At 31.5% G+C, this 60,948-nt stretch overlaps 1 protein-coding gene across 1 annotated transcript; it reads left to right on the top strand.

Annotated features, from left to right (window-relative positions):
* Nucleotides 1–999: 999 nt before the first annotated feature.
* On the top strand, nt 1,000–21,808 carry LOC134240189 (uncharacterized). Its single transcript, XM_062722297.1, has 8 exons — nt 1,000–1,104; nt 10,287–10,532; nt 13,007–13,237; nt 14,178–14,246; nt 15,960–16,160; nt 20,833–21,045; nt 21,147–21,332; nt 21,466–21,808. The coding sequence occupies exons 1-8, from the start codon at nt 1,047–1,049 to the stop codon at nt 21,756–21,758; spliced, it is 1,497 nt and encodes a 498-aa protein (XP_062578281.1). The 5' UTR covers nt 1,000–1,046; the 3' UTR covers nt 21,759–21,808.
* Nucleotides 21,809–60,948: the final 39,140 nt, after the last annotated feature.

The raw sequence follows: 60,948 nt of genomic DNA, 5'->3' as shown, positions 1-60,948 counted from the left end.
AATTTCTAAATTTCGTTTCAATTTCTTTTTAAAATATGATTGACAAACATGTTGTCCTCAGTTGTGGCTAGTTTTATGGTGTTTTTAACCATAGCTTTAAAAAATATTCACAAACGATGTGTTTTATTTTCATAAATAATTTTTTATTAAAAAAAAAATTAAAAAGTCTTACCAGCCTTGCTTTACATAATTTATTAGATATTCATATGATGCATTAATTTACAGCAAACTTTTAACTCGAAAACAACTTATTTGGAAATCAATATTTTTTTTTTAAATCATTTTCTTTGAAAAAATACAAAAAAATTCATATAAAATAATTAAGAGCTAATATCGGCCTTTCAATGCTGAAACCATTGTCTAAAAAGGATGACTCAAAGATCTATAAAATAAAAAGTTGGTGTGGCATTCCACCTTAACTTGAGTGCTTCGCTGAGTCCAAACTTGTGAACAATAAAAACAATGTTACGCCTTTACTAGTACTGGAGAAGAGATTTAACATATGCCTACAGTTTTAAAAAAATGATTAACTTTAGATATATATATATATATAAAAAATGACGATATATCTTTTTAATTTTTTTTTATTACCCCCATCAAATGAATATGGTTATCGATAAGTTAACAACCAATTAAAAGTAACGATATTAATTATAATATTTTTGAAATTATCTACGGAAAAACAAATATTATGCAATTAATATGAGCAGAAAAATCAATAATTAAAAAAATACAATTATCATTGATTTCTGTTAAAATTTATAGACGAAACTGAAGCGACTTATGTGGTATTTACGTATAACAGCATTGTCATTAATATTAAATCATCTCATTAATGAGGTATGGAGTTTGAAGCTCCGATTACATGGAATTCTTTTTAAACAGGACTATACAGACACGTTATACTTCATCAATTTTCCACGCCTGAACGACACCCCGAAGTGAAATTAATAATAAATACGAAAAATTAGCCTGCATAGCCGACAAACGGATTGTTTCTATGCAGTGTCTTTTATGTTATCAAATGTGCCACTTTAAGCCATCGAATGGCGCAAAGCATTACTTACATTATTTTTGGAATTCTTCTCATGAAGAAACATAACGGTAAGCAATCATATATTCTTTAATATTGTTCAGTTTGCAAATCATGCTAATCGAAACATTTGTTTTTGAAATGAAAGTACTCGCCTATCCCTAACACATGGTTGCATGTTATATATTTGAACTTATCTAAATCCGTAATTGCTCTATTGTTTAAAGGAATAATTATGAGCTTGAATTCTGTTCGTTGTCTCCATATATTTCACACAGGTCTTGAACATAATGAAGATTTTCAGTTAAGTAGTCACGTTATATATTATATGTAAAAGGTATATGTTAACAAACATCTTTCATAATTTCACTGCCTAGTATTTTCTGGTCAACTTAGTTATAAAGTTTATCTATTTGTTGTTTTCCGCCCGTTGTCTTTCGTCGTCCATTGATCAATTAAATTTTTAAACGTTTTAAGCTTCTTTTAAATTACACAACAATTTATTATGTAAATATAAAATAAGATACAGAAACTATGCGTAAAAGGGTGCAATTTGTGAATTACATGGTCTCTGCTCTGTTACAACGCACTTTGAAAAAAAATTTCAAAGTGCGTTAAATTTGGGACCAAATCAACGCACTTTGAAAAAATAAAATTTATTTTGAAAGTGCGTTAATATGTGCCATATTAACGCACTTTGAAAAAATGTTTATGGCATGGTCAATATATTTGCAAAACTTAAGTATGATAAATAATTGAATCTTTTCGGTGAAAAAGGTCATTTCAGAATGTGTTGGTGAACTATTTTGATTTTTCCATACTTTCTCTCTTAAATGTTTTACTGTTCTTTCAAGAGAAAAAGAATTTTCAAAGAATGGAAATGCATGTAAACTGGAAAAAATATGTTTTACTGAACTAATATTTTTCCAGTTTGCATGCTTTTTATGTAAACTAAAATTTACTGAAAGTTTTCAACGTCATACCAGTTATGCGAAAACATATTATATTTGGGTGTAGCATAGGCATTGGTACCGGGAGGGGGTTTAGGCGCACACATGTTTTGCAAAGAGAAACTTTATATGAGCATTGAAAATTGGGGCTTACCTTGGGGGGGAAGGGGCGGTCCAATTTCAATTTGCTACCGACGGCTATGTACAATGTATGAGAAAAAAAGGAGTTGGGCTGAGAGACCTTCTACTTGTCTTCTCCTTGATCTCAAAGAGGTTAAATGAATACATGTAAATTAAAAAGATTTCGAAAGATATAAATATTACAAATTTATTCTCTCAATTACTAAAATTTATATATATTTTTTTCAAAGTGCGTTAAATGTCCCCATGGTAAAAAATGTTTATGTACACTCTTAACGCACTTTGAAAAAATTTTCAAAGTGCGTTGATTTTGTCCCAAATATAACGCACTTTCAAAGTGCGTAATTTTTTCAAAGTGCGTTGCCAAACTGCTCCATAAGACTTTAGGTATGCGATCAAAACAATATGCAATCTTGAAAAATTCTTTTTTTCTTATTCCAACACATCAAGAAGTCAAACTGTTAGCATAAACATAAGAGACACTCAGTCCTCTTCTACATTAAAATACTCGAAGGGACCGGAGGTTCAACAATGAAGAGTACAATCAAATTCTCTTTATTTGTAAAAGTTGTGGTTCAAGAAAATACAGTACTCTTCAGCACTGGGGTTACTTGGGAAGTTTTTGTTAAATGAATTACACTTCAAATATCTTTCTTTCCTGGTAATTTGTCATTGAAAATATGGAAATAATAAAAATGTATACCAAAATCCTAACATATTGTAAAATATATTTTTCCTTTGGAAAGGAATCTGATATCAAGTTCATGAATTGGACTGAAATGGTTCCCTAAAGGAAATGCTTTATAGATGAAAACTTTTGATTAAGACACTTAGCAGGAAAGCAATGTATTAAGCAGTTAGTTCTTCTGCAAACCCAATCTAAGGTTCAGGAGCTAGCTTGTTGATAATATATCGAAGCTACTTTTTATCTTGGCTTTAAATAGAGAAAAAAGCAGTAGTATTCTGTTCTTGATACCGGGAAATTTTAGAAAAAAAGTTGAGTTTCTGATTGACAATATCTACGTAAATTTTGGAGCTCAGGTCTTTGAACTATTTTCTTAACTTTCCATGAGTACAAAATGCTACATTGTTATCATTACATTATTATTTTTTATCGTTATTGTATAACAAATGTATATCATTTTTAGCAGATCTAATTGTCAGTGTATTCGTGTTAAACAGAATTTATTCAAAACAATTTCTACACTTGTAGCTTTCTATTCGACATTTAGATATATTGAAGAGGTATTAGCAATTAACGATTATTACTTTCATTTATAAGTCGATTCGGTATATCCCAGTGAACTTGAAATAAAAGACACAAAAGAGTATGCCACTTCTGTTTCATGTAATTAGAACATAACCTACTTATTCAGCCAATCAAATGCTTCTATTTCTCGCGAAGAATCGATTCTTCATGGTGAAGAATTCTTCTATTTCTGAAATATTTAACGGTGTCTGATTGGTTCAGTTGACAGTTATATGGGTGTGTCTTCATTGGTTTTTGTTTAGCACACAAAAAGAAACTATTCAAAGCCACGTGCTGTTTACAATGATATTTAAACTTTCTAGGCCTTGCTACACTTTTTTTCCACTGTAATCTTTTGCCGCCTTTCTGAATATTATTTTTTTTCACATTTCGGTACATACAGAAAATACAACCATCGTCAAGTATATAAGAGATGAACCTTGTCTTCGAATACAGATTTAAGTCACAATTTTCATCAAATTTTTATTTGACCCTAGACAGCGATACCCAATCCTGCTGAATAGGGTCTTGTCATCTTAACACAATCATTTTTCAAAAATATAGATTCTTGTTACAAGGATATTCATTAGTTCAGTAGCTTTAATATCTTCCCCATACCATTTCCCCAGTTAATCACTTACATAGCATCGTTTTTTTCAATACCAATTTCTTCCAGTTCCATTTAACCCCGTACAAAACTACATTACCTTCATATTCATATACTGTAGTAAAAAGTGGCAAGGGGGGGGTTCAGCCTTTCAATGAACATTTTCGATAGTAAAAGTTATGTCTGGAACCCCCCCCCCCCACCCACCCACCCTGTTGCTACGTGCCTGATGCAAGCTATTTCATAAAATCCCGTGCTAACCTGAATAGGTTGGGAGTACATTCTGAAACCGCGTGTGTTCGATATTGTTTGTACAACGAGCGGTCAAGTTGAGCCTTATATATGACACAGCCGTGGGAGGAGTTTATTTTTAATCCATTTATTTGATTGGCTGAGGTTCTGTTCATCAAAGATCATATGAAGAGAAATCTTCGTCTAAAATGGGCTCCGCTTCGCTCCGCCCATTCTTCGTGACGAAGATTTCTCTTCATATGATCTTACTATTACTTATATTTTACTATAAAAAGATGTTTACATAATAACAAACCTTTATGATAAACGAACACCAAAACTTTATGATAAACGCGATGACATTAACTTTTTCTGTCATAAACTTCCCTTACTTATGTAGCAATATACCATGTTACCTGCATATTAGGTTCATTCTACAACTTTATTTGATACGCAAGAGCATACTCTACGTCCGTTAATAGGCAATTCTTTTGCCAAATCTATTCAGTATTCTAAATAAATATTTTTAAAGCATGCTCTCCGTACGGTCAATTTTTAAAACGAGCTGTTTACAATCACGCTGATGAAAAGGATCTTTAACAATCTCGTTTGAAATTATTATTTTGGAAGTTCTATGGTGAATGCATTGACCATAACAGCGAATATATTTTGTCCATTGGTCAAATGCTAAGAGACGTTTTTCATACTTACTTATTTTATTTCACCCTGAATATCTTCGAATTTTCCAGTTGATTCGATCATCACAAGGAATGCTCCCTCACCCATGATACCTTATCCTGTCCCTGATAACTTTGTAGGTTTGTGATGGCTCCGCACCCGATTAATATTGTCTAAATGGACTTTGTGAACTTTTCGTTATATCCATATGTACTTTATTTAAGAATATTTTATGATTATTATGAGCAGCTATCCAATAAAACAATAAAGAAATTAATCTTCTCGGGTCATGATCGGGACTCATGTTAAGCTTGAATTTTAACACTTAAAAGTCCTTTACTAATTAGTTTCTATCAGAAATATACGATGACCGATAGGGCCGGACAAAAAGTAACCACAGTTGTGTTTGATTTGCCGGCAAATATTAAGTACCAGTAGACTAGTTCTTATATATTTATTTAAAATGCCAGAGGATATCGAAGTCACTAAAGCCAAGTTAACAGGGCGAAGTGTTTGAAGAAAAAAAAAACAGGCCACAGAGTATAATGTCTTTTAAAGTCAGTATGTAGTTTTTCTTGTTTATTTTGCGTATAAAAAGTGCATTTGTTAAAAAATAAATTAATAAAAACAAATCGCAAAAAATCGGAATTATTAGAAGTAAAATGTACATTTAATTAATGTACAATAAATTTGAAATTTTACAAAAAACTTTTATCATTCTGTTTTGATATGCTATACATAAACTATACACATAAAATGTTACGGTTCAATTTCAGTTTTAATTAAGCATTGAATTCATTTTTGGGGATGTCTTCGGTCCTATAACACACCTGGCCGTGCCGACAAATTGAAAACCCGCGTTATTCAATTTTGTCGCCACGGCCAGGTGTGTTATAGGACCGAATATATATATATATATATATATATATATATATATATATTCTATATATTTTCTATATATATATTTATATATATATATATTAATGTGAATTTATACAAAACTGGTGTGCTTTACAGACGTAACAGCCGTTTTTGACGTTTGTGACGTTGCAAAGTTAAATAACGCAAACGAACATTGCGAAGGAAAAAAGTGACAAATTAATTACAACGCACATTTGTCGTATTTTTACGTTAATTTAACAGGGTTATAGTTTTTGAATTAAATTCAATCACAATAATGTACATTTTGATATTCTAGAGCATATATTCCTACTGAATATTCTAACGCGCGGTGACAAGGTTTCGCGTGTGCTATAGAGAATTTAATGTCGTGGATTTCTAATGGATTTCATAAAGAAAATTACACTGAATGTAAATATATGATTATATATACAATGTGTATGCTCGTATCTGGACACGAAGTTTCTTAAGTAGTTCACACGGTTAAGAAAGAAGAAATTCTTTCTTAGATAAAGAAGATAAGAAATTTTCAATTGGTAGTCAATTAGAGCTTGATGAAATATCAAGTACCCTAGAGGTTACCATATCAAAGGAGATGTAAATATTTTATCTTTTAAATCCTTGAAGTACAAATTCATTCATTCATTCAAAAGTAGAAATTAATAAGAATAATAAGAAGAAATATATGGAGATAACAAACCGCATTCAAGCTCAAAAGTATTTGAAACAACTATACAAAATTGGAACAGAGCAAAGATGGACCTCAAAAACATCAGAGATGGGATCAGGTGCCACGGAGGAGTGATCATCCCCTGCCGTCCGGTTACACCCGCCGTTTTTTTTTTTTCATGATTAGAAAAAAACTACATGAATAACTATCAACTTCATTAGAATAAAAGTAAAACTTATTTGAAAATCACATAAAACTTGATAATCTTTTTTTCATTTCCATAACCTCAAAGTGAATGGAAAGAACTAATATAGGCTGTTGGCCTGCTGTTCAATCCATATTCACTGTATACTTTTCTGTATACTAGTATTTTGAATAAAATACTTCTTAAACCAAAGTTGTAGTGGATATTATATTTGTATTTTTCAAATACTGACCCTTGAATTTATTTTGACGACTTTTTTTTATTTCATGGTCACGAATACATGAATATGAGCAGGGAATTGTTGACACCAAAGAGAATCTATAATCAGAAACAAAATCATTATAGTCTTCAAAAGTAAAATTACTTGGATAAATTTATTTTGATACTACGGTTTCAAAATATGAAGCACCTTCAACATTTTTTCTCTTACTTTATGTGCGTGTTCTAGTTCAATCAAATTGCTAAGCAAAACGGGGGAAAACAGAAAAAAGCCTTGCTAATGGTAAGTTTAATTATTATATACAGAAAACGAGAACTCTAGAATTGAACCATTTTGATTAAAATCAGATCCTTTGATTCGCTCACACGAGATCGTACGAAAGCCCAGAAGGCTCATTCGAGATTCAAGTTTCGAAATACGAGATTCAAAATTCGAGATTCGAAATTCGAGTTTCGAGATTAAGATCCAGATTAACCAATCAAAAGGCTCATTCAGATTGAGTTTCAAATACGAGATTCAAAATTCGAGTTTCGAGATTCAAAATCCAGATTAACTAATCAAATGCGGGTTCAACATTTGATTACTTCCCTTTATTACGTTTTATCTATCAATAAAATTTAATATATCTATAACAAATGAGTCATTTGAATAAATTACATACAAGAATATATATATTAGAAGGAAATTAAATAATCATTTGATTTTTGATCAGCAAGATATACTTCAATTTATATTATGACTTCTTAAATATTATAGAATACATATACATGTATCAAATATATATATTTTTGCATTGTCTACTGTATATAAAGGGTTGCTGACATAATAATACAGTTATAAATAGTGTCTAAAGATTAACAAAATCCCCACCCCTACCGGCAACACCTGCCAATTTTTCCCGACACTGAAAATGTTACTTTAAACTTTGAAAGGCAATGTAGCCTTGATAAATAAAAACCGCGCTCGTTTTCCTAATAGAGGGAATACATTAAAATAAAGTTTTCAATTACTTATGTTCATCTAAGGCTTTGATTTCTTGAACTAATTAACAATTATATATACAATACAGATTGCAAATATGAATTAAAATAAATGCAGCATTCATTTTATCTGATATCAAACAGTAGATTAGTCTAAATTAGCTGCAGAACTATAGCGTTATGGTTTTATATTTTAGTCTCTGACCATAGCGTTATGGTCAAAGACTAAAATATACTCGGCTTTTATTTATCAAGGCTACAAGAATTTTGTTAATCTTTAGTCACTATTTATAACTTTATTATTATGTCAACAATCCTTTATATATAGTAGACAATGCAAAAATATATATATTCCTGATTATGTATTCTATTTAATATTTAAGAAGTCATAATATAAATTGAAGTATATCTTGCTGATCAAAAATCAAATGATTATTTAACTTTCTTTCTAATATATATAACACTCTTTCTTGCATTGTAATTTATTCAAATGACTCATTTGTTATAAATATATTCAACGATTTATTGATAGATTAAACATAACAAAGGGGAGTAATCAATGTTGAAAGCCTTTGATTGGTTAATGGGATTTTGTTTAATTAATTATATACAGAAAACGAATGAGCCTTTTGATTGGTTAATCTGGATCTTGATTTTGATTAAAATCTCGAATTTTGAATCTCGTATTTCGAAACTTGAATCTCGAATGAGCCTTCTGGGCTTTCGTAAGATCGCTATCTATGTTTAAATCAGAATGGAATTGTACTAAGGTAGAGGAGATTTTGAAAATAAAAAATAACGTTCTTTACGAGCCACCGTTTATTTCCGTAAGGAAAAAGGAAAACTTTTTCAGAATAGATCATTGTACATTAAAATTAATACAAATAAAATGAACGCAAATGATGTGCTATGGTTCACAGAATACAAAATTATTTTTTGCATGTACTCATGATGTTTTGTCGCATTTTTACAAAGGATATCTATAGCTCATGCTTGAACAATTGTAAAGAAAAGACATTACTTTGAAGACTGAAGTTTTTAAAAATTGATGGTTACTTTAAAATGTGCGCCATTTTTTAGCCCTTGATTACGATGTTTCTAATTAATGACAGCGGCAATTAATACTTAAACAAAACCCTGAATCGATTTTCGATTACAGAAGAGTTTTTCTCAAAGTTAAACAGAAATTGATTGTGAATTTTTAATGTTTTACAGTTAACGGCTTATTTTTGACAATTAAACCTGGGTTATGTTTGGTGGTATGAAATTGATAATTTAGATAAGAAAAACATAAATAGTTGATATACACTCTGTAGTTATGGTTTTATAGACACTTACATTACTTATCAATACAAGAGACATTTGGAGGTAGAATAAAATTGTTAAAATATCTTATCCATGACAGATAGTATCTCTTTTTTTATTTCCATTTTCCAAACACGGAATCAAATAAAGAAGAAAAACACCCTGTAAGGAAAACTTGGCAGGAAGGGAGGGGGGTGAGGGTAGGATTGTTGCCGTTCCTTTCCTAGACAACGTAATATGGGCTTTGAAATGGCCCATTATTATCGATTTATTAACTTTTACGCTAACTATTAATATTGCAAAAGAGCTTCTGTACATTTTCCAGGTGTAAAAGTAACCCGTCGATTGTAAAAGTCTGCGCTTCTCGCAAAAGTCCAATCATGGCTCTTCTGCACTAGAGAAGATCTTATTTTTTTTCTTTTTTCGAAGGTGGCTAACTCATCGTATTGACGGGAAAACAACATTAATTGTTTTATTATATGATCCAATAATTAAATTATAAGAACTTTTGAAGCAGTTCATGCTTTTTTTTCACTTTTTCTGAAGTCCACACCAAATGGATTGAGAGAAGCGGGGTCCCACCTCCAATATTTTGGAGGTCCGTGTTTGCTCTACCTACTCTTTTTTTGTATTGTTTTATGGATTTGTTATCTCCATATAATTCAAGTTAAATTCTCCAAAAATAATTCAAGTTTTTTTTTCTAAATGAATATTTCAAGTCGTTAAAATCCATGGATTTGGAAGTCTTTTAATATCAAATGTTGTTTTGTTGTTAGGATACGGTTAGGGATGGGTTATTAGGCTCCATTGCTGAGGGATCAGTCTATCATTGAATATTTTTAGTCTAAGTAAAATTTGAATTTAATTTTAAATGTAAAGAATTACATTCAGAAAAAAATTGAAAGGAGGTGTCCCTGAACCGTAAAGTGAAAAAAAATACACTCTTTAAATAAAAATTCAAGTAAAAAATATTTTAAAACAGGGAAGTCTACAAACAGGTTTTATTATATTTTGATGAAATTTCATAATGATAAATGCGGGTTACATTGTTAACATTTATATCGTAAAAGACAAGTACATTACATAATTATATAATTTTTTCTTCATTCAACACCAGGCCAGCTGTGTAATTTGGGAATTCATCATCGAAGAGATACCTCCATATCTACAGTTTATAAATACTATGATCTGCCTGGAGAACCTGCACTCACAGCCGACAAGGCCTTGGATGGGAAGTATTATGTACACCAACATGAGTGTGCTGGATCTGACGTCAATAAACCGTTCGGAGAGGCTTGGTGGCAGGTCACATTGAAGTCCACGTCCAACATCTTTAAAATTAACTTGGTCTTTCGGGAATTGTGTAAGTGCAGTATCTATATACTTTTTGAAACATGCCTCTCAGCATTGTTAAAAAAACAATAGAATTTAAAACGTTCTATTTAGGGACAGATGAAATGAACAAACTTTTGTAAAAAACAAAAATTGTAAGAAAAAACAACTTGAGTCGTGATATTATGAGTAAAATGAGCAATTTTTACCTCGTAGTTATTATATTTTTTATTCAAAGTTTTGCAATGAAGGAATTTAAGGTGGAAAAAAAATGCATAGATTAATAAGGATGGTTCCAGAAAGTCTGAACTTAATAGAAGGTTTACAATTTCTGAATATTTTAGAAATTTATTATTTGTATCATTTGCAACAAAGATAGACCCAAAAATTTACCAATCCAGGCACCAATTTTTTGTTTGTACAAGTGTCATCTGTCCTTAAGAATTATATTATTTCTGACTAAGTGGATTTTTTTAATCGGATGCTTAACATCTTACTACATGTATTTAAACTCAATGTTTCGTTGTAATGTTTTAATTAACAGCTCACTCAAAATACACTTAGAAATGAAACATATGGAGATGACGAACAGTAATCAGGATCAAAAGTCCATTAAACAATACAAAATAAGAGCAGATCAAACACGGACCTCCAAAACATCGGAGGTTGGATCAGGTGCCATGGAGGAGTGAAAATCCCCTGCCGATCGGTCGCACCCGCCGTGTGCTCCTTGTCGTGATCGGAAAACGACGGAAAAATCCGTCGTCAATTCAGTGTATAAATAATGGACTAACAATTACTTTGAAAAACGTCAGTAATTTAAGCATTTGACTCAATGATGAATTGTATTTGCTGGCAAGGTCATTGTATCGACCTTAAAACTTACGAAATAATGATTTTAAAGAAAACTGCTGCTATTCTTGTTTCATTAACTTACTACAACGTCACTAATCAACCTCGTTTTAGAAATTTTTCATACGTATCTAGTATGCTCTTGCGTATCGAATCAACTGAGACATATTATCTCCGTATGCAGGTGGTGAAGATATATTCCTGCATAACTAAAGGAAGTTGACGATTGAAAAGTTCGAGTCATTATGTTTACCATAGAGCTTGGTTGTTAGATTACCGTTAAAGTTTTCAAGTTTGGAGTCTCTCGGATGACGTCTTTAAACTGAAGGCCCGTTCTACAACAGGCGTTGGCTCGATAAAGATCCCTTACTGTTAAGGACTCTGAGTACTGAGTGAAGGTCTTAATTTGAAGCCCATCACCCGTAGGTGGCGACGTCTCTATATCATGAAATTTTTAATGGGACGTAAAACAACATATGATATATCGAACAGTCAATACAGGTCTGTTCAAAACATTTTAAAATTATTCTCATGATAATAAAAGACCAGACTTATTGACGTCGTGAACACAAATTGCCTCTTAAACTCGAAAAATACCTTGTTAAATTTATTTTAATTGCACACGCAGGTACACGTACTCTGAAGTTAATATTAAACAGGTACTATGAAGTAATTTCTTTTTGGGGTAACAGCCAAATATTATCAGTTGGGGGGTACTACCAACTACCAAAAATTACTTGACAAGCCAAAAAAAGGTAATCAGATGTTTTTTTAGAGGGCAAAAGCATATAGTCGCTAAATTTCCTGTAGTTGAATATTATTGGAAGCAGCCCCCACCCTTTGCCCGGTTCTTACGGCATGTTAAAAGGATGCTATGAGTTTTTCATTGACAATATCAAATAAGTCGTTTGAAGACATTCAATAATATGTAGGAATTTTGATGGGTATTACTCCTGCCCGGTACTAAAGCAAACCTGTGTTTGTATTTTTAAAGATGTAGACATAATTTTAAAAATTTCTTCATGAGAAGTCTTTTGCCGTTGCCTTCATTTCGGCATTTAGATTTATCAGTGACGAAATATCGTTTAAACATATGCGTCGATTTGTTATATATCAATATAGCTTGAAATTAAAAAAAACAAACTATATATATAAAATCTATAATTAATATCGTACATCAAATCCAACAAAAAAGATATTGATGGCAAACTTCATCTAAACTGTATACACTTAACAAAAGAAACTTCAATTCTCAATCGTCAACTATTTTATTTTCTGTAAAATATTTCATATCATTTGCATGTTGTGTTTATGTCTCATGGCTGATTCTATACGCACTAGCATTTTCGTATAATATCAAATTTCGATTATGTAATCAAGTCAAGGAGGGTTTGGGAGGTCGACAGGAATGCTTACTCCTCTTTGGCACCTGATATACCAAAATCACTTTATTTTATTTTGTCCTTTTTCATATCTTAAGAGTATATTTTACTTTTTTCTAATATCAATTCCTGTATTATTCTATTATTGTATTTCAAATGCATCATAAACAAGTTTTTGAAACTGAAATATTAAATTTATTTGGAGATGTGTTGGCAGTTTTCTGTAGTGTAAATATAATTATATTTTTTGTTCTACAATGTTCTATTTCAGTTGTTCGGAATGCTGGCTATTATGTTTTTATAACAAATCGGACAGTGACGTCACATGAACTTTCTTCGCTAGAACCTGTATACCACGACGAGGAACCCAGTCCTAGCCAACAACTGACAATCGTTTTCCCTGAGGGCCATGCTGGTGAACAAGTGTTTCTCTACCTCAACACCACAAATCCAACAAACCATCACTACGCAGTGATTGAGCCCTGTGAGGTGGAAATTTATGGTGATTCTCTTGATTTCAAAATATTATTTGTTAAATTAACCATCATCATAGCAGCGTTTAAAGGATTATATATTTGTCTTTCTTTGAGTTTCGTCTGGTTTTTGTACAGAGAACTGTGCTAGGACAACTCTCGTCTGAACAAGACTATTTTTAAAAATACACACAGAGAATGATTACCGCAAAACCTATAAAAAGGAAGGTCGCGAGTTGTTAATGTTTTGTTTAGTGCAATCATATTATATTTTTGAATTAAAATGAATTTATTGTTCATGTTTATATGCTCAGAGTAATGCTGTTTTTGTTACTATTTGAGAAAAATGTAGCTCCAAGAATGCAGCAAAATTCGCATTATAAAACTAATTATAAAATTATTTTAGTTTCGAAATAATATTGTATTTTTTTAAATATATAATGAATGTATAGCGTCCTAAATTTTATACCCATAAATCTGGAAGACTCAAAGGAGGCGCCTACTCGCTCAGGCTATGTAATTGTCACTGTTACTCGTGCACCATCAATAACAGTCAGAAAATCAATACAACATATCCATTTTTAATTATAAATTATTAAAAATTCAAAGAAAGTTAAAGACACAACGCCCACATAGTGTCACATATATATTCAATCCTGTATGTTGATTAAGATCTAGTGGTCTTTTTGAAGAACTGGAATGTAATCTTGTTAATGCGATTAACAGTAAGATATTGTCATCTGTCCGTATTATCAAGGGAATATACTCAGAGTTATTATTTGCACAATGATAAAAGAACAAACATACTGGTGGGGGGGTCGTGTCAGTTCTATGCGTTGCATCAAGAAAGATTTTTAAAATACACTCCTTCTTCTGAAAAAAACCTATATTAAACTAAAAAACATAAAGTCTGAGTCCCCCTATGTTTTTAATAAAACTGTGAAATTAAAAGTTACCTTACTTTTTCAGGTTGTGTGGAAGAAAATTTGGATGGATGTGCTTGTGCAAATATGACAGTAGATGAAGTAGAGAGTTTGGGTAATTGTTTTTTATCCCATTATCTTTCAATTATTGTCAAGGGTTTTTCTCTGTCGGTCCTTTCCTTAGTCTTTTGTCTTCTTGTGTCTGTGTGATATATCATTCGATAACACTTAAAACTATCACACAATTAAAGTTGATTTTTAGGCAAAGTGTACAATTAAAGTGGGTAAAATTAAAATACCATATTATGAGTGTATTTGTTATCCATTGCTAAATCATGTTACTATAAAATCTTTAACTGAATAAGACATTTTATCATTAAATATTGTTAGGGAAAAAATCTTTGATATAAAGTGTGCCACTAAAATTTCATTTAACGTGTGTTTGAACAGTCTAATTTTATTGAAAGTATTTCGCTATGACCTCATTTTCTTTTAACACAAACAACCTTCAAACTATATTTTTAAGACCCAGTATCAAGTATCTCGTCGATGTATCTACAACAGTGGACTATAAGGACTCAGTTATGTATAATAACATAATTTCTTCAATGAAATATAAGGAGACAGCGACTAGTATTCAAGCTCATAACTCCATCAGAGCAAACACGGTCCTCTAAAACATAAGAGGTGGGATCAGGTGCCATGGAGGAGTGAACATTCCCTCTCGACCGGTCACACCCAAGATGTACTCCTCGTCATGATCGGGATAAAATAGGAAAATTCGTCGACAATTCAGTGTTTAAATAATGGTCTAACAACAAGTTTTAAAAAACCATTGACTTAATGATAAATTTTATTTGCTGACAAGTTTATTGTATTGACCATATAATTCACAAAATTATGACTTTATAAGAGATTGTTAATATTCTTGTTTCATCAACTTTTTTGTCAATAAATTACCTCGTTCTAAAAATTGTTCATACGTACGGCATTTTCTTGCCTAATTGAGAAATATAAACCCTGTTTGCCAATTGGTAAGTAAGTAAGGGAAGTTGACGATATATAATTTAATAATCCCGTTTAGCATAAAGATTGTTTTTAGATTACAACTTTCAACTAAAATATACAGATTTGAAACGGATTTGTCAGATTCTATGGTATGTTTTATTTCATATAAGAAGCTTCCTTTTACTTTAGGCTTCATGTTATCAACAAAATAGGAAGAACTTTACTCAAAACTCTCAATCATACATATGAATTAAAATATTCTATCAATATCTTTGTAACATTAAGTTATTAACATGAAAATTAGAAATTTATCCATACAAAGTAAATCTACAAAAAAAAACAAAACGAAAAACAAACAAACAAACAAAACAAACAAACACATCAATAAATAAAAAAGGAGCTCCAATCAAAACTCTGTAAGAAAATAATTCCACAGATTTAGAAATTTTAAAACTTTGAAAGATTCATATAACATAAATAATTCTACTCAAAACTCGGAAACATTAATACATCTTCAAGAAATTGGCTTAAAACTCTCTAAAATCAACGATGAATTATGATATTAAAAGTATAAAAAGCCAACCTTGCTTTTTTCAGGAAAAACAATAAACAAATCTATTACATTTGTACACGAAAAGCAACAATAATTGCAATCTATTGAAATCACTTGCTGTGGCCTTCAACTCGACACTCGTATATATCATCGAAGTTTTAATCAATCAGCAATAGATACTTCCATTCAACTTTCCTTAGTTGTAGCAATATTCCACTATCGCCTCTCTATGTCTTTTTTATTAGATTTTTAACCTTTTCATTTCAGACCTTTGGAAATTGACACCGGTTTTCAGTACAGGGTCCATTTCTCTCCGGTGTAATAACGACTACATTTCCATAATGAATATGTCGCAGTTTGATAGCGCTCTGTTTATTTCACTGCTGTCAAAATGTGATGGAAAACAACAGTGTTCTTTCAATTCTAATTCCACTATAAAGGACAATACTTTAAGCTTCGTGTGCTCTGGTAAGTGATTTTAGAATAAATAGAATTTTAGAAAATATAATATATAAAATACATCAAACGGGTACAAAAGTCGAGGGATTATAAGTACATGTGGAATATTTAATGTTTCCATGTCAATGAATTTGTTCAAAGAAAGCTGATTCCTTTTTTTTTTTTAAAGACGTTTCTCATGGATATGTCGCTTCATCTTTGTGTTCAGAGTATAAATAATGAATCTCATGACATTGTTAAAGATAATGGCTTTAAAAATATAACGACTATATGGTCTGATATTGAATGAAGGCTATGGAGATAACGAACCGTAATCAATATCAAAGTCCATAAAACAATACAAAATAGGGGCAGAGCAAACACGGACCTCCAAAACATCAGAGGTGGGATCAGGTGCCATGGAGGACTGAGTATCCCCTGCCGACCGGTCATACCCGCCGTGTGCTCCTTGTCGACGTTATGATCGGGAAATAACGTTAAAATCTGTCGTCAATTCAGTATATAAATAATGGACTAACAATTAGTATGAAAAACGTCAGTCAGCATTTGACTCAATGATAAATTGTATTTGCTGACAAGGTCATTGTTTTGACCATAGAACTTACGAAATGATGACTTTAAACAAGACTGCTGATAGTCTTTTTTCATCAATTTGTTTGTCAATAATTTACCTCATTTTAGAAATTGTTTATACTAGAGCATGCTCTTGTATATCGAATCAACTGAGATATATTAACTCCGTATGCAGGTGATGAAGGTATATTGCTGCATAGGTAAGGGAAGTTGACGATAGAAAAGTTAATGTCATCACGTTTATCATAAAGCTTGGTTGTTAGATTACCATTAGTGTCTTTTTCAAGTAAAATATACAAGTATGAAACAGATGTGTCAGATTCTGTGGTACGTTTTACCTCAAGCTCACCAGGATATATCGTACCGAGGAATGGAACTTACCATTGTTAAGAGACAATACGTCGTTGATATGTATTGGATATATGCCGAATACAGTTCTGTATGAAAAAATATCAGACAGTTTGAGGCCCGTTAGGGCCGAAAACTGTCTGTATATACAGAATTGTATGAGGCATATATCGTACTTAAAACATTGCTCTCTACATTTCTTTTCATTTACCTGAGACAGTCTGATATTAAAACAAAAGTATTTTATGGCCATTGAATCATTCCTGAATGAAAACTACTCAATGATACTAGACCCTTTATTTTCATTTGTTGATTTACCTGAGACAGTCTGATATTATAACAATAGAATTTAGACTTGAATGAAAACTACTCACTACTTCTCTGACTGAGAGTGTTAGGAATCAGCTATTTTGTATTGGATAGTAGGAGTGAACAGATCTGTTTAAAATGGAGAGTGGGGACGAAATATTCTTGACTCAAAACAAATTAAAACAAATTTAAACCTGAAAGCAATGGATCAGATTATGATACCGATAATCTCGTAAGTGATATTCTAACTGCTGTGAACTTTGATTTAAACTTTGAAAACCCATCAAAAAATATCGACGATGCAACTATGCAGGGCAATTCTCGGTTTGCAGACCCGCTTTCAGAGACTGACAGGAACAATCTTATCAAAAGTGCCGTTCCTCAGAATACCGAGAGGAAATCCAGATGGGCTGTAAATATTTTCACAGAATGGGCGAAAACAAGAAGTATTGAGGAACCTATTTTGTCTATGGACAATAAGACCCTAAATTTCCTATGTGGCTTCATCACGGAAGTTAGAAACAAAGCAGGGGAACATTAAAACACTCTCTATGAGATTATAACATCAATTCAACATTATCTACGTCAAAATGGCAAATTTGTCAGTTTTCTCGATGATAATGAATTCCGTAAAATGAGACAAGTCCTAGATGCACGGATGAAGGAAGTGGCTAAAACAGGCTTAGGGAGTTCCCGCAGGAAAGCTGAAATCATTAGTGTCGACAAAGAGAATATGTTGTGGGAGAAAGGTTTACTTGGCTCCGATTTGTTGGACACATTAGTTTTTTCTTTCGGATTAAATTTTGCATTACGGGCAGGCCAAGAACATCGAAACTTGCGAAGAGGGACCAGGTCACAGTTGGAAGTGAAGGAGGACGGCGACGGCGCCCGTTATTTATTGTACACAGAAGACGTGTCCAAGACCAATTCCGGGGGTTAAACTCAAGGAAGCTGGATCCTAAGTGTGTGCGTGTGTATGAAGATTTTGAAAATCTTGAGAAATGTGTTGTTAATTTGTACAAAAATATGTGTCATTGTGTCATTTTATGCATTATGATTTGATGATGTTCCTGTTGGAATTCATGTTGCGCGTCTTTGCAATTTAACTTTACCAACCATATATTCTCCGTGCCACAGCTGCCACACGTCTCTATTCTGCAGGAATTGATGAACAGTTAATCTCGGAAAAAACTGGCCATCGTTCACTGGCACTTCGTGGATACAAGAGAACATCGGATGATCAACTTAAAGCCGTTGACAGCATTCTGAAGTGGAAGAATATGAAACCTTCGTCTTCTACACCTACATTCCCTTGTGATGTGGTGTCTACTTCGTGTAATGCTATGTCTTCTTCTTTTTGTGATGTTGTGTCTACTTCCAAGGGGAACTCGACTGGGAGAAGTGTACATGTGAAAGCTGCAGAAAAGTGCGTTACCATTGGCATTGATTTCTAATTACAGTCAAGACTGTTATTCTGTTTAAATGAAAAAAGTTTTCATTCTCCTTTTGTCATACACAATTATTCCCAGTTTCAAAATATGCATTGTGTACATAAAACATATTAAAGTTTACTGTTTGTTAAATAATTGCATTATTTTTCTTTTGTTCTGTAGCAGTCCGATTTTGAAGGATATCAGTATATTACGATAAATATCAGACTGCTCACTAATATCGGACTGCCACAGGTAAATTTTTAGACTGCAAGAACAAAGGAATGATGTCACAGCATTGTTTTAAATCTAAATATCGAGTTGAAGGCCACAGCAAGTGTTTTCTTGTTTTCACGCATAAGAATTTGCACAAATTCTGCTTCATTTGAATACAAAAATAATAAATTAAGATTTTCTTATATCGCAATAGTTATCATGCAATTACATCTTATACGAGGGACGTTCAATAAATAATGTCATCGGGGCTCGGAAAGAAACAAAACAACGATTTTCTATGATTTCATCTTAATGATTTAACTAAAATATTCTCTTTTAATTAAAATACATGTCCGTAACATTTTCATTCAATTTCTAATTGTTTTTAGAACACATTTTTGAGTATGACCATTCGTATACTGGATAAAAGCAGATCCTATGATTTGCTGTACTTGTTTTTTCTTTCTGAAAGGTGTTTTCTAAGTTTGGGAAATGAAACAAGTCAAAGGCTGAAAGATCTGGCGAATATTGTTGATGTGACAAAACATTAACTTTCTATTTACCCCCTAAACTCCTTCACTCTTCATGGCCTGTGGGTTAATGGACGCTGTCATGAGAAGAAATTTAATGTAGCGAATTCCTCATTCTGTTTCCTTCCTCTCATAAACCTTTCATTTTTTTGCAAATAATTTCCTTACTAGACTCCTCCAAAAATTGAACTGCCTCCCCAAATATGATTTTGAACAACAAGACAGCTAATATCTAAGAAAATAGCGTATAAAAGTGTTTTGTGTTCCTGCAAATCTTTGCTCTTCTTAGGCTTTTGCAGTTTTGTCAAGTGCATCTTATTGTAAATTTGTTTTGAGGGTTTAACGCAAAATGGATTCAAGTTTAAGGATCTATTTGAATTTCAGACAAACGTGGATAAGTTCAATTTGTGATTTTTTAAAAAATAATTGTTTAGATTTTCTACACGCTGTCGTTTTCACTTATTTTTTGAAAATATAGGATGACCTTTGAGTATTAAACTTTTTACTATCAAATGTTTCTTTAAAACAGTGTGAACTACCCCCAAAGTGATGTCTATGTGTCTTGAAGTCAATAAAACATAATCAGTTATAATATGTTAAATTTTCGCTAATATACATTGGTTGTTGTATGTCCTTGTTGACAAGGACGGTACCCATTTTTGATGCCCATTGTTTAATTTTTGTTAATTGAAATCCACCTGTTCATGTGTGCATGAAACAGACATAAGTTGCTGTTAATTTCACATATTTCAGTAAATTTACTTTTGGGAAATTAACAAGTTTTACAGCAGCTTTAATGACGCGTTCAATTTTACTCTAGTTTACTGATTCTTTACCATTCATTTTTAATGCAGTGTCTTGAATAGCCCTTGTTTTCTAGCTTCCCACAATGAAATTATGCGATGAAAAGTGGTCACATCAACTGTTATCAATTCATTAAAGATTCAATAATGAGAGAAAGTCAAGCTTAATGTCATATGATTTCTATGTTGTATGTCATCAAGCTGATGACATTATTTATTGAACGTCCCTCGTATACTTTGAAATAACTCTTAATTAGAAAAACATGTTGAAATCATAAACATGGAAGATTTATTTTTGAAATTATTTTGCTTAATTTTGTACACCATAAACAATATAAAAATTTGTATGTATTTGGTCTACGTGATTGCATAATTATCCTGCAAAGTATTGCTTGTAAATATGTATAAACAATGTTTTTCTTTACAACTGGGAACTTTTTCATAAAAACAACAATATTTTTATATTTTACAGATTACTGCATTAACGAAAACTATACAAATGCTATTCTAAAACACAATTTGGTTCACAATTTACAATATGAATGTGACGTCAGAGATTCGTTTACTGCGCTTCTAAAGTCACGTGTGTTTGAGTGTGAGGAACGACACGTGCTCACCGAAGGGAATCTCACAATTCAATGTGAAAAGGAGGGAAGATGGTCTGCAGAAGGCCCTGTTTGCAATGGTAATAATATGAATAAATACAAGTAAAAATTCTTTTTACACATGCGAAAAAGTCACCTGTCAAAGTACATTATGTAAAAATTGTTTTTTCGTGCTCACCAGTTACCTGTCAAGAACCTGTTCATGAAAACAGCACTACAGTACGTGACACAAGTCCATGTCCACTTTATTTTGAGGAATACAATGTGTCATACTCTTGTCGTCCAAACCATCGTCACATTGGTGGCCATCTCAGTCGAGTTTGTAACGCAAGTGGTGATTGGTCAGGAGAGGAACCAATCTGCAAACGTAAGTCATTGAGATAACTTAAAATGTTACACTTAAAATTACATGCAAAAATTAATTCTTGTGCATTTATATAAATCTCTGCTCACAACATATGCATGTTTTTACAAGCGTTTTTTTTTTATACTTCAAATAGGCTGCAAGTGTCCCTGTAGTCGAGTCAACTCCCAAAATTTTATAAAGGATCCAGAAGTTCTTAAGAAAAGACTGGATGAAATGAAGAAAAAATTAGAAGTTAATCAAAAAGAGCTCTCTGCAACAGTTAGAGCAAAGACGTCAGCCAAGGACGAGAGGAAGTCAGCAAGAGGTATCGGGTCTGTCTTAGGCGTGGGGATCATTACTTTTGTGTTGGTGACTCTCGTAATCAGTGATCTTCCACTGCTCTATAGGCAGATTCGGTATGGACCTTTTACGGGGCTTGTTCTTTAATGAGCTTAACCTGACTATCATGCACGATTGAAAAAAAAAATGAGTTTGTGTGCAGTATGGAAAGTTTTTTTTTTAAATTATCATTTCATATTGCTGTAGTTTGTGTGCAGTATGGAAAGTTTTTTTTTTAAATTATCATTTCATATTGCTGTAATACATTTAAAATATTTTCAATATTTTTAAAAACACGAAAACAAATGTTACTAAACGAATTGCGTACTCTGACAAAGAATACTCTGTAAATTATCAACGTCCACAACATTTCTTCTCCAACTTAATTGAATTTGTTCATCAAAAACAAGTTGAAGGCGTGCTTTATGTACGTGTTCTCTCATTTTTTTGTACCAGACACATAACTCAGTAATTGAATTTTTAAGCGACAGTATAGGTCTTTTTTTAAGCATCTAAGAGCATGTCATCTTTTGAGTAATATAACATTGCAGCATTGGGTAAATGTAACTCTGAAAAGCTTTAAAGCTTGAATAATGTTCATTTTCTCCATATATTTCAAGCTAAAATTATGCAAATCACAGAGAATTTATGATTTTGTGCAAGGGGTTAACATGAGCTTTCAAAGGCTTTGTGTTAAAGGCAATATTTATTTAACAAAGATCAAAGTTTAAAGCACCCTTACTTGTATACTATTCTAAAAATATTATCAAAAATTTCACTTCAAATTTATGCACCATACATTACTTCATGAGTGATTACTTTAAAACATTTAAAATTCACTTAACAAAGAATTATTTGAATTAGAAAAAAATGTTCAAGAACTAGTATTGTTAATGAATATGTCTATATCTTTGAACATCGAGACGAAAACATTGATTTTAAATATCAATTTTTAAATTCAAATTTATATTTTAAAAATGGTAATTTCATCGAAAAGAGTGATTGATTTCGATTGAACAGTCCTTTTTTCTATTAAAAAAAATATATTATATCCTATAGAAGCATTTTTCTTTAATGTTAAATTTGATCCTCGTATCTAATGCAGCACTATTAGTCTTTCAAGTAATATATGGAATCTTTTATCTGGTCCCCAACAAAAGACTGTTAGACTTATCTTATTGCCAAATTTCAATAAAGTTGTTTTGATATATGATTTGATTTTAAATCGAAATGTGATTTTTTTTTTTTTGCAATATTTGCAAATATACTTCAATCAAAACCTCTTTGGAATAAGCATAATGATAATATTCAGTTCCAGTCTTAGTTATATACAAAATGAAGTTAGTTCTCCAATTTACTGCAACTTAAATGAAAATCATTCAAAATGTTTTTCTTTTTGGTAGATATAAATAATTTTATAAAAAAGAAAAAGAAACTTGTTATTTTTGTATATATTTGACGAAGTAAGAATTTAGGCCTTCTTTTTCTTATCTCGTATGAATTCGGATGCATTGGAACTTTTTTCTAAAACCGTTCTCTAGTCCAATCAATAGACTTATAAAATACTTTGGACTGTGAAAGCTATATAAATGTCCATGAATTGAAGATTAAAAACGGATGAAGCGATAAAGAATATATATGAATAATGATATGGATGTATAGGCGTTTTATGAAAGAACAATTGAATTTCGTCATCTACTGAAGTATTAATATTGTTAAGCTTATAAATTTTTTTTTCTAAGCAAGGTAGAAAATATTTAATTTTCTAAAAAACAGAACATTATTAATTAAGAAACATGTTATTAGACCATGATATATTGCATTTCCCTTTTTAATTGTTTTGTTGACACTAAATTGTACACTATGTATCTGAAGTTTAAGGCTAACTATAAGAAGCTGCTGTTCGAAGGCGTCATCTTGATTGTGTAGATATATTTACGGGTAAAAAGGACAACATTTATGCACATTTTTTAATTTTATTTTTAATAACAAAATGTCACCTGTTATACCAAAATGTTTAAAACAATAAAATATTTCTGTTTAAACATTTAATAAAAGGAAAAAATCTTTCTTCTCTTGCATACAATTATATTGTACAATTTCGATAATATGTTTTCATGAATTATAATAATTATGCACTGAAAGGCATTTGCTATTTCTTTTTTTTTGTACAAACTATAATATATGCTTTTGATTTGTGTGAATGCAAAGAAATGAAGATGTAGATCTCCTCATTATCATGCAAACAACTAATTTTTAACCAGAATACTACATTGTATCTATGGATAGTCCCCTTTCTAATCAGGAAATTCTTTAATATCATATGTCAGTTTTGAATATTTTTCATATTCCAAATAACCAGAAGGAATTTGAAGTACCATATCTATACTGAATTCTATCTATACTGAACTCGTTTACTTACCTTGTTATTGGTCATTTGCAAAATTATTTTGCTAAAAACATTCTTATTGTACACACAGTTATTCTGAAGTGGCTATAAAAAGATGCTTGAGTTTCTGATTGACAATATCTTTGTGGTTTTTGAAGACCTGGTCTTCCAACAATCTATTGGAATTCCCATGGATACCAATTGCGCCCGTTATTAGCAGACCTATTTTTGAATTCATATGAAACAGAATTTGTCTAAAACCTTATAGGCGGAAAAAAGAAAACACTTGATGTGGCCTTCAACTCAGATATATCGACGACGTTTTGTCAATTAACAATGGTTATTTCCATTCTTTAGACGATACGATATATCTCGGTGAGCTTGAAATAAAAGATACCTCAGGGTTTCACACATCTGATTAATATTTAGATCTTTTAATTAAAAAGACATCAGTGGTAATCTAACAACCAAGCTTTATGATAAACGTGATGACTTGCTTTACAATCGACAACTTCCCTTACTTATGCAGAAGTAATGAACCTTTGTCTCCTGCATACTGAGTTTATATCTCTCAATTGATTCGATACGCGAGACGCTGTATGAACAATTTCTAAAACGAGTTAAATTCTTGACAAACAAATTTCTGGAAGAAGAATATCAGCAGTCTCGTTTGAATTCATCAGTTCGTATGTTATATGGTCTTTACAATGACCTCGTCAGCAAATACAATTTATCATTAAGTCATATGCTGACTGACGTTTTTCGTACTAATTGTTAGGCCATTATATACAGACTGAATTGTTCTCGGATTTTTCCATTATTTTCCAATCATGACAAGGAACAAAGGGCGAGTTTGACCGGTCAGCAGGGGATACTCACTCCTCCATGGCACCTGATATCACCTTAGATGTTCAGATGTCTTTGTTTCTTCTGCTCCAAATTTGTATTGTTTAATGGATTTCTGAGCTTGAATACTTTTCCTTCATGCTCCTTTTAAAAATTACATCTGAAACTTAATGTTTTTTAACGGATATTCATTCCAACAAAATATGAAATTGTACTATATTTAAACAGTTGTCACAGAAATTGAAAATAACACCAGGTTGTTAAAAGAACGTGGATAGAGAAATATGTTTTTTTTTTAATTATGAGATTATGTAAAGTGTAAACAGTCCTAAGTTATGATGTATCATATAACATAGGTTAAAATAAACTTTATTCCTGAAATTATACATTTAAAAAACTTGTTATTGATGTAAATATTTCAATCATACTAAACTTAAACATAGGTATTTAAAGCTTACCTCCCCTCGGCAAATGTTCGAATGCTATCGAGAAGTGAAGGAAATGTCTCTCCACGGTTTTTTGTTTTATTGTGCTCATATCTTTATATTTCAGCCATGTAAGTTTTGTTTGGAAAAGATTGATTTCAAATTTGATTGAAAATGTCCCCCAAAATCTTCAGTGCTTCAAGTGTGTTTAAAATATAGGTCACAATCATACGGATAAGTCAAATGTTGCATCTGAGGCATATTAGTTGGTAGTAATTATCTCTAGATGTTTCATCTATGTAACTCTGGTGTAGGCATAGCTTGTATTTATATTGTAATGGACCTGCTTCAGATGAACACGACATGTCCAGCATCAGAATAAAATATTGTAGTGTGTATCCACATACGCATCATCCTTACAAGATTGGTCAAGATAGAGATTTTCTTTTTATTTTAAATTAGACATGGACAGATCCCAGCATCTGAAACAAGACTGAGAGCAATTTTGGCCCAAGAGGGCCTTATAGTTATTTACCAATATCCCTGTTTTTAGTAGTAAGATACATTCAGAATCTTAAGAAAGTTTGATAAAGAGACAATATGATTCATTATCTATACATCCTTGGTCCAGGTAGGCTTTTTTGACAGCAAGGGATTGCAAACTTGTAATTATTCTGGTAACAGTTTTAATTGTAATTGATAATAATTTTACGATGTGATCTCTTCCTCCTTAAAAGATCGCATTTTGTTTCACAGTTTCATTCGTACATCCATTATTTTTTCTCTTTCTCAATATTAAAATTTAAAAGTTGTTCACGACAAATATGTGGGGAATTCTTCATTCTTCAAAACCTTTCATACTACTTTCAAAGATATTTTGTCAGAAAAATCATTTTGAGGAAAAACAAAATTAAAAGCACATACTCCTTTTTGTTCCTTTGAAATCTGTTTTGGGGTGTGAAAAAATGCTTTTTTTGATTGGGCAAAAAATATTATATTATATGAAGTTTATTTAAAGCAACTTTCACTTACGGTTCTTGAATTCTATATTTTTTGGAAATCATCCAGACCTCTTTAATGTTAACAAATGCAAATGAAATACGATTGGTATAAAACTTCTTCAAAATTTAATTTTTTCACCTTTTTTCTAAGTTTAGAAATGTATCTTCCACTTTGAAAATTTATAAAATTCAGGATGAATAAACTGTGATGAATACGTCGATATTCGTAAGATTATTATAAACATTCCTTTTCATACAAGGTTCCATGGAAACAGCCATGGTTCCTTCCACAGGTGGAGAATTATTTGGATTTCTTAGACAGAATTTATATACTTTGAATGTCATTGTCCTTCTTAGTACCCATACAATAAGTAATGTTTTAAATGTTCATCCTCTTCTACTGGCATTGTGTATAGTTAATCCCGATAAATCCTGGGTATATATAGTGAGTTTACTTTACCCGTTACAGTAATTGAGGTAATATGTAAGCACATTATGAAAATAGGCTTTTTGTTTAGGGAAATAATAACTAAATACATTTAATGCAACATTCAATGATAAGCGGAATTTGCTTCTGCAAGCCTAAAACGTGACAAAAGCAACTGCACTGCATGAACAGACATCTGTTTAATGAAGCCATGGGATGTGACCAACAAAAAAATTTTGGGTGTGTATCATTACCGCTACATTTTTCAAAATTGTCATTTCCGCTACATAATCAATACCGCTGCAAAAAAGTAAGATTATCGCTTCATTTAAATGTATAAGTCACTGTTACATGCCTTTTTGTTAGTCATACAGAATAACCAAAATATCATAATCAAACAAATAAGACCTGTTTCCCTTGTGCAGTGCAGGGAGGTGAAAGTAAGATTTTTGAGCAGGATTTTTTTCCTTTAATTTTTAAAAACACACAGTCTTAACATGGCAGAGCTTTAACTGTTTAAAAGCCATTTGCACGACATACACTTCTGGTTGGAAATCTTTTTGATTGAATCATAATGAATTGACCTTATATTCAGTGGCATTGCTGGCTGCAATGTTCAATATGTACCGGTAATGAGTTGTAATCGGCAATAGTCGTATCGACAAAATGTTACGGCAATGATTACCTGAAATTTTATAGGAATGCAGTGGTACATGTAAAAAGTTGATGTAACGTGATGTAAGTCGCAATATATCGGTTATGTTGCCCTCCCAGAAGTTCTTACTTAAAAAGAGGTGTTATACAAGAATATAGATATGGATTACCGTATATCCAATATAATCGATTTACTCGAATTTTTACTGTGCTCCGCTAATCTCTAAGAGGAAATTTGCATTTGTTATGAAACAACTTCATTATTTCGTAACAAATACTGTCACCAGTCTTGACTCACTAGCAAACAGTACAAACGCATGTGGCTGCAAGACTAAATGTGGGGGGGGGGGGGCAGAAAGTCAGCTTTTCGGACCTTTGTAGCGGGCTCAGAATAGGCGATGTTTTCCCGCTTGTTAGAAAGTCCAGTGTTGTATACCCGTCAGTAAACAGTTGAAAACACAAACACCACTGTAAAAAATAAGTGTTAAATAAATAAGCACTAAATTGCCACTGTGACAGATAATAAACACTTCAACACGTTTACAACTTAAACACCTCATGAAGTGTTTAATGAATAAACACATTAGAATGTTTAAATTCTAAACAGACGAGGTTAAATATTTAAATGCTTCTTTTTTTATCTGTTAAAATCCTAAACACTTCAAAAACACAAAAGCTTAAAGAATAAACACTGAATAGGTACACAGAGTTTACTTCATAAATACAGTGAGTGTTTAAAATTTAAACATTTCATGTTTAATTAATAAAGTTAACATGTTCAACCTAAACACTTAAACATGTTTATTCAACGCAATTGTTCAGATAATTATCACTTAAACATGTTTATACGTCAATTTTTAAACACTTTAACGTGTTTATTTTACCAAATAAATAAATACTTAAACGTGTTTATAACTTTTCAACATTTTTATTTAAAACAAACATAAAGCAGTACAAAACACACTGCGGTTGATAATGAACATGTAGTAAACAGAGTTTTTTTTTTTAAATGATTGAATGTTGATTGGGGGTTCAAACTTTATAAACAATTATAACATTAAACAACACATTTACTAACACATGGATACATTATTCAATTTAAGTTGAAATTAGAATTACTAGTATCAAGACAAACTAGCTAGCATGAACATGTTAAACCTGCATGTGTAAACTAAAATCCAACAAATTGGTGTCCGGAAGGGTGGGGGTCTTTGAAATATGGTAAAAAAAACACATTTATCACTTAATAAAATGAAATATCTTTAATCAGTAAAATTTTGAAACATTATTTTAAAAAGGGCTAAGTCGTCCTTTACATTTTTATCTAAATACGAGGGTTGATCCAAAAGTTCGTGGAATTTCTTAATATTTCATTCATTTATGAGTGAAATTGGTTGAAAATTACAAATGAAAATAAAGACACTTGTTGAATATTTCAGATTAAAAATATTTTAAATAGTTGTGATAGTAACTCTATGGCAGTTGCCATAGAAACGGATGTTTGGAAATGCGGGGGAGACAACAACGCGTTTATTATCATTTTAATTTTTAATACTTGAAATGAGAATTAAACCGCTATTCGTGTTATAGAAAACGAAAATTATGTCATTATTATGATTGCTTGATCTTTTATAAACCTTTTGTGTGTATTTTACTGATTTTACTGGATATTTTGTTCATTAGTTAATAATTTAATGTTCATCTTAAGGTTGTTAGACGACGTCAAAGAACTATATGCGGTATATTTTGCATATATTTGCCCCCACAAAAGTCAAATTTTGAAAACTTCCTGAAATGTGCTGAATTCAATACATTGTATGAGAAATATAAATTAACAGAAAATATTATAGTGTCAAAGCAGTGTTTTCACAATTTTTGTTTTTATGACGTCACAAACTAGTCCGATTTTATATCCTTTTTCAGAAAGAGGACAAAATGGACAAAATTTCAACAATTTTAGCTTTAAAATTTATAGAGCGCAAGTTTGTTCAGAACAATATTGACATATTTCATTGATATTATCATTCTAGACATTCTATCAAAATATTGATCCTGAACACACATGCGCTCGGTGACTTTTACTCAATATATCAACAAAATATGTACATTTTTCTGTAAAATTCATAAAAAACTGAAATTTACGTCATGTTTGTGACGTCATTACGTACATATGGCGTCATTACTTATGAAAATATTCAGTGCTTTGAAGTCAACATATACTCCCCTGTTTAAGAACTTAATTAAATATATCTCCATCAAAATTTGATTTGGGGGGCAAATATTGGTTATTACCGAATAAAGTTCTTTCGGTCAAGTCATACGTTTTGTGAAAATCCCGGGATCACTCTATCTTAAATGCGTATATTATTGACAAAGACTGAGGAAAAATGCATTTAGCCACTGGTTTTCCAGTGGCGTAAGAAAATGAAGAAAAATAGAACCTTCATGGACGTTGATTAAAGGTGTGGCCGCCTTTTTTGAGGCTCTGTTATAAGTGTTGTCCCCCTTGATAAATTGAAAGCGTTAATAGACGTTGTCGGCTGACGTACTGTTCTTGACATTGCTACTGAAATCAGAACATATGGAAAGATGGGGGTATTTTGAAATATGAGTAAAAATGAAGAGAAATTGGTGAGAGCATACCCAGGCTTTTCTTAAGAAAAAAAAGGAGAAAAGGGCAGCATTTTGAAGAATTACGTGTTCGAATTTGACATTAGGGTGAGATGATTCTATAACGTGACGTGACATACCTAACTTGACGTTACGTCGAAGTCTCCCCCGGGTTTCACAACCATCCATTTTCAGAAAGCTCTTGTGACCTTATTGGTAATTGGAACGTGGTGAAATTTTCCAGTATTGTTGCATTATGACTCTATTTTATAAATATGCCTATTGTTTGCATTTGTCAAATCATGCTAAAATTTTAGAAAGAAATTCCACGAACTTTTGGATCAACCCTCGTAATATAAACAAATTCATAAATAAATATGATGTAAAAAGGCTGAAAATGTTATTTGTTGTCTGGTTACGGGACCGGGGACAGTTGACAGTTAACCATTTCTACTGTCTTAAATATGTGTGATTAGGATTAGTCTCGCATACATAAGTGTGATAAGGGATAGTCTCGCATTAATAACCGAGATTAGGATTAGTCTCGCATCAATAATTGTGATAAGGGTTAGTCTAGCATTAATAACTGTGATTAGGGTTATTCTCGTAGTAATAACCGAGATTAGGGTTAGTCTCAATTTAATGGCTGTGATTAGGGTTAGTGTCCCCAGTCGAAAGTAGAACATACAGTTAGTGTCAACCTGTCCCCTGTCGACAATAGAACACACTGGAAGTGTCAACTGTCAACTCTCGATCTGTCCCCTGTCGGCAGTAGAACACATGGGAAGTGTCAACTGTCAACTGTCGACCTGTCCCCTGTCGACAGTAGAACACATGGGAAGTGTCAACTGTCAACCGTCGACCTGTCCCCTTTCGACAGCAGAACACACGGCAAGTGTCAACTGAGTAGTTCTAGTTCCTTCTTCTCATCCTGAAAAAATAAAAAGAGGAAAAATATTCACAATGCAATTCAGAAAATTATCTGTAAAAGAATACATTGAGATCGAAAAAAAAGATTTGCTATTCTTCACGCCAATTTTAATTATATAATACATACTGAGAGACGAGTTTGGAATATATAAGAGTACAGTGTGTACACTAAAAAATTTAAATGTTCATATATCTTAAAGAGCAGCCCAACAGCAAAAATTAAGAGAAGGGGGAGCTACCTTGCCCCAAGGCAGTTTCTTTCATGTAAACAACGCACTCCCTCCAAAAGAAAAGTCTCCTTAAATAATACATACATGTGCGTGCGCGGGTTGATGGAAATTATTGTTGGTACATGCACGATTGTAGCATTGTTGCATGTTAGGTAGCATGACTGTTAGCAAGGGCAGGTACCTAATTGGATTACATTTATTTATCAGGAATCAATGGTGTGTGTGTGTGTGTGTGTGTGGGAAAGGGTGTGTGTGTGAGAGAGGGTGTGTGTGTATGAGAGAGAGAGAGAGAGAGAGAGAGAGAGAGAGAGAGAGAGAGAGAGAGAGAGAGAGAGAGAGAGAGAGAGAGAGGGTGTGTGTGTGTGTGTGTAGGGGGGAAGGCGTGACCCTTTTTCTTTTAAGATTTACCTCTCAAGGTTGATCTTTGTTTAAAATCCCTTTCCTTTATCAAGTTATGTATACTTCTTAGGATTCACAGTAACAGATGAAAGTCCATGCAAATTAATTAGATATGAAGACTACAATATCTTATCGCCTACCTCTGCGGATGGCCACATTGCACTCAGACGATTACTAACTATAGGAAACTATCCTGCATTTCATAAATGAAAAGTATTTTAGATCTCTAATGTATTCAACATTTTTTTAGAAGATTTTACATAACGAAATGTATAAATACTGCTTATTTCCTTGCTAGATATTGTGTTTCTTGTCAGTATATTGGGTGTTTCGGCATCTCCTGCGTTCAAATGGCATGCTATGACATAATCAACTGCGTCATTTTCTATCATAACGTAATATTTGCATTCCCTCTGCTTTCTCCCACTATGAAGCTGCAGTCTTCAATTGCGTTCATAGGACTATAGACGAAACTTCTTCTGCCATGAGTGCAATTCCTTTTTCACACTCGCATATTACAAGCTCTACTACACAAAATATCTGCGTTCGGAAGTATATGTATGAAATGTTGTGCACATGTAATAAATATAAGTTTTTAATGATATTTTCTGGAAAAAAGAAATTCAGAATAATTTTAAATTGCTGATTCATATCTTTAAGAATTTAATTTTATTCAATGTATAATGTTGTTCAACTGTAAATAATAAAAAAATTTTAAAAATTGAAGAGAACTGCCATATTTGCATTTTTCTAATCATAACTTCGCATATTTGTACAAAGAACGATAACTCTTCATACTTTGGTGTTTTAACATTCAGAAAAAGAAAAATTTCTTTAATAGTAATCTATTTCAAGAACGATTTCGGCTCTAAAAATAAATAGAACTTTAAAAAATCGTAGAAAAGCATGCTGGAGTTATCATCTTTATTGAAGCACTGTCTTTTTTCACCATAGTGTTAAATTATTGATTTTTGTCAGAGGGTTTCAATAACGTTGATCGATGACGTCACAACTGCATCAAAACAAAAATTAAGAGAATGTGATGTTGGCGCAACTTTTATCCAATGCAAATAACTGTGTTTGAGAAGCAAATACTTTATAAATTGTCTATGATTTATAAAAGAAATTATGTAATGATAAAGTCTACTGAATTTATAGCCATGTATTTTTCTTTATTAAGGACAACAAGCCACGTCCTTATGTAAGCCAGGATTTCCTCTGATATTCTTGATAAAATCAAAGAATGCGAATATAATTAATAAATAACGATTATTCAATGAACATAGCATTATGAATAGCAATATCTCTGCTGGCATATTTTTCATGATGCGCTAGCGTGCATCATGGAATATGCCAGCCTTTAGAGCAATTGCTATTGATAACGCCATGTTCACTGAATAACGTTGTTTATTTCTTAATTAAGGATTTCCATCCCTAATGGGACCTAATTCCCTACCCTTAAATGTCCGTCAAGTACATAATACACTGATATTATATTAAAGCATTTTATAGTGGAAAAGGATTGCCCGCGAGAAAGTTTTAAAAATGTCATTAATTACGCAGTAGTTAATTAACAAAGATTGCATTGAAGTCTATGGGGAAAAACGTTTTTTCAAAATAAAAATTTAAATAATTTGAATATCAATAAATCCTGCGGTGGAAAGATGCTTTGAAACATCAAAAATAGAATGGCAATTGAAAACAATTTTTTTACCGGCTAAATTTTTTTTAATTGATTTTTTTTATTAATTAAAAAAAGGGGAGATAAGTCTCACCAAAACTCAAGGTCATAAATTAGGACACATCCCACTGTGCATACTAATAGTAATACATGGAAAATATGTCTAAATAAACTGAATATTCAATGCCTACATATCAGTTATGTATTCAATTTCACTGAATTTGTTCCCATTAGGGATTGAATACCTTAAACAGTGGTGTTTTATTTGCAATTATGCCATTTGTTTAAAATATAAATATATATGGTTAAGAAATGAACACTCGTGTTAAACACCGATGATTAAAAATTATAATAATATTTGTTTCTATTTCCCCTTTAACAGTTTATGAAAATTTTGAAATTTTGGCACAAGGTTACTATTAATTAATGTTAATTTTGATTGCTTTCGGTATGTTCTAAAGTCAACATATTGCCTTGCTTTTCGCATATTTTCTTTTCCGACAAATTTCTATCATTATGTGCGAAATTTCTCCAGAAATTAAGGCATTGTAAAAATTGGAAATTCATACTGCAAATACTGATAAGCAACACCAAATTTATTTTTTGATTTGGTGCATATGAACATTACGTGTTTAAGATGGAAGAATAAACATCCTACTTATAAAACACCAGTTTAAATATCAGTGTTTACATATAAAACGCTGATGTTTTGTATTTAAACCCACTATGTTTAATTGTAAAACACGACTGTTTAAAATTAAACACGAGTTAAACATATTTTTTTTTTCAAAAGTGCACGCTCACAATTAACGATTTACATTCTCTCTCATAAGATATTATATGATAATCAACGAACAATATGTTAATCATGAGACTAATAAAATTGGTGAAAATATACTCAATCATAGAATGACCTATATTTTTTCCGGAAAAGGGCGGCTGAGGAGGCAGTGAGTGTAGGAATATGAATACTTCTTATGTACGTTTCAGAGGACTAGTTATTTTCATAAAAGCTTGTTACGGTAATTTTGTTTTCTTTTATGTATGACATATATATCGATATAATTAATATTTGCTGTAATGCTGTATCTTCTGATCATGAATATTAATGGCACTATATTTTTATGAGCAATCGTGTTATGAGTACCTGACTTTAGTAATATACGTGTATCTTGAACATATAGTATGCACTGATCTTATATATATAAGATGGCAGTGGATATCCAATAGTCTTGTTCATCAATAATTAAAATTAAAGGTTTAGCATTTTATTATAAACGTTTGTTTGGAGTAATACAATTTCATTTCAGGTGAACTACAAGACGCCAAAGGTTTTGCATACTATAAGCTTAGTCAGAGTTCTTATAGGTTCACAAGAAAAGACTTGAAATTTAACAGTTAACAAATTCTCAAACATTTCATTTTAAATCTATCTAAGTGGTACTTGTTTAATTCAAAGATGCACTCAGCCATCAGGAATAAACACCCACCTGTGTCACAACTTGTGGATATTGTGCTTTATAAAAATAAAACGCATCTTCATACATCTGACAATTAGTAGTCTTAATTCTGTTATAATGAAGAATAAGAGTCTAGACATGTTACAATGTACTGAGATTTGTACGCTAATAAGCATTACAAGGAATAGAAGATTTAGGTCTTATCTTATGTATTGGTAGGCAATCGTGTCCTCCCGAATAAAGTCAGGTTGATTTCGGCCTAATTAGCGGCGTTATACAAGTCTTTGTAAACTTTACTTATCTAAGAATAATCCGCCTGCCAACATAAGCATTGACAAATTGAAGTATTCTTATCATAACCCCCTCTTGAAAAGTGGGAGGGTATATCTTAATCACAATGTGCATCCCTCTACATGTATATGTCCGTCCGTTAGTCTGTTACGCTTTTGGGTACCAATCTCTAAATCGCAGCTCCTCGTACAACACTGAATGAAATTAAATGAGACTTTTACGGAAACTTTTTTGAATCGGAAACATATTTCGGGTTTCCCATAGCAAAACAAAAACACTCCTATTCTTTCTATAATATTGAAGAGTACCCATCTCTTACATGTATCTGCAACTCCTCCTATACCACTTTATAAAATTTAATGATTTTTGCAGATTCTTTATTATATAATGTTATTGTGCACCTCCTATTGTACTTTTTATTTTGATCCTTATTTTGGGTCTCCCGACCCTTATTTTGGGTGCTCCAGAGCAAAAAATGGATTTTGCCATCATAACCATATGGGAGGCGGGGGTAACATTAAATTAGCACAGTGCAACAATAAAAAGTAGTTTGAAATGTAATACTAAAAACAGTTTCAGCTGCGAAATTTAGGAAGCCAACTTCAAAATCTTTCTTCTTCGGATTCTATTCTGAGACTAAAAATAATGTTGTTCAGTTTAAAAGAAATAAATATGAATCTGATCTTCATGAGGACTTTATTTTTAGAAAATGCTGAGTTTCGACTGATTAAATATATGGAGAAGTAAAATAATCGAAACATATGGAGATAACGAACAGTATTCAAAATCAAATGTTCATATACAAAACAATACAAAAACTTTCAAAACATCACAGGTGGGATCGGGTCCCAATAGGAGTGAGCAATTCCTGCATAAGTAAGGGAAGTTGTCAATTGTAAAATCAAAGTCATCACATTTGTCATAGAGCTTGGATGTTATATTACCATTAACGTCTTTTTAAGTAAAATATCCAAATATGAAAGAGAAATAATTCATAATCAAAAACCTGTTGTCATTCCTAATATAAAATGAACATTGAGGTGAAAAGAAACAGAGAGTTCACAGAAACTCATAAAACTTGATATCAAGGTAAAATCCTTTCATTCGATTTTTTAAAATTAAGCCCATATAAATATTTTAATTCAGAAAACACAGAGCACAACCTTGCCTGTCGTCCAAGGCAATACATATTTAGGCTGTAGTATCAGATTCATCGTGTATTTGAAAAATTCCTTAAGTTTAGATTTCTTGAAGTCGAGAAATATCTGAAATTTGAAGGGAAAAAAGCTAATCCACATTTTTGAATTCAGTGAAATATTCTATATTGTCACCCTTTTAATTTGTGACCTTCGTATATGACTGAAATTAAATTTTAATGACACTTAATGTTGGTTAACAACGAGCAAAAATGTTAATCGCAAACTGTCCTCCTTTTAACTTTTTTGGATAAGATATATAAAAATATACAAATGTAAACTATGCAAGATAAATTATACAGGATACTGCACAATCAGAATGCAACTTTTTGCCGAGTTTGTTTTTGAGCAAACTCCGTATATTATTTACAGGGATGTCATCAGCGGATTTTTTTTCAAGGTATTTTTTCTTTTTTGTTCAATGTTATGTAACTAAAATTTACTTTTACATGTATGACTTTGACCTTGTATGATGGAGAGGACCTATATATATATAGACAGTGCCTGCTGATCATTCCTTTTATGTTTCTTGATCAAAAATGTTTAAATTCAAAAACAAAAAAATGGAGAAGAGTTAATACTTATAAAAGAGAGACACGACGGTATATGTATCAAATGAAAACTTCCTACCTTTCCTTCCACATTCTGTTAGGGAGAGATTACGAAGTTGCAATGGAACATAAATAGTCTGCAGCCAGGTTGATTAAATTATGTAATAAATCCAGAAAAGGATATTGCATTGCATTACATATAAGGTGAGTATGAATAATTCGCATTATTTGCATTCTGCTTTAATTGATGATTCGAAATGAGTCAAAAAATATTACATTTCACTTATCTGTTTCATATCTCTTGTTTTTTTTTATTTATCCCACCATGTTTAATCTGGTGAAATCGCAATTTAAAAAAATCAATTAAATATTAATAACAAAAAATGGTGAAAATTTTGGGAAAGTTTATAAATAGAAGGAGAGCAAAGTATACCCAAAAGTAACCATGTCAATCAGAACTCTGTGAATGATAGAAACCTAAGGTACTCGTATCCTTTCACATTCTTTGAATTCTGACACCATTCTAGAAAGTATACGCGGAAAACAAAGCTTTGCATATTTTTTAACTTGCAAATTGAAAAATAGAGTGACTAAAATATCCTTTGAATAATAATGAGAACGTTTGTCTATATTTGTTGAAATGTGAATCTCATCTTTAATGTCAACTGAAGTACAAGAAATTTTTTGAATAATATTTCTAACTATTGTACAGTAAATGAGTCTACATGAAGAAACGAGTTTGTCTTAAGAAGTTTTTTTGTAATTTTCTAAATTTCTCTTTATGAACATGAAAGAAATGGCTGAAAATTACAGTCGAGTGTATATAATTTTCATTCTGGAATTTTTAAAAATAACAAGGAATCATGCAATATATTGTAATAATCCTGTGACCAAGACATTTCCGACATAGGTTGCAATTTGATTATGTTGTTAACAGTAAATTTTTCTGCAAAAATTTCAGGTTTTCTTCTTTTTGAAAAAGATTTATATTTTAAGATAATTGACAGACATTATTTGATGATATAAAAACAATTTGATATACTTCTTATAGTTTTATTTCTGTAATTTTACAATGTGGAAAACATCAAACAAACAGAGAAACATCTTAATAATATGAATTCTTCATAAAATGAATTCTCAAAGGCAAAAAAAAAAATAATTCTTGATGATATAAATTAAAAATGATTTACATGTATATGATTAAAAAGATGCTAGATGATTTTTGGCACTCCAAGATGTCATTAATTACAGTGTTTCACAGAAGCAACATTAGAATAAGCACCCAGAAAAATTTATTCATAATGAAAAAAAGTATAGTTTGACATAGTTTTGGGAAGTCTACCTGTCATAGTTATCTAAAGGTCTTTCCTCCCTCACAAATTTATTCGTTCGAAGTGCAAAAACTGCATTTATATTCTTGTCATGTTTAATTTTACCAATTATAGCAAAAAAGTATAGGTTGCCATAATATTTAAGATGGGAGACATAGATAAACAAAAGTACCGGTATATATCAACATTTAAAAAATCGTACATTGGGGTTGGGGGAGGGGGGGGGGGGGGGGGCAGCATCATAAAAGATATGTAAAATCTGGATATAATACAGAAGTCTGATGCTGAAAGTTCCGAAATACTAGTACTTGCTACACTAAATGATGACATTTTAAATTTTAAATATCAGGGAACTATTTTACATTAGAAGTACAATATAGAAAATGCCTGAAAGAAGATCCTGAGAAGGAATAATTGCCCATATCAACAATATTTATCATTATACCCAATAAAAAGCATTCTTTCAAATAAGAAGATATTCCTCAATTGGGTATGAACTTAAATAAGTAATAGTTTTTGCAGAAACCTATGACATTATAGGAGGATGGAAATACTTTATGTTGATACATGTATGTTAAATTGCCACATCAAGAAACATCTCAAAAAAAAAAACCCAACGTGCTTTTTTTAACCATGTAATATTTGACTGATATTACAAAAAACTTTAATATTCGCCAGTCCATGTACAGAATGCATTTTTATCTTAAAATTCACCACTTGTCGCTTAACTGTAATGTATTGATCTTAAATATAACTAAATATGTAAACCAAGAAACACCCTCAAGATTACACATTAAATCGTATCACAAGTAAGAGAAACATAAGAATATACCTAACAGGTTCAGTATTTTTATGCACATGTATTTAAGGTTTATTATGACTTGCACCTGTGGTAAATTACATTTGACATGAAATGGAGATATTATTATTAGTCTCAGTATTTGGGTTAGCTAAAGTAGGCAACAAAATCCCTTACTATAAACTTCAATACAAAATTAGATAAACTAAAAGCAACTTTGAATTTAAGCACAATGAGGAACCTAACACTTTTTGGTAAAATTGTAATAGTAAAAACTGTAACATTTTCTAAAATAATATACCAAGCACAAGTACTTCTACTTCCCCTACAAATGATAAAGGAGATGTCCAAAGAACTAAAATAGAAAGTATGGAAAAATGAAAAGTCAAAAGTTTAAAATTCAGTATCCCTCAAACACGTTTATATCTAATAAGCGGGTTTAAAGTTTCTAATTTGAAGCAAAATGAATTCATCAAAACTTGTTTGGGTTAGAAGGATATTCAGTTATAAAAAACAAGATGGAGAAGTATAATTCAGGCAATCTTACCTGAAAGATATAGCATTGAAAGATTTTATAACGGAGTTTGTTTAAATGGGCTACAGTAAATGCATATTCAACATTACCACAATTTTACATTGAAACTTTTTTTGAAATATGAACAGAATTAAGATGAGATGATATTGATATTGAAACAATTTTTTTAGAGAAGCTCTTTGATTCAATGATAACATTAAAATAAATGATGGGACTACGTCCTGGAAAGAATGGTGCAACAAGATATTCTATTCATTGTAGATATTTACTGAATAAGTTAATAATTCTGATTTTTGTTTTGATTCATTAGAAATTAGGTTAACTGTATGATTCTAATGTATCTTTTTAGATTACTTTGTGTTTTTTCACACCTTTTTCAATGTTCATAAAAAGAAATTAGCAGTGTATTGCTCAAATAGTAATTTAGATACTATTTATGAAACTTCGCAACCAATATTCGATGCATTTTAAAAATTATCTCACAAATCAGTGTTTTTTTTAAAAATGTAATTAAATTAAGCGTTAACGATTAAAATTCCATTTCCCCTGTAATATATTTCGTTGTAAAAAAAGAAAATGAACATTTTTGTATAATATATATAGATAGTTAGCTCCACAACAATTTTTCATGATTTATGATTTTAGAAACATTGTCTCGTAGGATATAGTCGATTTTTGTTACTGTCTATAGTTAAATCTGTTCCATGTTTTTATTTTATAACATTATTAATGAGGAAAGAGTAAAAATATATAACAAAAGCTGAGCAAATGGTCTGAAACAAGTCGGCAAAAGTCACATTGTGAATGTTAGAATCTACATGGGGGAGAAGGTTATTTTCTTTCTTTTATTAATATAAAAGTTAGTTCCATTTATATATCGTTTGTATTGCACGTAAAGATGAAAAAAATTAAAAACGAACGTTTCTTTATACGAGGCCCTCGTATATATACATTTTTTCGACCACATTTACTACTAAATATGCTTACAACGTTTAAGTAAATAATTTAATCACACCCTTTTATCACTTTGTCGGGTTATTGGTGTACAAATTCAATTGATATGAAATCTTATAAATCATATATTTGTATTTTATCATAAATTGAAAACCAAAACAGAAATTAAAATGATGCATCAATTATCCTTCTTGTTCGAAGAAAAATCCTTTCTTTTTGTGAATTTGGGTTGCGACCTACAAAATCAAGATAAGAAAAACAAATTATAAAATGAATGCAATGTTATTTCATTAAACTCTACAATTCCTATATACAGTAATATACTTGATGTTGATGATGGTGCATTATGTCTATTTCAGTACCTCCTTTTCCCGTAACTTGGAGATTTACATCGTCGGCAAGCTCCGGCTATCAGGCAAAATCTAGGGTATCTCAGGCAGGGGCGAGGGCAACCGCAGTCTAAGACAGATAGGCCTATACAATTATGGTTACCAAAATTAAGGAAAGTTCAAACAAAAAGTAAGCAAACAACAACAATGTGCCATTGAAAAAATAATGACACAGTCGTATAAAAAAGTCTCTATTCGGATATACGAGGGGTGATCAAAAAGTTAGCGAACTAATTGAATAACTTCCATAAAAGAAACAATATTTGGTTTCAGTGTTGATTATATTTTAAATTATTCCTCTCCAATTTTAATGCACATCTGTCATCGTTCTGCTCATGCGCAAATCACGTGATATAGGCGGCCACGTGACCTCCTCCGTAGCGTTCTGTCACAAAAGCTGAAAGATTTTTCTGAGTTTTATATTTCTTTCCATGTAAGTTAATTTTTATAACAAGAACAGTTCATTTGTCAGAAATGGTCAATTCGCGGCAACAGAATGGGTGGATAAGAATATCCTTTCCAAAAATAAGCATTGCGACCATCAAAACCCAAATCTTCTGTCTTTTTATCACATCCAACATGTTTAAAATCTAAAGTAAACGGTTTCTTAGGAATTTAATAAACATATTATTGTTGAAATATTCAACTACTGTTTAAAGTGTAAACTGGAGGTCTTCGATAGCAAATTGCTTAATTAAAAACACATCTCTTTTCAAACTTGCTTTCACTAGGCAAAATAATTGGTATCATTTTTAACCATCTGCCTTCCTTCACTAAAAAGATCAATCCAATTATTGATTGAAATTATGGGAAGTCATTTGTCTTAATAAACTATGTGCAAATTATCTTACGCTACTTCAAAGGGATTTCTAAGACAAACCATAAATTTTACAGTCGTTTGTTGAACGAGTAGGACCGAGAAAACCATTTTTCGTCACAAGTGACGTCATTTTCACATTGTGACGTCACAAACAAGGAGCAACACTTTCTTCAGCATATGCTATTTATAGAACTTGTGTATGGCTATGTGTGTACCAATTTTTTTCTAATCTGAGTTGTCGTTTTGTAGATATAGAGATAGTTTGCGAATTTTTTGATCATCCCTCGTACTTAACGAGGCCCGATCTAGTTGAAAATTACGAAAACGGAATGATAAAAAATTTTAATTCTTGGAAATATATTTGTATGTTTTATGCTTAGAAAAATTAGAATGAAATTTTGTTACCTTGCCTTTATTGTAGTGAAATGGGGGCACTGTCAAGATATGGACCATTTTTCGTGTTTTTATACACAATTACATACTAAAACTCTTCAATAAACAAAGAAATTTACAAATAAAAAAAAAATACATGATGAAATTCTTTGTTTTTCACATATATCATGCAATTTTCATTCTTCTTATTAAAAATGAAAAGAAAATTGGAGGTAGCCTGTATTGCAGTGAAAAGGAGGCATGTCAAAACACAAAATTTGGATTTATTCTATCCAACTACGTATTTTATAGGTCACAATGGGTTTACATAACACCAACTAACGATTGCAATACTGTATTATTTTATAAAAAATAAATAATTCTTACATTATGAAATAATTTTCTCGCCATGCTTTATTTTTCTCTTAACACGCGACGTTTTTTATGTGGAAAAAAGGGGTAGAGGGAAGAGGGGGGGGGGGTGGGGGGGTGGTTAAGGCGACAAAATTGCAATTTTTACTAATATCATGTAATATATAGAAAAATAAAATATTTCGGGGGTTCAATTTAAATGATTTATAGACTTTTTTTTTAAACTGAAGATAATCCATGCATATTTAAGTCCGCAATGAAAAGAGTGTGTATAACACTTCAACATGTTCAAAGAGAAAGACTAAAATCGTTTACTTTTAGTTGCAGTGTTTTTTTTTTAACTCACAAATTGAAATAAAACAGGATAAAATTAATGAATTTGTACCAAAAATTGATCCCTCAAAATTAATTAGGTTCCAAAGTTGTTTATTAATTTAGATATTTAAAAAAAAATAATAGAAATGCCAGCTTTCAATGCATAGTCTACAGAGATACCAGGTAAGCAAGATCAGCGAAACATTTTAGCGCAATTTGACGTCATTTTAATTGTGACGTTATTGTGTTTAATTGTGACGGCAGTCATGGGTATTGTGACGTGCCTGAGTCGACGCTGCGTTAAAACGTATGCGCAGATCAAGTAGATCGGGCCTCGTTAATTTGATATTGTACTTTTGATTATTAAAGAATATGTTCATAGAAAAGAGGAGAGGGGACTATAAACTCAATTTTTATTTAATTTTTTAATTTCTAACTAAAGTTTTTCAAAAATTAAGTAAATTCAACGTACCTTTCATAACTTTCAAAACATGGACTCGAGACTTTGATACGCTAAGGCATGGACAATGGGATATCAACGACGCAATCACAAGGATAAGTAGTATATTTGTAATCTTCATCATGTTTCAATGTTGCACAAAGGCAAATGAATGAAAAAAGGATGCTTATATGTAGGGAGATGAATGTGTCTTAAAGAAAAGCTAATTTTGATTGGGTATTGTACATGGGAGGCGTGACTGCTGGATTATTTAAAATACATGTAATCTGGAAGGTCTTCAATGCATGTCCATTCATGAAAAACTGACTTTTATAGTTAGAAACATTAAATGACCCGAAAAGTAGAAACAAAATAAAAAAAAAAACGAGCAGGTAAAAGATAGATAGATTCAACGAAATCATAGAGGTTGTTAGGTCAACATAAACCTTTTACATGATACGTCTATTATCAAAAAGACGCAGTTTACGGAGACCCCTCGAATGAGTAAATGTTAACTTTAGCGAGAAAGTCTTGACTAACCTTGGTGGGGAGTAAAGACGCCGATAAATTAGGCAGATGACGCGCGCATGCGCCAGTGTGACAATCACAAACGTATAGTTGACCATCTCAAAAACCCAAATCTCGCAATCGGTTTCTTTAAGTTGTAAGATGAATGTAATGATTATGATAGTCTTTTGTATCTATAGTAATTAGTAGGTGGTAAAGTGGAGATTAAAGTGGAGGGAGACTAAATTACCCGATTTTTAAGTTTCTCTCTTACGTGTCAACTTTATTGTTGGTTGGAAAAACCTCTCTCACGACGGGTTAGATTAATAGCAATATTTGTGGTGGTAAGGTGGCGATTAAACAGGTGAATTACTGGATCTTTAGATTTCTCTGTTTTGTGTCATGATCCCGGAGCCTGATCTTTTTTTTTTTTTTTTTTTTTTTTTCTTGCCAAGTTTGAGACTTTGTTCTGGAAAATTTTCTCCAAAAAAAACAACAACACCTTTTTGTGTCATTTTTCACAGAATGGTTCGAAAACGTTAAACTTCTGAAAAATAAAATGTTTAAGACTTTATTTTTATTTTTGCAAATTATTATCATCATGGTAAAATTATTTTGGATTTATAGATTATGACAATGGAAACTTTTTACAAGCAAAAAAATGACCTTGTTAAATAAAAATGACAACTGTGGAACTTACTGTATTAAATGTAATAAACACATTTTCTAAGAATGCATTCATTTTCGCTTTAATAAACTTAGAGCATCATTAAACATTGTTTTCCTTTGATAGGTATAAAACAGTTTGTATTATTGATGAAAGGTATATTTTAAATTTTGATTTCTTTATTCAACTTATAAACTCTGTCAAATTTCTATGTAAAAAAAAATACCCCGGTCAATATTCTACGGGGATCACTTTTCGTCGTTACACTTTTCGTCGTTTCGTCGTTGCACAGGCAATGGGCAAAACATGCAAAAAAAAAAAGAATTTGACATTTTTTTCAGAATTAATTAAATATATCAGATAAAGATTAATTAATTAAGGGGTAAGATGTAAAACCATGTATCCTTCTGTGATCTATAAATTTGAAGTGAAAAAGAATGAGATAGATTAAACGATCAAAATATACCGGTGCCAGCGACAAAGCAAATAACAATGCTGTCTTTGTCTTTAAGTCTCATTATTTTTTTTTTGTATAATAGAGGAAGTGGGATTAAATTCTAGAAGGGGTAATCCAATTTTGAAATTACAAAATATTTACAAACACGATAATATCAAAACGAACGAATATTCAACTATATATTTAAAACCAATCCCCATATAAACAAATTCCATGCTTTTTGAAAATATTTTCTATTGCTTTTTAAAAAAAGAAATAGAAGCCGATTATATGTGTAAGATTCCAAAGTGCAATGGTGACGCCAAAGTCCGATGGTCTCGCCAAACCCCGATGGCTCGCTGTCTTTACGGATGCCAAAGTCCGATGGTCTCGCCAAACCCCGATGGCTCGCTGTCTTTACGGATGCCAAAGTTCGATGGCTCGTTTCCTATGAGAAAATACATTAAATGCGCTAAAGTGCGATGGTCTGATACTCCAAGATCCTATGTTATGGATTCTAACAGTCCCTAATGTTTATGACGTGAAATAAAGTCCGACGGTCATGCCATTGCCCTGCATTACAAAATCAATTCATTCAGTATTCGTGTCTTTTGTATACAATTTTACTAATTTTGCTTATTGTTTTCACCCACCAGAGGCATTAATTAGGGTTAGTCCTTGAACACTGTTGGATTGATTATATTTTCTTCCCCAAGAGATTTTAGGGTTAGCCTGGGTATTCAGTAACCAAGGACTAAGCATTTGGATTAGTCCAGATATTTCGTTATAATTACAGAGTCAATTACGCATTTTTCAAAATTGTGAATGTAATATAGCATCTGGCACCATATATCCAGAAGATGAGGGTTAATATTTGCATTAATATTAATTTTATTTATTTGAAACAATCGGGCCTTGGCGGCATCGCATTTTTGCGCAGTAGTACTATGATGTCATAAAAGTTAATCGTTTTCCGCACCATAGGACTTTGGCGTGTTAAACCATCGGGGTTTGGCGCAGACCATCGGACTTTGGAGTCCCATCGCACTTTAGAGTCCTACATATATACAGGTACACCGAAGTTAATATTTATCATACTTAGATGTTTTACCAGAAAAAGACGCGTATGGTAATCTTACAAAAAAGTATTATGATAAACATGGTGACTTCAACTTTTCAATCGTCAACTTCCCTATTTATGCAGGAATATGTCCCAGTCTCCCGCATATGGGTTTTATATCTCTTGGAGATAACGAATAAAATTCAAGATCAAAATACCATTAAACAATACAAAATAGCATTAAAGCAAACATGGACCTCTAAAACATCAAAGGTAGGATCAGGTGCCTTGGGGGAGTGAGCCGACTGGACACACCCGCCGTATGCTCCTTGTCATGATCGGGATATAACGGGAAAATCCTGGTCAATTAATTGAATAAATAATTCACTAATAGTAAGTATGAAAAACGTCAGTCAGCATTTGACTCAAAGATAAATTGTATTAGCTGACAAGGTCATTGTATCGACCAAATACTAACGAATTGATGACTTTAAACTAGACTGCTGATATTCTTGTTTCATCACCTTGTTTGTCAATAATTTACTTCGTTATAGAAATTGTTCATACGTAGAGCATGCTCTTGTGCATCGAATCACCTGAGATCTATGTGTGAAAAACATCTAAAACGAGGTTATTTTTGACAAACAAGTAGATAAAACAGTAATCATGTTTACCATAGAGCTTGGTTGTTAGATTTCCATTAACGTTTTTTTTAGTAAAAGATCTAAGTATGAAACAGATGTGTCTGACTCTGTGGTATCTTTGATTTCACACTCAACGTGATATATCATGTCGATAGAAGAACTGACTTTTTTTTCTTCATTTTAATTGTTAGACCATTATTCAGAAACTGAATATTGTCGACTACATTCTCATTTTTCCCAATTATGACATGCATCACGCGGTGGATGTGACCGATGGAAAGGGGATGCTCAATCTTCCATGGCACTTCATCCAACCTCTGATGCTTTAGGGGTGCACGTTTGCTCTGCTCCTGATGTGAATGTAAAATTCTCAATTATGTAACAGTCATATTCTTTTAATTAAAATAACAAACTCTTTTAATTGACTCTTTTTTGAATCATAACCTATTAGTCAGAAGTGGCAAAATTATATAAATTTACGCCTACAGATAACTTTTTTCTCCGTTGTATAAACGATCAGTTGTCCTGCCAATGCATTTTGCAAAGTATCTAAAGGAAAAAAACATGAAGACTATCTTAGGAATACTGCAACCATTCCTTTTTCATAACAAGGTCAATATCAATACTTTTTTTTTAAATTCTGGAAATTTTGTTCAAATCAGGCGACATGCCATGTACCATTTTAAAGAAAAATGATAAAAAAAGGAAGAAATAGAGTAGGGCTAATTAGAAACAATTTGCTTAAAAAGGACCCAAACAACTAGAAATCATTGTCACGAGGTGCAGTTGATCATCATTTGTTTTTCATGAGAATATATAAGATGGAAAATCGTGAAATATACATACAGGAACACCAGTGTCATGAACAATCGATTCAATATGCAAGCATTTTCAATCAATAAAATTAATAGCCCCGGCTACACAATGCGCTAATAAGGGTTTGAAAACTTTTGCAAAACAGTTTAAATTAATATTTCACGCATTTTAACAGGGAAAAGAATGCCTAGAATGCAGTTTTTTAAATCTCTTTCATTTCTATGCCTTACGATCCCCACAGTAAATACCGAAGAAAAGCCTAAAAACTGATGCTGTAAAGACCCTAGCCATCTGACAATATTGCGTCATATTAACCCTGCTTTATCTAACACGATCCAGGTAAATAATTAGGAAAGATATCTCGCATATTGATTACTTTAGACTTTCATAATTGATTATTCCAATCAGCGAGTCTGGTGTACTTTTTTAGACATCCGATAATTAAAAGAAAAAAATCATGTCTAGGTTTTACAACTTATACTTATTAACCTAGTGCCTTTCTGAACTTATAGAAGGGGAACACACATAGAACATAAAAAAATTCAAAACAAGAGGGGGAGTATTGAAGAATTCTGTCCGTCGAAATAGGAATCATTCTACTGTATACGTTAAAGTTTCTTTTTTGTAGAATTTTTGTTTTCATATTTTTAATGAATGATATTTTATTTGGAATCCCTTTGAGAGTTATAAAGGAGGATATTAATTACGTTTATGATACTTTGTCTAAATGTCAACTTCAACAAACCATCAAAGGATTTTTTACACAGTTAAATCAACATGGGGCATAATCAAGTCAATGTATTAAATTTGTGTTCTGTATTCCTTCCAAATAGTTTGTGTTTGAAAAAATATGACCTCATATGCTAAAATTATAAATTGATATATAGCGCAATCCCAACAGATGAGAAAAACATTGTGTATGTAAACTGTTTTAACAATTCTCCTGCATCATTTAAGTCAAAATAATAAAGTTTCGATCATCATGGCCTACATGCATGTCGTAAATATCAAATGGGAAAAAACCTAGAGTCTTCCGACTTGAATCTTCTTCAAGTAGGAATGAATATAAATTACTTTTTCAGACCGTTTGTAGATAAGTTTTTTCAGCAAGGATGTGAGCACTTGTATAAACCAATATTCAATATGATGCAAAAAGTTGTCACATTTAAGCTTATCTGGATAATGTCAATTCCAGTATTATCATTTCTTATAATGTCTTATGCAGTAGATCTTGCTGTAAGGCGTCAGTCACAACTACAAAGCTCTAAGAGTTGGAACATGTAGGTCAAGGCATCCAGGTAGGTGATATTGAACAAGAGGCCCATACGCCACACCACTCCACTTATTTCACTTTCCTTTCTTCTCTTTATCCATAAGAACATGTCTAGATAAAGCGTGGCTTCATAATTCAGAAGGAAACGCTTTTTAACAAATGTTCTGTGTTTTAATATGAATTAATGGTAAGTGTTGTCTACAAACCTTGAACCAGTTTGGTGGTCTAAGCATCCAATAAATCACAGTGACTTCTTTGGTGAGGAGATTACCGTTCGGTTACTGTGAAATCACAAATTTTCGTGGGGGTTAATTTTTGTTGTTTTTGAGGTATAAAGAAATCCACGAATTCATGTCCACCACGAAATGTGAAATGTTACATGCATAACTACTCAACAATTCTTCATCAACGAAATCCAATTCCCACGAATCAAGATTTTTTCCTCAAGCCACGAAAATTTGACCCCACGAAGATATGTGATTCTACAATATTTAACAAATGTTTCTCGGCAAATCATATTCAAGTAATTAAAATGAAAGTATATCAAAGAAATATTACGGACAATATTTGATATTTATATAATTACAATAATACTACATACTTAACATTTTAAAGACATAGGTAGAAACAACGAATTGTCCTTTTTCATTTGCTAGTAGTAAACTTTACAGTATTTACAAGAGGAAAACTAGTTGTATTTTCTTGCTATCAGTTGTAATTTTAATTCTCATACAAACTATGGTTCTCCAATAATTATTAGATAAATTAAATTAACGAACATCGATAAAAGATTAATGGATTAAAACACATATCTTACATATACATGTAAAATAATATAACGACAAGACTGTTGTTCTTAGTTTTTCCATATTTATGTGTTTAATTTTGCAGTCTTAAGCTGTGTATTGCGTAAAATAGCTTTTAGATGAAACATATGAAGATAACGAACAGTATTTAGGAAACATATTGAGAGAACGAACAGTATTCAAGATCAAAAGTGCATAAAACAATACAAATAAGGATCAGATCAAACACGTCCCTCCAAAACATCAGAGGTGGGATCAGGTGCAATGGTGGAGTGAGCATTCCATGCCGAGTGGTTACACCCGCCGTGTGCTCCTTGTCATGATCGGGAAATAACGGAAAAATCCGCCGTCAATTCATTGTATAAGTAATGGACTAACAATTAGTATGAAAATCGTCAGGCAGCATTTGACTCAATGAAAAGTTGTATTTGCTTACAAGGTCGTTGTATCGACCATAGAACTTACGAAATGATGACTTTAAACGAGCCTGTTGAAATTCATGTTTCATCAACTTTGTCAATAATTTACCTCGTTTTATATATTGTTCATACGTAGAGCATGTTCTTGCGTATCGAATTAATTGGGATATATAAACTCCGTATGAAGGTGATGAAAGTATATTGCTGCATTAGTAAGGGAAGTTGACGATAGAAAAGTTAAAGTCATCACGTTTATCATAGAGCTTGGTTGTTAGATTACCATTAACGTCTTTTTCAAGTTAAATATTCAAATATGAAATAGATGTGTTAGACTCTGTGGTGTCTTTTATCTCAAGCCCACTTGGATATATTCTATCGACATAAGAATGGAAATTACCATTGTTAATTGACAATACGTCGTCGATATATTTCAATGTGGAGTAGAAGGCGAGTACAAGTGTTTTCTTCTATTCACGCATAAGATTTTGCTTGAATCCGACCCATATGAATTCCAAAATAGGGCTGCTAATGGGTACCTGCGTAAGTGGTACCATGGGAATTCCAATAGATTGTAAAAATTGGAAGATCTGGTCTCCAAAAACAACATAGATATTGTGTCAATCAGAAACTCAAGCATCTTTTTGATGTCAACTTCAGAGTACTTGTGTGTACAATCAGAATGTTTTTAACAAAATAATTTTGCAAATGACCAATCACAAGGTAATTAAATTTACGAGTTCCAATTTTATTGAAAAAGCAGCTGTCAATGATATCAAAAAGTCTGAACTTAAATTCATCGTGGGGAATGGTTGTGTATAAAGTTGGAAAGTCTTAAGTTTTTAAGCTATTGATTTTTGTGAAATCTTGTGATTTCAAATTGTCGAAAAGTTCCTTGGAATTTTTAAGTATCCACATCTGATTTACACCACTTCTTGAATATATTGCTGCACACTACTCCCGAAGTTTCTATTTATGTTAGAATCTTATTCAAATGCAGTTAATTCCTAAGTAAACAACTAAATTGATCCTGTGTTGCAAACTAAAGGAAATGATCGGTCTATTTAAGTGCTGCTAGTAGAAAAGGAATGGAAAAACTTGTCGTGGCTGATGAAGAATAACACTGTGATCTCGATACAGTGTTTTAAATCTGAAAGCCTCGTCTTTCATATTTTAAAGTTTCATTTCTCGAAAACCTAAATTATCAAATATTACGACCAAACATAGTTATGATAGTAAGAAATAGAATTTATCTTCCTCATATATAACCTTTGTAACGAGACTAAGCTCATTTTTGCTCAGGGCAGGCGAAATAAGAAATGAATACTGCCTTTTATGAATGACAAAAAGTTATATACAAAACATGAGGTCATTTTTCAAAGCACGCTCCTAAGCATGTTGATTCAAAAATAAAGGGTTAATGTCTTTCAAATGTCAAATATTAGCATTTTTACAAATTATTTCTAATATGAAACCTTATACAAGTACAATGTTATGAAAAGACAGGAAGTAAAATATCTTTCTTTCCTATTAACTACTAGCATTTAGCAAAATTTGATAGCATATTTTTGAGAATATATATTATGCCATGTCATCACTCTTCTTTGCAATTTATTGATTTAACGTTCTATCATCTTCATTCCATATATTATTCATTGTTCTTTCTATGTATAGTTATTTTTTTTTTTTAGTTTAATATATATTTTATTCACAGAAATGGATTGAACAGCAGGCATAAATGTCTATGATCGTTCTCTCCATATGTATAATTATAGCTTAATCATAAAAATATTGATATCAATATGGCATTGTCACGTGAGTACACACTGGAAAATGGCATTGTTAGCATTTGGGAGTAAATTCATTGCTGTAAAATTATTTTTTAAAGTTAATCTTAAAGTGTTCCTTGTTACTTCTTTTTGAAGTAAGAATTCTGAAAGCATAGGTGATTAAATACTAGTATTTATTTTCTCAAAAAGATATAAAAAATATAATGGCAACCTGACCATTCCATCCCTTCAGGTAAAAGAGCCATAAATCATTGTAAATATCCATATTTTTTCTATTCAATTTGTCCTGCAGATATTTTAAAAAGACAAATTACCAAAATAATTTGAATAGCAAAATGCAAAATACAAGATTTAATTATTATTTATGTTTACAATGGTTATATATAAACCGTTATTTGGTTTATTTATGTGTATAAAAAAGTGAAAATACTTTATGTACTTTAAGCTTGTACTTTATTGAAATCAAATCTAAATGCTTGGGCATTCGCTTTTTTGTGAGGTAATAGAAATCAATTAAAAAAACCCAAAGAACCATACAACAATAACATTGATTAAAAAGTATCATTTTTATCGTCATCCTTGCCATTGTCAGTTTCAATTTGTTTCATGTTTCATCTGTTGGAAATTTCATTTTTTAACGACACATTTTATATATTGATCATATTTGGATATGAAATATAGATATTATTTTCATTACGTTTTGAAAACATGAAAGAAAAATAATGTCACGGCTATTCTGAAATATTCATGCATATCTTATACAGAGTGACTCCTCAGTTTACATTTCATGAATTATTGATATTAAAAGATATTTGATTTCTCTATTTAATTCAATGTACATTACTTGAATGATTTAAAATTCATTATCAAAAACCTTTTAGAATTGTGAACAAAGCAAAACTATCAAAGAAAAATCTTTAGAAAATATATCCAGGGATTTAAGATGCTTTTGTCTGATAATCTTTTTTTTCTCTCGGATTTTCAAAACCAAAATCTTTGAAGTACTGATATTAATTTTTTGAACTTTTCTGCGCATGCAAATGATAAATATAAAAAGTAAAACAAAATCTTCGTCTTAGGACAGCAACTATTTTCTCTTCATAAAGGTGGAATTTTATGTATTTATTTTGTGATACTTTTGGAAAGATGGCAAAACAGCGAGTTTTCACTTAATAGGTCTTTATTGACAGAAAAAAACACTTAAAGCAATATGAGATACAACTTTGATGTTGGAAATTCAGTTGCAGTATTGTAGTTAACTATTCCAATGACAGAAAAAGTACATTTTTAAAATTCAGCTGTTCATATTTGCGATCGAAGAACTATTTTTATGCTTTGAATGAATAAATATTACATTTTTGTCGTCCTGTACAATATTGATATCTTATATAACACTTTATATTCCATTGTACAGAAAACTTTCTTCTGAAATAAAATAATGCTACCTTTAAGTCTGATTGATCATAAAAGATTAAATTACACACAGATTTATCAAAAAAGCACATCTTAAGAGCAAAAAAATATTTCAAAAAGGCTTTTCCACCCTCCTTTGATGTTATAGGTTTTTACAAATAATGTCAATCATCAAAACTCATATCTATTACAAAAAATATCTTTTTGATGAATGGTTTTCAATAGGAGTAATGCATATAATTGTTAAGTAAAAGAATTATGAAAATGTTTATTTTCTTTATTAAATCAATCATTCAATCTTTATTAATTAAAAGTATTGTCAAGGACAATAATTCCTCCTGTATTCAGGTATTTTCTTTTTTCTACATATTGTTTAAAATGATGTCCTTGATTTTCACAATTCCAGTATTTTATAAATAAGCAATTAAATTCTTTGGAAAAGTTATTAAAAGTAAACAAATTGCAAAAAGCTGATTTTTGAAATATTTTCTAGCATGTGGTAACAGTTTAAACCTTTACGTTTATAATACTGTTTATGTGGCCACAAATGGAAAAAATTTTGTTTCGCTCAACGATTTTTATGCAAAAAAAATGTCAGATACACTTCTGTTTAATTTTTTCTAGCTTCCTAAAATTTGACAAACCATACATTTTTTGTTATTTTAAAAAGTTAATTTTAACTATATTCAGTGAAAATAAATGCAGTTTTTCTACTTTGAACCTATAAAAAGGATGGAAGTACTTTCATTATAACAAGAAATTTCTAAGTAAATAAAGACACAAAATTTTTAATTCTGAAACTTGTTCACGTATCAATGCTACAATGAAAAATTCTTCGGGCGGAAATGCCATTAACTGAGTAACGTGTCGACTGATTGTCATAAATGTTACTTTTATATGGTTGAAAATTAATTAACACATCAATAAATAAAGGGCTGTTCTCAGGTGTAACATTTTTTGTTGTAATGTGAAAAATTCACAGTTGCTAAAAATTATTTATTATCACAAAGAAAATGTATATATTGTTATGAAAAGAAATGAAAACAAGGTTTAACTTATCAGAAAATTTTTACTTGAGATCTATATATTACCAGTAACGTCACATTTCAAATAGGCTACGATATTTGATTTCAAATAAAGATTAATGAATTCATATTTATTGTTATATGACTATTTATAATGTTGATTTAAAAATTACATCAATTTCTTTTAAATGAAAATGAGGCGATTATTTGAGCATATTGAGAATGCAATCAGTGTGGTACATTGAAAAGAACAAGGCTACTGTTTTGTTTCGGAGGCTTTCGGGGGAAAATTTCATGTTTTTATTCCATAGTTTAGCTCTTCTGCTTCATTTAATTGTTATAAAATACTATCGCTAAACGCTTTAAATTTGCAATCATGCCGCGCATTACAATCATATCAAGCAGATAAGAAATGTAAGGATATGCTACAAGTTACTGTGAAAGCACTTATTTTCTTATGGGAATTAATTGTTGCGGTTTCCAAGGTATGAAGAGACTCACGAAGTTAGGACCACCAGGTAAGGTAATTTTTCACAGATATTACTACTCAACAATACTTCATCCACGAAATTAAATTCCCGTTAACCAATACACTTCCCTCATCGCAAAAGTTTGACCCCACTAAAAAAAAGTTATGATGAGAAAATATATGAATAACTTTTTTGAATAGTATTTATATTCCAAACAACCATAATGAATTTGAATAACAATATATGGATTCCAAAAGTTCGTCAAATCCTTACTAACAAGGATACATAGCGGGTTCAATTAAATGTTCTATCAATCTTCTTCCTTTACTCCTCACTGATATATTATTAGCAGTGAATGAGAAAACAAAAGGCCCAGGGGCCACATCGCTCACCTGAGCACATCAACTAGGAAAAAGCACATTAATCAGATCAGAAGTGAAAAGTTTACTGAAAAAGGGGGGGGGGGTCGTGAGAGGGCTTGAATTCTAATTAATATTGCTTGAGAATGCCTCCATATCAATACTGCATATAACTTCTTGAGAAAAAGATATTTATAGATTTTTAAAAACATTTTGTTTGTATATATTACTTTGTAATAAATTGAATTTGACTTTGCTTTCTCCATTTGAATACATATGCTGTTTATAATTTACAAGTTACAAAATGAAAGTGTTGAGACCTTGACGTGTACAATAATAATAAAACGTTAGATGCAACCTTTGTTTTTACGGCACTTATCTTTTGTTCTTTTTTGCAATAGTGTGCAGTTTAATTGTGATATCTTCGCTATACTTAAAATTTTTATAAATCTTTCATTTTATGATACAAATATCTTAAATAACCACGTGATTTTGACTCAAAATGTAAACTTTTAAAGTACTGGGGCCAATTTTACAAAAGTACTTACGACTAAGACCAACATTTAACTCTGCTCATACCGCTCTATTTTACATACATTTGGATATAGTTTTTATCTTATGAAAAGAATTCTACAAGATATATTCATGCCCACGAATTCAAACAAAAATAATAATTTAATAAAATTTTCCAATCCGCTAAAGTTTTTGGTCTTATTCGTAAGTTCTTTTGTAAAACGGGCCTCTGGCTTTTTGACATCATTGGCTGTTGTCTTTTCAACAAAAATGGAACTCGTAAAATAATCTTAATGTGCTTCGCTTGCAAAACTAATGATGTACAAATAATTCTGATTGTACATACAAGTTCTCTAAAGCTGATTTTAAAAAAGATCCTTGTGTTTATGAATGAAAATATATGTATATGTTTGGAGACCAGGTCTCCCAACAATCATTTTGAGTTCCATGGCGATCATTTGCACCTATTATTAGCAAGCCTTTTTTTTCGAAATTCATACGAAGCAGAATTTATTCAAAATCGTATTCATGAAAAACGTTAAACTGTTGCTTGGCCTTCAGTTCAACATTTCGATATATCGACGATGTATAATTAATAAACAGTAATTATTTCCATTCATAATCATGTATACATGGTATACCCGAATGAGCTTGAAATAAAAGTTATTTCAGAATCTGATACATCTTATTTCATATCTTGATTGATTGGTAATATGTTGTTTAACGTCCCACTCGAGAATTTTTCCATCATATTGAGACGTCACCTTTTGACGATTAAGGGCTTCAAAATTAGACCTATATTCGGCATTCAGGACCATTGAGCAGATAGGATTCTTGATCGTGCCAACGCCTATCGTGACACGTGACCTACGTTTTTAAGGTCATATCCAAAAAACCCGTGACTTTCACTTCTAGTGCCAAGCGCTTGGCGAAGGAACAGTCACTACCTAGTATATTTAAGTCCTAGGTTTGACGCGGCGCCACGAACGAGAATCGAACCCGGGCCTCCCGATCACGAAGCGAACGCTCTACCACTAGGCTACCGTGACCGGTACTTATTTTGATATTTGACTTGAATAACGTATTAGAATTAACGTGACGACATTCCCTTCACAACTTTCCTTCCTTATGCAGCAATATACAATTATTAACTGCTTACGAGTTTATATCTCTCAGCTGATTCGGTCATGATGCAAAAACACGATCTACGTGTGTGAAAACAGTTTCTACAATGAAGAAAGTTGTTGACAAAAAAGTTGATAAAACACGGATATCAACAGTTCCGTTTTTAGTCATCAATTTGCATATTCCATAGTCAATACAATGACATTGTCCGCAATTATAATCTGTCAGTAAGTCAAATGCTGACTGATGTTTTCAAATTAATTGTGATTACTAAAGTGAATATACTCAAATCATTTCTCCATCACAATATTTCTGAAAATGTATTTTTTCGACAAACGGAGCATTTCTTTTCATCCATGTTTTAGCGAATAAATTGTTGTTGATAACAAAAATAGTGAATACTATGACAAGGGACGACATTTTTTTTGCATGTCTTTTTTAATGGAGAGGCTAAAGGCTTAAAATCGAATCATGATGAGTTTCAGACGCGTGCCGCAACCTTAATATCAGGTGTTAATGAATAAATCAAGGTACCACTTAACTGATGCTGCATGTTGCGCTAGAATAACTCTTGATTTCTTGATTCATGCATGGGCGTGGAATGTTGGTCCATCGGTATGATATATATCTAAGCTTGTTATTTAAGCTTTTGTTTCTTTATTTTTTATTTTTGTTTGTGAAGGTATAGTAACATAGGAAATGCCTAGAGAGATATAGTCAGCTCAGCGGCTAATACTACAAAGTTACCTAGAAAAAAAATGTACACGATCCTAACCTATTTATTTCGAGGGAGAAAATTGCATGAAAAGAATTATTGAATATAGATATCATTTGATTTGATAAAAAAAATCACTAAGAATTTCTAATAAAGAACATTAAGTAACGAAACTTTGCTGTACTAAATGCTATATAAAGAAGCATTCTGAGAGTATAATCTGTTTCCAATTTAAATTTTAAAATGATGATTTCGCCCAAAAGCATTAAAGCGAAACGAAATGCAAACGTCAGTTGATTCAATATGCAAAAACGAGTCTGCTATTTCAGGAATGAAGAAAGTTAATGACAAATACGTTGATGACAAGAATACAAACAACTTCGTTTTTAATCATTATTTTGTATGCTCTATGGTCTTTACAATGAACGAACTTGTCAGCAAATACAATCTATCATTTAGTTTAATGCTGACTGACATTTTTCATACTAATCGTTAAATCATTATTTACACGTGAATTATTGACGTATTTTTTCCCCAATCATGATAAGGAATATTTTTCCCGAATCATGATAAGAACAAACGGTAAGTGTATCTGATTTCATTTGCCATAGAAAAAATGAGGTTTTAAGTATATTTTTAATACAAAAATGATCTATAACTCAACATGATAAGCTTAAATACCAAAAAGCAGCCCAATGTCTGCACGCTTTAAGAAAAAAAATAATTTCGGAAAACACAGTTGGACATATTCACAGAGTGAGGAACACACGCACGGACAGACAGACATACAGATGGACAGACGCAAAGGAAACCTTAAGGACCCTCAATTTTTACCAATAGGGGACTAAAAAGTTTGTTGAATATGCTGTGAATTTATCTTACTTTTAGAAACAGTAAATTGTAGAGTTCATTTATATGCTGTGCATAAAATCACATCAACTTAAGACTTGTTTTATCACTCTATTGTTTCTTTGCGTGGCATGTGCCATACTTTTTAATTCTTTATATATGAATTTTATTGTTGATTGTTAAAATTTTGATTTTCTTTAAGTCTAGAATAATTGTATACGACTGCTGTTGTTATGGGATGTCCCATGCTTTTTCGTTTCATAGTACATTTGATAGATTTTTGAATATAATACCATCTCAATGGAGACACTGTTATTTCCAAGTCCCTTGGGTCCCTTGGGTCATGGTTCGATCTGCTTATTGTGTTAAAATGTTTGTGCATACTGCCATATTTTTCTATAGTCGACGTTTCTTTTTTGTTTGAAATAAGTGTTTGTAAAATGTAGTGACAACTTGTTACCCATGATGTTGTAAATAGGCCTCAAAATTGATTTGAAGGTTACATAATACTGCTATCTGCTATCATTATTTTGCTGGTATATATTTAAAAATTTGAAGAAAGTTGAGTCGACTGATTTCTATAAGAGATCGATATTGATCATTACTTAAATAATTTAGGAATTAAATAATGAAAAAATTGACGAAAAGATTGATAGATCTAAAATATCTTTAAACAATTCAAATATGTGAGAAGCGTATACACACGGCCCCGAATGTACCAGATGTTACATGAAGATCTAGTGCCTGAGAGGAGTCAAAATACCCTGTTAACCGGTTGCACCCGCCGTAAACCTTGAGTATTAAACAGGTAGGCAAACTATACCGCAGTCAATTTCAGTATACAAAACAGAGGCCTTACAATTTGTATGGAACATGTCAGCCAAAATTCGTAAGTTATATTTCCCTACAAAGCAATTTTAACGAGCGAAGAATGAAGGATATAGAGATAACGAACAGTATTAAATATCAAAGTGCATAAAACAATACAAAATAGGAGCAAACAAGGACCTCTAAAACATCAGAGGTGGAATCAGGTGCCATGGATTAGTGATCATCCACTAATGACCGGTCACACCCGCCGTGTGCTCCTTGTCATGATCGTGAAATAGCGAAAAAATCTGTCGTCAGTTCAAGTATAAATAATGGACTAACAATAAGTATGAAAAACGTCAGACAGCATTTGACTCAATGATAAACTGTATTTGCTGACAAGGTCATTATATCGACCAAAGAGCTTACGAATTGATGACTTTAAACGAGGCTGCTGATATTTTTGTTTCACCAACTTGTTTGTCAATAGTTTACCTCGTTTTAGAAATTGTTCATACGTAGAGCATGCTCTTGCGTATCGAATCAACTGAGATTTATAAACTCCGTTTGCAGGTGATGAAGGTATATTGCTACATAAGTAAGGACAGTTGAGGATAGAAAAGTTAAAGTCATCACGTTTATCATAGAGCTGGGTTGTTAGATTACCATTAACGTCTTTTTTAAGTAAAATATCCGAGTATGAAACAGATGTGTTAGATTCTGTGGTATCTTTTATCTCAAGTTCATCAGGATATATCGTATCCACATAGGAATGGAAATTACCATTGTTAAGGGTCTAATTAGCAGTGAAACACTAAATGCAAACAAAAATATTGTGCTACCCTTTAAGATGATACCTTGTTCTATTATCTGTTTTATATCTCTTCGTATAAATTGTACAAAAATTAATCATTATTATCATTATCTTGTTACTTCTAAACTGTTTTCAAAATATCTAAGTATATAAAGACACAAAATTTGTAATTGTAAAACTTGTAAATGTATCACGTTCAATGACAAATTCTTTGAGAATTTTTTTTTTATTTTTGAGAAACGCGTCGTCTCATTGTTAATTTTTTTTTACTTTTATTGGTTTGAAAATTTATTTAACACATCAGAGATTTTTAATTGTGAAAAATTTATGTCTTTTTTCCCAATGCGGAAGACAATGAAGAGATCTAACAACAGTAACGTCACACGGATAGATTTCAATGAAAAATTCATGGTCGGGATGGTCTAAAATAAAATAGTGCGATACAGTGTGGTACATTGAATAGAGCAAGGCTACTGTTTTGTTTCAGATGCTTTCGAGGAAAACTCCATGTTTTTCCCATATTTTAGCTTTTCTGCTTCATTTAATTGTTATAAAATACTATTGCTAACTGCTTTAAATTTGCAATTTTTGCAGCGCATTATAATCATATCAAACAGATAAGAAATCAGTATGAAAGATTAGGCTACAAGTTACTGTGAAAGCACTTATTTTCGTATGGGAATTGATTGATGTGGTTAATCAAGTTATGAAGAGACCAACGAAGTTATGTCCACCAGGTAAGGTAATTTTTCACAGATATTACTCCCTTGTACCTCTTAACAATTCATCCATGAAATTAAATCCAAAGGAATACATAACACATTTTTCGACTGCGAAAAATTGACCCCACGAAAATATGTTAATATGTGAAAAATTGTATACAAAAAAAAAATTTGAATAGTTTTAATCTTCCCAACAGCCATAAAGAATTTGAATAACAATATTTGGATTCCAAAAGTTCGTAAAATCCTTACAAACAAGGATACATAGCAGGTTTTATTAAATGTTTTATCAATCTTCTTCCTTTACTTTTCACTGATACATGTATACGAGGGACATTTCAAAAGTTCTGGCAACTGTTAAATAAAAAAATAACCGTTTTACGGAAATTACTGAGTTTGATATCGTTGGAAAGATAAAAAATATACACATATTGTGACGTCATAATTTTTATGACGTAATGACTCCGAAAATGACGTCAGAATAAAGAATGTTTGGCATACTGAAAAGTCGAGTTTTTTAATGAAGTAAATATTAAGTTTATAAACTTCAATGGGAATTGAAGTGGGTCGGTCACGTGATCAAATCCTGTGAAGGCCGAAGGCCTTCTCAGAAGATTTGATCACGTACCAACCCACTTCAATTCCCATTGAA

This window comes from Saccostrea cucullata, unplaced genomic scaffold (assembly GCF_032062105.1).
Source record: "Saccostrea cucullata isolate Sc308-1 unplaced genomic scaffold, CSIRO_AGI_Scuc_v1 ctg74, whole genome shotgun sequence".
Classification (NCBI taxonomy): Eukaryota; Metazoa; Mollusca; class Bivalvia; order Ostreida; family Ostreidae; genus Saccostrea; species Saccostrea cuccullata.
The sequence above is the reverse complement of the archived record's forward strand: the minus strand, read 5'-3'. Positions and strand labels throughout refer to the sequence as shown.

Excerpts from the sequence above, each read along its gene's own strand:
- LOC134240189 (XM_062722297.1), top strand. The coding sequence starts at position 1,047 with ATGGCGCAAAGCATTACTTACATTATTTTTGGAATTCTTCTCATGAAG. Across the intron at positions 10,533-13,006 it reads CTTGGTCTTTCGGGAATTGT|TTGTTCGGAATGCTGGCTAT; the intron begins GTAAGTGCAGTA and ends GTTCTATTTCAG. Across the intron at positions 21,046-21,146 it reads AGAAGGCCCTGTTTGCAATG|TTACCTGTCAAGAACCTGTT; the intron begins GTAATAATATGA and ends CGTGCTCACCAG.